This window comes from Loxodonta africana, chromosome 1 (assembly GCF_030014295.1).
Source record: "Loxodonta africana isolate mLoxAfr1 chromosome 1, mLoxAfr1.hap2, whole genome shotgun sequence".
NCBI classification, from domain to species: Eukaryota; Metazoa; Chordata; class Mammalia; order Proboscidea; family Elephantidae; genus Loxodonta; species Loxodonta africana.
In genome coordinates this window covers 75096992-75169080 of record NC_087342.1, presented here as the reverse complement: position 1 = coordinate 75169080, position 72089 = coordinate 75096992, and the positions used below count along the sequence as shown (strand labels likewise).

At 40.3% G+C, this 72089-nt stretch overlaps 5 non-coding genes across 5 annotated transcripts; 4 read left to right on the top strand and 1 right to left on the bottom strand.

Annotated features, from left to right (window-relative positions):
- Window positions 1-6711: 6711 nt before the first annotated feature.
- Window positions 6712-6784, top strand: TRNAV-UAC (transfer RNA valine (anticodon UAC)). The gene has a single exon. It is a non-coding gene; the product is annotated as a tRNA-Val (tRNA).
- A 7056-nt stretch (window positions 6785-13840) lies between these two features.
- On the top strand, window positions 13841-13914 carry TRNAI-AAU (transfer RNA isoleucine (anticodon AAU)). The gene has a single exon. It is a non-coding gene; the product is annotated as a tRNA-Ile (tRNA).
- A 34577-nt stretch (window positions 13915-48491) lies between these two features.
- TRNAV-UAC (transfer RNA valine (anticodon UAC)) lies at window positions 48492-48564 on the bottom strand. Its single transcript has one exon. It is a non-coding gene; the product is annotated as a tRNA-Val (tRNA).
- A 605-nt stretch (window positions 48565-49169) lies between these two features.
- TRNAL-UAA (transfer RNA leucine (anticodon UAA)) lies at window positions 49170-49242 on the top strand. Its single transcript has one exon. It is a non-coding gene; the product is annotated as a tRNA-Val (tRNA).
- A 7269-nt stretch (window positions 49243-56511) lies between these two features.
- On the top strand, window positions 56512-56585 carry TRNAI-AAU (transfer RNA isoleucine (anticodon AAU)). Its single transcript has one exon. It is a non-coding gene; the product is annotated as a tRNA-Ile (tRNA).
- The last annotated feature ends 15504 nt before the right edge of the window (window positions 56586-72089 follow it).

Genomic DNA, 72089 nt, shown 5'->3' with positions numbered 1-72089 from the left:
GCCCAAACTAACTCTATTTCTTGTCCGAATTATTGCAGTAGCCTAACAACCTCCCTCCTGCTGGTTATCAGCTGCCTGCTAAGCCTGCCTCCAAACTTGTTCTCTGTGTTGTGTTGTGCCACCCAGGTTTCCTCCTTTCAGGACCAAGGCATTCATTTCCCCAGCTGACAGGAGTGTTACTCCCTCATGGAACATATTTGAAGCCTGCTCTAGGAATTGCCCTCAGGTGCAAGGAACTGCTTCTATCAAGGTCATGTCCCCTCTCTGAAAGCAGCCCACACTAATGACTGCTCAATACATGCGTATAAAGGTCTGACTCTCTTGCATCAACTCTGAAGGGCCACCCTATTTTCAGAGCTCCTCAAGGGATCAGCTCCGGCCTCTGTTGTTGCCTGTCAACTTTTCCCCTTGTAATCGTGCTTCCCTCACTCCCTCACAGGTGTTGTTCCCATAGCATCCCCTAATAAACTTCCTGTGTACAAATATCTAACCCATTTGCATACAGTTTGTGCCCGGAGTGGTCTAAGAAACCATACACTAAATGGGATTTTGAAGCTGGATCGCTCTGTATTCCTCTGGCAATTAATATAGTGAACACATGTTATCCTCTACAAATGTCCAGACAGTCTTCATAGCTACGGAGAATATAAGGCTCATGAGATAAAAGTCTCTTTAGATACTTTTACAGAGGTATTTTGCCTATTACATTTTGCCCTAAATTGTAATTAATCAACTTTAGCCTTCCCGGAACACAGAGAAGGGGCATCTCCCCAGGATTTAGTAGCAGGTGGGCTGATCCACCTGGGACATTCTGGAGAGGAATCCTCATGTCCTGTGCCAGGGCCAAATCCAACAAATCCTTCCCAGGGGTCTCCGAATCTTTCTCAAAGGCTTCTTGGGGTAGGATGAAGGAACCCTCTCTAGTGAAAGTTTCTCTCAGATGAATTCCATGAGCTCCAGAACATCTTATTTTGCGACGGAGGAGCGAAGTTCGTTTTTGCTGGAGGTGCAGATTTTATGTTTCTTCTTCTTTTTGCAGGAGTGTGGAAAAGGGAAATAGGAAACATAAAGAGAAACTCAAAAACATAGTATCATTTTGTAATAGTTAATATTGGGTAAATGAGAGGGTTCTTTTGATGAGTGATGAGGGAGTCCACATACTTAGCAGTTTCTAAATATAAAATAACTTTTTTACTGGTGGCGGGTTAGTTCAGCTGGTTAGGAGGTGCTAATAAAGACAAGGTGCCCAGTTTGATGCCCATGCTGGATCGAGAGAAGATGTTGCTGTACTCACTTCACACCCAGCTGAACTATTGGAAAGAGCCTCTTTGACATAAAACCTAGATCAAATATCAACTTTATTTCTTTAATCCTAGGTAGTGACTCCTACCCTCTTTGCTCTCCCTCTAAAGGGGTGGGTGAGGAGAAGAAGAAAGAGGTTTTTGAAACAAGTGACATAAAGCCTTAAGATAGAAATTTCAGTGAAGAAATGATGCTGGGAGTGGGGATGGCCTTGGATATGGGTTGTGCGTCTGATGGCCACTGTCCATCTGACATCTTGTTCTCCCTGTCCCTTTTTCAGGGTCCAGTGCACTATATCTATATGACTGTCAAGCACTTTCTCTACCTGATTATCTCCTTATCTGACCTCTTTGGCTTTTGGGTAAACATTGTAAAGTCTCAGAGCTCAATCCTCAGGCCTCTTCTGTTTTTGTTGTCATTCTGTGGCTAAGCTCATCATCTCATGGTTACATCTTCCATGGTCTTCATTGGAGTACCATTGTGTATCTCTAGCCAACTGATTATCTCCTCTTAGAAGTCTTACAGTAAGCATCTTAACCTGAACATATCCCAAAGTGGAATTCATATCTATCCTCTGAAACTGTTCCAAACATATTGATCTCTATTTCATTTAACTGCAACTCCATCCTTCCAGCTGTTTAGGACTAAGAATTTGGGATCTTCACTGACTCCATTTTTGCTCTATTCAGCATATGCAGTCACTCTGAAAATTGTCCTTGCTTTATCTTCAAAATATATCTGGAATATGGCCAGTTCTCAGATACTCCCATTACTATTAGCTTGGCTCTAGCCATAATATTCTCTAATGTAGAATATTATTACCTGTTGCCGTGGAGTTGATTCCAACCCAGGGTAACTCTATAGAACAGAGTTGAACTGCCCCATCGGGTTTCCAAGTAGCTGGTGGATTCTAACTGCTGACCTCTTGGTTAGCAGCCAACGAGCTCTTAACCATGGACCACCAGGGGTTCAGAATATTGTCAATATTTCTTATTATGTCTTGAGTTTGCTTCCATTGCCTTTAACAAGATACTGTCTACAGAATATTTAAAACCCGACAATGGCTCCTTATTGTTCTCTGTACTAAAAATGCATCATTGGATCCTTACTGTACTCAGAGAAAAAAAAAAAAAAGCCAAAATCCTTATAATAATCTACAAGGCTCTACATAATGTCCCTGCTCCCTAATCAATTTCCTCTCTGACCTTTTCTCCTACTGCTCTCCCCCTTGCTCACTCTCTAAAGTTATTATTGACCTTCTTGTTGTACTTTAAATACATTAGATATCTTTCTGCCTCAAGACCTTCGCACTAACCACTGCCTTTGCTTTCAACACTCTATTCCAGATACGTGCACTAACTCATCTTCTTCAAATATCACATTATTAGTGAATCTACCGTGGACTTCCAGAGTTTCACTATTCCTGAATGCCTTATCCTCATTCCTGATTTTTTTCGTCAATATATTTATGTACATCTAATAAACTATGTAATTTACTTAATCATTTTGCAATCTGCCTTTCTTTATCACCGGAACGTAAGGTCTATGAGGGAAAAGACTTTTTCTGGTGTTTTTAAAAATGTGTATTGTGTTTTAGGTGAAATTTTACACAGCAAATTAGGTTCCCATTTTACAATTTTTGTACAAATTTTCCATGACATTGGCTACAGTTTTTGCAAGGTGTCAGCATTCTCATTATTTCCATTCTATTTGTTCTATTTCCATTTATCTAGCTTCCCTACCCATTTTTGCCTTCTCGTGTTTGGGTAAATGTTGACCATTTGGTCTCGTATAGTTGATTGTTTAAGGGAACACATTCCTCGCAGGTGATATTTATTTTATAAGCCATTCTATTATTTGATTGAAAGGAGGCCTCTGGAGGTGACTTCAGTTCCAAGTTAAAAGGGTGTCTTAGGTCAATAGTCTCAGGGATTCCTCTAGTCTCTATCAGTTCAGTAAATCTGGTCTTGGTTAGGAATGCCGGTTTTGTTCTACATTGAGGGAAAAGTCAAAAGACCTTTTTTTATTCGTTTACTACTGTAGCATTTGTTATTAGAACTGTGTCTGGCACAGAATGTAGTTGTTGTTGTTAGGTGCAGTCTTATAGTGACTCCATGTACAACAGAATGAGACACTGCTTGGTCCTGCACAATCCGCACAATCATTGCTATGTTTGAGCTCTTTGTTGCAGCCACCGTGTCAATCCATGTCATTGAGGGTCTTCCTCTTTTTTGCTGACTCTCTACCTAGCATGTGACCTTGTCCAGGGCCTGGTCCCTCCTGAAAACATGTCCAAACATATAAGACAAAGTCTCAACATCTTCCCTTCTGAGGAGTATTCTGGCTTAATTTTTCAACTAGCAAACGATGAAAATGAGATCTAGAAAGATCACTGATTTTCCCTTTTCTGTAACAATGTAATAAATATTATATGGAAACAGATGTGACTGGATGTCATACCTCGAGTTCCTTCTACTATACCAAGGTTATTGACCTCCAATAAGTGTGCTGGAAGAAGAGGTGAACGGACACGGTGCTCATGACCTAGGAGTTGAAATTGGGGCCATTGTTCCCTGTCCGTTAGTATAAAGTGACCTAGCTGGAGGTGGACTCACAAGGACACATCAACTGGTCGTGAGGTATAAAAACAACAGCTAGGGAAACCTAGAAAGCATCCTTTAGGGAAAATTTCATATAAACAAATCTTAAACAGAGCACAAAAGATCCACGTATTTTCCACTCTTCTCTTTGTCTTTTAGCATTTAGTAAATAGTAAGATGTGTTGAACCAGTGAAGACCTTCTTGACTGCCATTACTCAAATCTGAACCAATGCTTATGAAGAAAGACAATTCAAAATGTAGAATCATGTATATTTAGCAGTTTTTAGCCAGTTTGAAAAGGTGAAACTTTGAATGATATTACCCATTTGTAATATTGATATATACTCGATTCTGTAACATTCCTTGAACTCGGGCAGACATGGCTCTGGCAGTTTGCTTGTCTATTTTCCATTTTTGCCTCTTTGAACATTTGTGGAATAGACTCTTTCTTCTTGCTTTTTTATAACTTTGTGATGATTTCAGCCCAGGACATCCCTCACTTCCATGTTAGTTTCTATTATCAGAACGAGAGTTTTAACCTTCACACTGTTTGGGGTCAGCTTTCCCATCAGCAGCTATCAAGTGTAACAAATTCATCATATCACAGCCAGCATTTCTGAACATGAAGGCTCTACTATGTGGGGAGGCTAGGCTGAATTAGCACCCTGTACATTGGGAGCTCACAGATTTTTTGACCTAAAAGTACACAATAAAAGTGCCAAAGCTTTAAGGGTGCTGGAAATACAGTTTGAACAGATTGAGCTCATTTCAGAGGTGAATGAGGATAAGAAGGCCTGATTAGCACAGGAACTCCATACAAAACTTGGGATGGCCCACCATCCTTCTGAAAGGTTTGTGTTTCACAACAATTCAGTATGGAGGATTTATTTCTGCATTTCCAGACAAGATAAATAGCCATATAAAAACATAACTCCATTGAGATGCTGCTAGTTTTTCAACTCAACAGCTTAACTACTTATCCTTCATACTTTTGGGGTAATGTCACTGTTGTTGTTGTTGTTATGTGGTGTTGAGTCAGTTCTGACTCAAAGCGACCCTATGCACAACAGAACGAAACATTGCCTGGTCCTGAGCCATCCTTACAATCGTTGTTATGCTTTAGCTCATTGTTGCAGCCACTGTGTCAATCCACCTCATTGAGGGTCTTCCTCTTTTCCACTGACCCTGTACTCTGCCAAGCATGATGTCCTTCTCCAGGGACTCATTCTTCCTGACAACATGTCCAAAGTATGTAAGATGCAGTTTCGCCATCCTTGCCTCTAAGGAGCATTCTGGCTGTACTTCTTCTAAGACGCATTTGTTCGCTCTTTTGACAATCCATGGTATATTCAATATTCTTCACCAACACCACAATTCAAAGGCGTCAATTCTTCTTCAGTCTTCCTTATTCATTGTCCAGCTTTCACATGCGTATCATGCGATTGAAAATACCATGTCTTGGGTCAGCACACCTTAGTCTTCAAGGTAACATCTTTGCTTTTCAACACTTTGAAGAGGTCCTTTGCAGCAGATTTACCCAATGCAATGCATCTTTTGATTTCTTGACTGCTCCTTCCAGTGCTATTGATTGTGGATCCAAGTAATATGAAATTCTTGACAACTTCAATCTTTTCTCCATTTATCATGATGTTGGTCATTGGTCTAGTTGTCACTATCCCAGACCGAAGACAAGTTTAGTTCAATGGACTTTCCAATCAGTGAGGAACTGATTCTGAGAGAAGATTGGACAATGCTTGGCCCCACGAGAATTGCTCCCGAAGTAAAGATTTAACGTTTAGACTAGCCATACCTCCGTGGGCCTCACATCATACTAAAATTCTGTGCCTGCCTCACCTCCCCAAGACAGCTGAAGGATTTCCCCCGACATGTAGCAGATACACTGATACAGAAAGGCCCTGGTGGCATTGAGATTAAGAGCTCAGCTGCTAAGTAAAGTGTTAGCAGCTGCTCCATAGAAACCCTATGGAAGAGTGAATTGGCTTGATGGCAAGAGGTATTGATGTACTATTGTGTGCCAGTCCTTGACAATACAAAGGTAGCAAAACAGATGTGGTCCCTGACATAATGATGTCTTAGTTTCTTCGTGCTGCTGTGACTGAAATACCACTGGCTCCACTGGGGATCAAACCCATGATCTTGTGCATGTAAAGCTTATATGGTAATCACTACACCATGGAACCACAACAAGTACAGTCCCATGGACTACCAGAAAAACTAACAAAATATCTTGGAAGAAGTACAGCCAGAATGCTCATTAGAATCGAAGATGGTGAGGCCTCATCTTAGATGCTTTCCACTTGTTATCAGGAGGGACCAGTCCTTTGGGTGGCTTAAAGAACAGGATTTTTTTTTTTTCTTTCTTTTTCACAGTTTAGGAGGGTAGAAGGCCAACTTCAGTATGTGTCTCTGGGGGGAGGTTCTTTCTCGTCTAGTTCAACTTTTTGATTTTGTTGTTTTTCGGTGCCATGGAGCTGGTTCTGACTCACAGCAGACCCTACAAGAAAACAAAACGCTGCCAGCTCTTGTGCCATCCCCACAACCATTGTTATGCTTGAGGCCATTGTAGCAGTGCTGTGTCAGTCCATTTCATTGAAGGTCTTTCTGTTTTTCACTGACCCTCTCATTTACCAAGCAGAATGTCCTTTTCAAAGGGCTGATCCCTTCTGATATCACGTCATATGTGAGAGGAAGTCTTGCCATCCTCACTTCTAGTGAGCATTCTGGCTGTACTTCTTCCAATACAGATTTGTTAGTTGTTCTCGATGTCCATGGGACTATACTTGTAGTGGTTCCATGGTGTAGTGGTTAGCACATCTGCTTTACACGCAGAAGATCCTGGGTTCAATCCCCAGTGGAGCCAACTTAACCTTGATTCACCTGTGTCTGTTTTCTGGTAGCACCTATCTTCCACCCAGCGTGTGCTCCCTTGTCTTTGACTCTAACCTGCTGTTTTCATCTCAAGTGTTAGTAGGTTTAGGACACATTCTACAGCGATATGGCCTCACTGATAGAACAAAGAAATCCTATTGCCAAATGGGATTTCGTCCAGAGATATAGGAGTTAAACTTTTCAACACATATTTCTGGAGGATTCAATTCAACCTGTAACAACAATATGTTAAAATTATTATTAACCTTTTTAAAAACAGTCAAACTGTTTTCTAAAGTGGCTGTGTCATTTTGCATTCCCACCTGCACTGTATGAGAGTTCAAATTTGTCCACATCATCAGTAACACAGGTTATCATCTATGTTTTCTGGTATAGGCACAGAGTAAGTGTGAAGTGCTATGTCAATGTGGTTTAATTTATACATCCATGATGACTGTGAGTAGCACTGGTTGTATAGTGGTTAAGTACTACAGCAGCTAAGTAAATGTCTGCAGTTCAAATCTACCAGCTGGTCTTTGGAAACCTTATGGGGCACTTCTACTTTCCTATATGGTGGTTATGTGTTAGAACTTGACAGCAAAGAGTTTGGGCTTTTTTCTTTTTTGGACTTATAACTATGGTGTTGAACATCTTTACATGTGTTCATTAGCCATTTGCATGTCTTATTTGGACAAATGTGTATTCAAATCTTCTGTGTGTTTAAATTTGGTTCTTTATCTTAGTATTATTGATTTATAAAATTTCTTTACATATTCTGGATTCAAGTCCTTCATGAGATATTTGATTCAGGGATATTTTCTCCCAGCCTATGGTTAGTCTTTTCATTTTCCTAATGGTGTCTTTCGAAGTGCAAAAGATTTTAGTTTAGTTCTGTTAGTCAATTTTTTTCTTTATGGATAGTGCTTTTGGTGTCCAAGGTCACAAAGATTTTCTTCAGTGTTTTCACCTAAAACTTTCACAATTTGAGGTCTTACATTTCAGTCTATGATGGATTCTAAGTTAACGTTTGTGTATGGTTTGAGGGAAGGCTCTAAATTCTTCTTTTTGTGTGTGGATATCCAGTTGTCCCAGCACTAATTATTGAAAAGCTATCCTTTTTGTCTTGATTTGCCTGGGTATTTTTCTGAAAAGGGTCGCTATGAATCGGAAAGCACCACTTGGCTATGAATGAGAAGATTCTATGCTTCGCTCTCACTAGCTAAATAACTTTGGGGAAAAAATCCATTCCTACTTTTCTTTTATAGAAGTTGATCTCATTTTCTAAAATAAATATTTTAGGGCATAAAAAATAGTACTAGCATAATTTGGTCAATATTTTTCTTTGTTTTATTCTTTAAAATATTTTTAAAATGATTCATTAGGGACACAGAGTTCTACAGCCTGTTAGGAGAGATTCTGCTTTAGACACTGTCTTCAAAATTGATTTCATCCACAGTCACATGGATTTCCTTGGCACCACTGGCCCTGACAAACATTCCTAATTCTTCCTTGTGGGAAAAGAAGCCATTTAAAATTTATATAAATTAATCTTTACCATTTTAAATGAGAGCAAGCCATTAGCAGAGTAATCAATTAATCTAATCCCACATTCCTCTGAAATTATTATCTTAAGCTAGTAATAACTTCCATACTTTAAAATTCTATATAAAAAAATAGTCATAGCATGATTATAATTTTAGCTATTATGTTTTTCCATTTTTATTACCTATGAGCTTTTCAAGAATTGGATCAATGTTAGAATTTCTAATTTTGTTTCCATTACTTTTTAGTATGAAGGTTCATGTGCCTATTAATCATAAATTGGATATAATATTGTTTCATGACTCAAGTGTCCTCTAAAATCAAAAGCTGGATAATGAAATGCACTTCTTACCCAGGCATCACAACATTTCCTCCTGTCAGGATGTCCTGTTGGTGCTCCTGTGACATGATACAAAATTCTCAGCTCCTGAATTGCTTCCAATCTGGCCCAAACTACCTGCATCTCTTGCCTGAATTACTGCAGTAACCTAACAACCTTCCTACTGCTGCTTAGCAGCTGCCTGCTAAGCCCGCCTCCAACCTTGTTCTCTGTGTTGTGTGCTGGGTTGTGACACCCAGGTTCCCTCCTTTCAGGACCAAGGCATTCATTTCCCCAGCTGCCACAAGTGTTGCTCCCTCATGGCACAAAGTTGAGGCCCTCTCTAGGAATTGCCCTCAGCTGAAAGGAACTGCCTCAGTCAAGGCCATGTTGCCTCTCTGAGCATCCCACAGTAATGGATGCTTAATACATACCTGTAAAGGTCTGACTCTCTTGCCTTAACTCTGAAGGGCCCTCCCATTTTCAAGGCTCCTCATGGGATCAGATCAGGCCTCTGTTGCTGCCTGTCGACTTTTCCCCTTCTAACCCTGCATCCCTCACTGCTTTACAGGTGTTATTCCCATATCATTCCCTAATAAACTTCCTGCACACAAATATCTAATCCACGTGAATACAGCTTGTGCCAGGAGTGGTCAAGAAACCATACACTGAATGGGATTTTGGAGATGGATCATTCTCTATTCATATGGCAATGAATCATATGTCATTAATATAGTGAACCAACGTTATCCCCTACAAGTGCCCTGAGAGTCTAAATATCCATGGACCATACAAGGCTCAGGAGATAAAAAGTCTCTTTATGTGCTTTCACAGGGGTACTCTGCCTATTACATTTTGCCCTAAATTGGAAATTAATCAACTTTAGCCTTTGAGGGAGCACAACGAAGAGGCCGTCTCTCCAGGATATAGGAATGCACAGGGCGGATCCAACGGGGATCCTCTTTCCTGTCTGGAAGGGAATCCTCATGCCCTGATCCACCTGATCCTTTCCAGGGGTTGCAGTACCCTTCTCTAAGGCTTTCTGGGGAAGGATGAAGGAGCACTCTCTAGTCAATGTTTCTCTAGGGAAGAAATAGACAAGCTCCAGAATGTCTTATTTTGCAATGGAGGAGCGAAGTTCATTTCTGCTGGAGGTAGTTTTTGAGTTTCTTTTCTTTTTCTTTTTGCAGGAGTGCAGAAAGGGGAAATAGAGAACACAAAGAGAAGCTTGAAAAAATAGTGTCATCTAGTCATAGTTAAGATTATGTATATGACAGTCTCCTTTGGATGAGTGAAGAGGAAGACAACAAAGACAGATCTATCTGAATGTAAAAGAGTAGTTTTTTTTTTTTTTAAAACAGTTGTCTGGTTAGCTTGTTTGTTTAGAGTGTGGTGTTAATAATGCCAAGTTCCAGCTTTGGTCTATGGTTGAGCAGAAAAACAAGATTTCTGTTGATTAAAAATAAATACACAAATAACTTTGCACTCAATTCACACCCAGCTAAACTGAGAAAATAGGCACTCTGATATAAAATCTAGTTCAAATGTCAACTGTATGTCTTTAATAATCCTCAGTAGTGACACCTACCCTCTTTGCTCCCCCTCAAAAATGGGCATGGTGAAGACAAGAAACAAAGAGATTTTTGAAACAAGTGACACAAAGCCATAAGATGGAAATTTTAGTGAAGAAAAGGAGGCTAGGAGTGGGGATGGCCTTGGGGATGGGCGGTGTGCATGGAGGCCATTGTCCATCTGACACCTCGTTCTCCTTGTCCCTTTTCCAGGGTCCAACGCACTGTGTTTCCATGGGACTGTGAAGTACTTTCTCTACCTGATTATCTCTGCTACCTGATTGTCACCTCAGCCCTTGCACTGCTCTTTCTTACCGCTGAAACTAATCCCTATAGATTTATAGTAATCGCAGTCAGACACAATGCATATTTTCCTTCCTTCTTTCTTTTTTTTTTAAGGTATCAATTGACTTCCACTCTAATTGCTGTGCATGAAGAGAGATTTTTTTTTTTTTTTCCTTTTCTGGATCTCCAAGACCTAGAATGATGCCAAAGCCAGAGTGAATGTATGAAACCTCTTAATTTTCTCTTGACTTTCATGTTACTTCCATAAATATTCATATATGCCATTTGTCTCCTGCCTGAAAATAATGAATTTTGATACATTTTGATACATAATTTGTGGGCAACACATATTCCAAAACACGTAAAACTTTTCAAATATGCTGCAAAATCCATTTGGTTGCATTGATTTCTCAAATACTCCACACCCCCCGCCCCCAAAACATAGACACACACACTTGCACAACCCAAAGCCACCAGGCCTCTCTAACTATGACCCAGGAATCATAAATGTGCTTATAAGACTTATCCTGCTGTACAAAAGCCAAAAAAGACAAAAGTTTGACCCAACCAGACTTCTTGGGTGCATAAAAAAAAAATAATATTCCCCAAAGAACTTTTATTTTTCAACATTACACCAACTCCCACTGGAGGGCAGCAAATACTTTCAGTGGAAGAATCCGCTTCCAAGAATCCTAACCAAAAACAAAAAACCAAACCCATGGCCATTGAGTCGATTCTGACTCATAGCGACCCTATAGGACAGAGTAAGAATCTTAAGATCCCAAAAATGTTTGTGGACACTTTCTTTCCAACGTGTCATGAAAGAGTTTTAACTGGGAAATTCACATTGTTTACCCATGAAAGTTTTCATTAGAAAAAATTTAATAATCTTCATATATTCTTGGTATGTCCTATTTAATATTCCAAGATTATTAGATGTTCTGTCGAAAGCTCTTTGAAATTAATGGTAATCCTTATGTTTAAAAATACTTTAAAATTTGCTTTATTTAGCCTTACATTAGTTATATAAATAATTCCCCTAAAGTCTTTCCCTTTTAAAAATTATCAACATATTAATGACATGATGTTGATTAAACCAAATGAACAAGACCTTCGGAAAGAAGAAAAAAATTGATGGCGACTCCTGATGACATTTGATTTGAAACCAGAAGTCCCTAGGGGTCGATTTCAAAGCGGATAAGCTTTTGAGGTTCTCACTTGACAGAAAACCTGTACATTCCACGCTCTGAATCTGAAGGGAGCCAGGTCCACCGGCTCCACTCAGAGGGGGATCTTTGGGGCAGGGGCCTTCTCTTAAGACCCGCCTCCACCCTCTTGGAAACCACGGAAACAGAGAGGAACTGGGCAGGGGAGGCGCTGGCACTGGCTATGGGTGGGGGAAGACCTGAGTGTCAGCGTCTCTAGGGAGAAGATGTACTGCTTTCAAGCCCAGACCAACACAGAGGGCAGGAGAATTCTTGCGTTGGTCACAATATATACGCTCTTCTATGTTCGGTTAATGGCAATGGGTGGTTGCTTTTTATATGTTCGGTAAGGAGGATCTCCGGAACAAAATTAGTTCATTTCTAAGCTCAGAAAACAGATGTTTTCCCACCGTGTTTCATAGTAAGCAAGGCCTTTCCTATATTGGGCAAACCCAATCACTGCAATTACGATGAAACTGCCTTCAGTCTCAAGTTTCCTCTACAGAATAGAGTTTTTTTAGATGCCCCAGGCTGGATAATCTCAAAGCCGTCTTTTCCTCCAGAAAATTCTCACAGTGACGGTACACTTCTTTCACTCATACTTTTTGCCTATTAAAACGACCAAGCAAACTCCACTATTCATAACAATCAAAGTCTTCCCTCATAGATCCCATTCCTTTACAAACACAGGCGAGCTGGCGACAGGAAGGGAGCATTTAATTTTAAGAAACTCCTCAGTATTGTCCCATGGAAATTACTCTTGTGTATGTCCCTCTAGGGAAAGAAATTACCCTTTAGGAACCGGAGCACCAGACCCTCAGGACCGAACTCTGGAAGCCCGTGAGTCCGCACTAGGGGCCGGGCAGCTAGCTGCAGGGATATGACCCTGGAATGTCAAGCTGCGGGCCAGATACAGGGAAGGGGTGATTTTCAAGACTGGACTCTATATTGTTCATCCCTGGGACATCATACATCCTTATGTTAGGCTTCACACATGCCTAGTTCTTTTAAGTTAGTCTACAGTTTCTTGTTGCATTTACTTGATTTACTGAAGGAAAATGAAAACTGTGATATGTTTTTCTTTTCTTTCTTCTTCCCACCGTTTTCGCTATCTTCCCTTAACATTCCCTTTTTTGCTTAGGTAAAGGGAGTCGCCTTTTTCCAGGTTTTGCCTTAAGCATCGCTTAGTATAGCGGACCCACACACTCAGTACCTAGTGTATGATGGCAGTTGCCCCCAGATCAGTAGGGAGAAGATGGTGGTGTCTGCGCTTCTCCATTCCAGCGTCCATGTTTTATGGGGGTGGCTAGAAAAGAGCAGCTTGAAACCTCTGAAATAATCTGAGCGTCAAGACCTACACTGTTTGAATATTGCAGGCAATGATTAAAAGAATATATTGGCCAGTTAGCAAAATCTAGAGCCTTTGTTTATTTTTCCAAAACCTGATTATCAGCCGAGATGATATTCTGTACGCTTTTTCCAATCCTTGAACTGAAATTATTGACCAACTCACCATGCTGTGCAGGCACCTGGGACCCTAGAGGAGTAAAGAACGAGACAACACAGTCCTCGTCCTCAGGGAAAGGAAAGAGGGACATGAGCGGTGAATGACAATAAAATCGCAAAATGGACCCACAGAGATCCACGCTGCAGGGCGTTTTCTCGAACACAGAGAAGGGTCATCTGCCCAGGATTTCGGAACAGGCAAGGAAGATCCACCGGGACGTTCCTTCCTGTCAGGAGGGGAATTCTCAGGACGTCAGCAGGGACCAAATCAACCAGGTCCTTCTCCTGAGGTGTCTGAATCGTTCTCAAAGGTTTGCTTCCTGGGGTAGGCTGAAGGAGCCCTCTCTAGTAATGTTTCTGTTGGGATGAAATCGACGGCTCCAGAATTTCTTATTTTCCATAAAAAAGAAGCGAATTCATCTCTGCTGGAGGTAGAGATTTTGTGCCTGTTTCTGCGGGAGTGAGGAAAGAGGAAATAAAAAACATACAGAGAAGCTTGAAAAAGGAGTGTCATTTATTTATAGTTAAGATTATGTAAAAGCAAGTATCGTTTGGATGAGTGAAGAAGGTGTGAAAAATGTTCCTAGTGTGTGAACATAAAAAAATTTTCTTCCTGAGGTGGCCGGTTAGCTCAGTTGGTTAGAGCGTGGTGCTAATAACGCCAAGGTCGCGGGTTCAATCCCCGTACTGGCCAAGGGGAAAAGTTTTCTGATTAAGAAAAAAATCTTGCTGTCCTCACTGTACACCCAGCTGCACGTTGAAAATAACCTCTGTGACATCAAATCTAGATCAATTGTCGACTTTATTTCCCTAATCCTCAGTAGTAACACCTATACACTCTTTGTTCCCCCTCTAAGGGCGGGCGGGGGGGGGGCGGTTTTTTGGAACAAGTGATATAAAGCCTTCAGACAGAAATTTGAGTGAAGAAAACCAGGGTAAGAGTGGGGATGGTTTTGGAGATGAGGTCTGCCTCTGATGGCCGCTGTGCATCTCAGCATGTCGTTTTCCTTGTGCCTTTCTCAGGGTCCAGCTCACTCTGACTCTGTGTCGCCGTCAAGCACTTTCTCTACCTGATTATCTTCTCTACCTGAGTGTTTATTCATCCCTTATAATGCGCTTTCCTATTCTTGAACATGGTGTTTCTACTTATTAAATAAGGACAGTCAAATGTAATGCATATTTCCATTTTTTTAACCTACAAGTTGGCTTCTGTCCATGATACAATTTCTGTCCATGAAGAGAGATTTTTTTTTTCTTTTTCTGAATCTCCAAGATCTAGAACGGTGCCAAAGTCAGATGAGCACGGGAAACCTCTGGATAGTCTCCTGACTATTGTGTTATTTCCACGATTATTCACATGTGCTGTCTCCTAACTTAACAAGGTTTCTCTTGACCCAACATATCCCTCTAGCTACTACCTTGTTTTTCAGATGGCTTTATAAAAACATCCCCTAGAGCATTATCCAGATTTCCTAGCTCCAGTTTTGAAATCCACTACTTTCCGGTTTTTGACACCACCAGTTCATGGAAACTTCTTGTCAAGATTACCAATGACTTCCTCTCACTTTTTCAGAAACTTCTCTTCCTTGACTTCTGTTAAGGATTCAATTGTGTTCCCCTAAATTTTGTGTTGAAATCCAAACCCCTATACCTGGGAATTTATTCCCATTGGGGAACCAGTTTTCTTTGTTCTGTTAATGAGGCCATAATCAGTGTAGGGTATGTCTTAAGTGTAATGACTTTTGAGATACAAAAAGAACAGATTAGGCCCTGTGACAAGGGAGGACAAACTGAGGAAGACAGAAGCACATGTGAGGGTCAACAAGGACCCCAGGAACTCTGAGGCTATGGAAACTGAGGCAAGGATCTTCCCCCAGGGCCAACAGGAAGAAAGAATTCCCCTAGAGCTGTGCCCTGAATTTGGACTTCCAGACTCCTACACTGTGAGAAAATACACTTTTGCTTCTTAAAGAAAACAATTGTGGTATTCCTGTAACAGTAAAAAAAAAAAAAAAAAATAGCCCTAAGGAAATAAGACAACTTCTCAATGTCAGTAAACACTATCTTAAAACTTCTTTTTTTTTTTTTCAACTTCCAAGACACTGCTGTCCTGACTGCCTTTCTACCTCACTGCCTCATTCTTCTCAATAGTCTTTGCTGGTGTCACCTCTCCTCACCCATTCTATAGGAGAATGTTCCACAGATTGGTCCTTGAACATTTTCTCTATATGTACTCCCTCCCTGGTAATCTCACCCATTCTCATGCTTTCAATCATCAACACATTAGAGCTGCCCCATAGGGTTTCCAAGGTTATCATCTTTCTGGAAGCAGACTGCCACATCTTTCTCCCATGGAGTGACTGGTGGGTTTGAACTGGTGACCCTTTGGCTAGCAGACAAACCCTTAACCACTTGATGAAAACGGGTTTGGTTTTTTGGTTTATATGCCTACAACTCACAAATGTGTATCTGTGTTCTAGACCACTCCATGAACCTCACATTTTGTATATACAACTGATTCTTTGACATTACCACTTGGAAGTTTTATACTAGGCATTTAAAAGTTAGCATGTATAAAACTGAACTCCCATTTTTCTCTAATAATCTTACTATATACAGTCTTTCATATTTCCGTTAATTGCAACTCAATTTTTTCACTCTTTCAGGCTAAAAGACCTTGAAGTCATCATTTATTTTATTCTCTCTCTCATATCTCACATCCAGGTTGTCAGGAATTTCCCTTCTCTCTATCTTCAAAATATTTCCAGACTCTGACTACTTCTTATTACTCTTGACAGCCACCATCTTGTCTGGCGTTGGAGAAAAAGACACCAGAATCAAATCTGATGAAAAGAGATATTTCTTAAACATATACAAAGGTGATCGTTGCAATGAGAGATGTGCCAGTGTGCACCAGACACAAGAGACTAACAGAATCCACTGAATCACAATCAGGGAGTCTCTAATATACTACTACAGAAGGAAGTAAATTGAGAAAAATTACATTATTGTCAAAGGTCAGAAACATATCATATGGGAATACATGATTGGTTTAAGGAGTCTTCCCTGGCTCTGTAACCATTTAGTTGCTAGGGGAATATTTCATTGGGAACAACCTGGGAACATCCACTCTTGCTTTAGCGACTTGGAATGGGTTGTCAGGTCAGTCACGAGGAAATTGCAATACGCTGCTTTGTAAGAGCATAATTTCCCTATAGCATATCCTCTTCGTAGGCTAAGATAAAGTACCTTTGGTGGAACATCCCTCCCCTAGGTATGGGAAAGGATGAAACAATGAGTTTCTGTGTGTACTGTCTCTCATTTCTTTCTGGAGCTTTTCATAATGATTTTAAATGTTCACACAAAACGGATTCCAGCATTAACTACTACCCCTTAAGAAACTTTTGTATAAAAATAGACTCTAGCCCTTCGACTTTATTCAGCTTCGCTAGTTCTGGCAAGGCACCTATATAAATTTTAGGCTCCCGAGGTCATGCCCAGAACCCTGGTAGAGCAGAGGTTAAGAGCTATGGCTGCTAACCAAAAGGCTGGCAATTTGAATCCACCAACACTCCTGGGAAACTCTATTGGGGGCAGTTCTGCTCTGTCGTATAGGGTCGCTACTTGGCTGAGTCAACTCCATAGCAATGAGTTTGACTTTTTTGGGGGGGATGTCACCTTCAAGCCATTGTCATTGCTCACATGCAGCACAAGGAAAGGGACTTAACAAATCTCCAGTATTTATTCTTCTCTCTGTAAAAAACCCTGTAAAAAACATTCTCCACAGAACTGGCAATAGGATGCTTTAAAAAACATAGTCATGTGGAGTTACTTCACTGCTTAAAACCCATCATCCACTCATTTTATCAGAATAAAAGTGGCCTTCAAAAATGGCATGTAAAAAGGTCATGGAAGCTCCATATAAATCCAAACTCCCTGAGGGACTGAATTGCTGGGCTGAGGGCTGTGGGAACCATGGTCTGTGGTTACATCTAGCTAAATTGGCATAACATAGTTTATAAAGAAAATCTTCTATGTTCTACTTTGGGTATTAGCATCTGGGGTCTTAAAAGCCTGTGAGCAGCCATCTAAGATACACCGCTGGTCTCACCCCTTTGGGAACAAGTAAGAATGAAGAAGACTAAAACAAGACTGATTAGCCTCAAGGACTAACGAACCACATCTACCACCAGACTGAGTCCACTACAGCTAGATGATGCCTGGCTACCACCACTGACTGTTCTGACAGGGATCACAATAGAGGGTCTGGAACAGAGCTGGAGAAAAATGTAGACGAAAATTGTCAATCACAAAAAAGACCAGACTTACAGGCCTGACAGAGACTGGAGAAACCCTGAGAGTATGGCCCCCGAAATCCTTTCTGCTCAGTAATGCAGTCATGCCTGAGGTTCACCCTTCAGCCAAAGATTAGACAGGCCCATGAAACAAAACAAGACTACAGCACAGAGGCAAAGACTAGAAGGCAGGAGGGGACAGGAAAGCTGGCAATAGGGAACCCAAGGTGAAGAAGGCAGAGTGTAACTGACACAGATTTGAATCCAAACTTCCCTTTGTCTTATGTCCCCTTTGTCCTCTTCTTTCAGCATATGTGTACCCTCTACCTCTGGAGTGAACAACCATGTAGTCATACTATGAGAAATATGTTTTGTTCTCAAAAAGAACACCTGTAACTGATGTATGACAAAGTCGTAGTTCATGAATAAGCAAGCAATAGAATGTTCCAGCAAGGTAATGTCCATATGCTCCCTAGAAAGCTGTTTATGTACACAGTTTGCTCACAGAAAGTCCATGATGATTAACTGAGCTTGTGAAAACTTTACTTGTGACTCATATGTAACACATGTGTAACACCCAGCCCTCAGGTATAAAAACCTTCCTCCCTTTTCAGAGTTTGGAGCACCTCCCAGTGCTACTGCAACATGGGGGCACTTCTCAGTGCTGCCTCCAAACTGGGCTGTTGCTTTGGTTGTTTTCTATTCTACAGTAAAGTCTATCATTTCTCTCCTTACAGAGTTCTCGTTAGCTTGCACTTTTACTTATCTGGTGTCACAAGTGGGATTTGATGGTGCATTATCTTTTAGGCAACTGAGATGCTGAGGACCCAGACCCTGGTCTCCAATGCCATGATTTCTCAGAGTCTGCTTAATAACTTCTTGAAAACGAGCTCTGCTTTCTTGGATCAAAGTTTTTTGAGTTTTAGTGTAGGTTTCTTCTGGTTCTTGAAGTTTTTATTGTTTGTTGGGTTCTTGTTTAGTTTTTTGTTCTTGTCGTTTTGATTCTTGCAAGTCAAAGTTTGTATTTGGATTTTTATTTGAGCTCCCTCTAGACAGTTTTTGTTTTTTGGTTTTACTTTCTTGCAAGACACTGTCTCTAAGTTACTAAACAGAATAAAAAATTGCAGAGTTAAATTTCAACTCCTACTCCCCTCTGTTGAATTGCCAGCTGCTCCTCCTTTTGGTTCTGATAACTAAGCTGACTGAACTTACTTTCTTTTCAATGAAACCAGGCAACAAACCTCTCTTTCAAGTGCCTTTTAAAATCTGTCCTAATACACTAATTTAGAATTTCAGTGATCACTTTGGGGAAATGAGTTCCTACTTGCACTTGTCTTTTCTTTCCTCTGGGCAACCTTTTGTTTAATTATCAGCTTTAGTCAAAATATCTGAATAAAATCCATCCAACTAAACATGCATATGAGGCAATTGAAAAGAACATGGCTTCAGTCAGGTGCACCTTCGTCCTCAAAGTGACATGTTTCCTCTTGAACACTTTAAAGTTTTTTCATAGGGCTTTCTCAAATTTCAGCTCATTTCTCTCTTACTCCTGTTTCATAATCTAGGCTTTTAATAACTATCCTAAGGAACTTTGGTATCAATGGCTCTGTTTAAAAACACACCTGAAAATAAAATAAGTTATTTTAATTGGTGTAGCAAATCCTTAAAAAAGGACAAATTATTTCTCTAAAGATCCTACACTGCATGCCAAAGACAACACTATGAAAATACAATAATTCCCAACCTCCATATGGTATTACTAAATTAGATTATAATATTTCTTCAAAGAACTTACTTTGATTGGTTTGAAGATAAATGAGCACCTACAGAAATTGAGTAATCCTAATATTTTTAATATTCCCAAGAATTAATGAAAAGGAACTTGCTCTGCAGAATTTTTTACGTTTTGTTGTAAGTGAATTTAAAAGCAGTTTCCAACATTTCCTTAAGTAACTAAGGCTAGATTAAATATATGAAATGTGTTTTAGTAAAAGAATTTGGATGGATATAGAAAGTTGTAGAAGGCTAGAGGGAAGGTGTAGAAAATTACCGAGATGAAAAAGAGGTAAGGATGGAAAAAGAATTTAGATGATTGTTCAGCATTATAGAATGTTGAAAGAAGGTCAAATAGAAAGCTAGTATGCCACAGAAAGAAGTATATATTTTTGTGTTTTGAGGGTTTGTGTTTGTGTACTGAAGGATTGTAAAATGAGAAATACATCCCAAAGGCAAGAAATTTGAAAGTTTTCTTAAAGAAGGAATTTGTTTGATGTAGTCTGGGTTTTTATACTGCTGCAGCTAAAGTTTGATGAGTTAATCCATGAGAATTCTTTTTCCCCTCGTATTTTCTTTCTTTTTTTTATTATAGTTTTTATTCAGCTTTAAGTGAATGTTTACAAATCAAGTCAGTCAGTCACATATAACCTTATATACACCTTACTCCCACTTACTCTCCCCCTAATGAGTAATGAGTCAGCCCTTCCAGTCTCTCCTTTCGTGGCAATTTTGCCAGTTTCTAATCCTCTCTACCCTCCCATCTCCCCTCCAGACAGAAGATGCCAACACAGTCTCAAGTGTCCACCTGATACAAGTAGCTCACTCTTCATCAGCATCTCTCTTCTACCCATTCTCCAGTCCCTTCCATGTCTGATGAGTTGTCTTCGGGAATGGGAATCGTTCCTGTCCTGGGCCAACAGAAGGTTTGGGGACCATGACCGCCGGGATTCCTCTAGTCTCAATCAGACCATTAAGTCTGGTCTTTTTATGAGAATTTGGGTTCTGCATCCCACTGTTCTCCTGCTCCCTCAGGGGTTCTCTTTTGTGCTCCCTGTCAGGGCAGTCATCGGTTGTGGCCAGGCACCATCTAGTTCTTCTGGTCTCAGGATGATGTAAGTCTCTGGTTCATGTGGCCCTTTCTGTCTCTTGGGCTCATAGTTATCATGTGACCTTGGTGTTCTTCATTCTCCTTTGATGGAGGTGGGTTGAGACCAATTGATGCATCTTAGATGGCTGCTTGTTAGCATTTAGGACCCCAGACACCACATTTCAAAGTGGGATGCAGAATGTTTTCATAAGAGAATTATTTTGCCAATTGACTTAGAAGTCCCCTTAAGCCATAGTCCCCAAACCCCCGCCATTGCTCCGCTGACCTTTGGAGCATCCAGTTTATCCCGGAAACTTCTTTGCTTTCGGTCCAGTCCAGTTGAGCTGACCTTCCCTGTATTGAGTATTGTCCTTCCCTTCACATAAAGTAGTTCTTATCTACTAGCTAATCAGTAAATAACCCTCTCCCACCCTCCCTCCCTCCCCACCTCGTAACCACAAAAGTATCTGTTCTTCTCAGTTTATACTGTTTCTCAAGGTCTTAGAATAGTGGTCTTATACAATATTTGTCCTTTTGCCTCTGACTCATTTCGCTCACCATAATGCCTTCTAGGTTCCTCCATGTCATGAAATGTTTCACCCATTCATCACTGGTCTTTATCGATGTGTAGTATTCCATTGTGTGAATATACCACAATTTATTTAACCATTCATCGGTTGATGGACAGCTTGGTTGCTTCCAGCTTTTTGCTATTGTAAACAGAGCTGCAATAAACATGGGTGTGCATATATCTGTTCATGTGAAGGCTCTTATTTCTCTAGGGTATATTCCGAGGAGTGGGATTTCTGGGATGTATGGTAGCTCTATTTATAACTTTTGAAGAAAACGCTAGATAGATTTCCAAAGTGGTTGTACCATTTTATATTCCCACCAGTAGTGTATAAGAGTTCCAATCTCTCCGCAGCCTCTCGAACATTTATTATTTTGTGTTTTTTGAATTAATGCCAGCCTTGTTGGAGTGAGATGGAATCTCATCTTAGTTTTAGCTTGCATTTCTCTAATGGCTAATGATCGAGAGCATTTTCTCATGTATCTGTTAGCTGCCTGAATATCTTCTTTAGTGAAGTGCGTGTTCATATCCTTTGTCCACTTCTTGATTGGGTTGTTTGTCTTTTTGTGGTTGAGTTTTAACAGAATTATATAGATTTTAGAGATCAGGTGCTGGTCAGAGATGTCATAGGTGAAATTTTTTTCCCAATCTGCAGGTGGTCTTTTTACTCTTTTGGCGAAGTCTTTAGATGAGCATAGACGTTTGATTTTTAGGAGCTCCCAGTTATCTGGTCTCTCTTCGTCATTTTGGGTAATGTTTTGTATTCTGTTTATGCCTTGTATTAGGGCTCCTAACGTTGTCCCTATTTTTCTTCCATGATCGTTATCATTTTAGTCTTTATGTTTAGGTCTTTGGTCCACTTGGAGTTAGTTTTTGTGCATGGTGTGAGGTATGGGTCCTGTTTCATGTTTTTGCAAATGGATATCCAGTTATGCCAGCACCATTTGTTAAAAAGACTATCTTTTCCCCAATTAACTGACACTGGGCCTTTGTCAAATATCAGCTGCTCATATATGGATGGATTTATATCTGGGTTCTGAATTCTGTTCCATTGGTCTATGTGCCTGTTTTTGTACCAGTACCAGGCCCTTTTGACTACGGTGGCTGTATAATAGGTTCTAAAATCAGGTAGAGTGAGGCCTCCCACTTTCTTCTTCTTTTTCAGTAATGCTTTACTTATCCGAGGCTTGTTTCCCTTCCATATGAAGTTGGTGATTTGTTTCTCCATCACATTAAAAAATGACATTGGAATTTGGATCGGAAGTGCATTGTACGTATAGATGGCTTTTGGTAGAATAGACATTCTTACTATGTTAAGTCTTCCTACCCATGAGCAAGGTATTTTTTCCCACTTAAGTAGGTCCTTTTTAGTTTCTTGTAGTAGTACTTTGTAGTGTTCTTTATATAGCTCTTTTACATCTTTGGTAAGATTTATTCCTAAGTATTTAATCTTCTTGGGGGCTACTGTGAATGGTATTGATTTGGTTATTTCCTCTTCGATGTTCTTTTTGTTGATGTAGAGGAATTCAAGTGATTTTTTTACGTTTATCTTATAACCTGAGACTCTGCCAAACTCTTCTATTAGTTTCAGTAGTTTTCTGGAGGATTCCTTAGGGTTTTCTGGGTATAAGATCATGTCATCTGCAAACAGAGATAATTTTACTTCCTCCTTGCCAATTCAAATGCCCGTTATTTCTTTGTCTAGCCTAATTGCTGTGGCTAGGACCTCTAGCACAATGTTGAATAAGAGCGGTGATAAAGGGCATCCTTGTCTGTTTCCCGTTCTCAAGGGAAATGCTTTCAGGCTCTCTCCATTTAGGGTGATGTTGACTGTTGGCTTTGTATAAAAAAAAAAAAAAAAATTGTACAGATGCCCTTTATTATGTCGAGGAATTTTCCTTCGATTCCTATTTTGGTGAGAGGTTTTATCATAAATGGGTGTTGGCCTTTGTCAAATGCCTTTTCTGCATCAATTGATAAGATCATGTGGTTTTTGTCTTTTGTTTTATTAATATGGTGGATTACATTAATGGTTTTTCTAATATTAAACCAGCCTTGCATAAAAAAAAAAAACCGCATACGTGGTATAAATCCCACTTGGTCTTGGTGGATTATTTTTTTGATATGTTGTTGAATTCTATTGGGTAGAATTTTGTTGAGGATTTTTGCATTTATGTTCATGAGGGATATAGGTCTGTAATTTTCTTTTTTTGTGATGTCTTTACTTGGTTTTGGTATCAGGGACATGGTGGCTTCATAGAATGAGTTAGGCAGTATTCCGTCATTTTCTATGCTTTGAAATACCTTTAGTAGTAGTGGTGTTAACTCTTCTCTGAAAGTTTGGTAGAACTCTGCAGTAAAGCCATCCGGGCCAGGGCTTTTTTTTTTTGTTGGGAGTTTTTGGATTACCGTTTCAATCTCTTTTTTTGTTATGGGTCTATTTAGTTGTTCTACTTCTGAATGTGTTAGTTTAGGTAGGTAGTGTTTTTCCAGGAATTCATCCATTTCTTCTAGGTTTGCAAATTTGTTGGACTACAATTTTTCATAATAATCTGATATAATTCTTTTAATTCCAGTTGGGTCTGTTGTGATGTGGCCCATCTCGTTTCTTATTCAGGTTATTTGTTTCCTTTCCTGTATTTCTCTAGTCAGTCTAGCCAATGGTTTATCAATTTTGTTAATTTTTTCAAAGAACCAGCTTTTGGCTTTGTTAATTCTTTTAATTGTTTTTCTGTTCTCTAATTCATTTAGTTCAGCTCTCATTTTTATTATTTGTTTTCTTCTGGTGCCTGATGGATTCTTTTGTTGCTCACTTTCTATTTGTTCAAGTTGTAGGGACAGTTCTCTGCTTTTGGCTCTTTCTTCTTTTTGTATGTGTGCATTTATCGATATGAATTGGCCTCTGAGCACTGCTTTTGCTGTGTCCCAGAGGTTTTGATAGGAACTATTTTCATTCTCGTTGCATTCTATGAATTTCTTTATTCCCTCCTTGATGTCTTCTATAACCCAGTCTTTTTTCAGCAGAGTATTGTTCAGTTTCCAAGTGTTTGATTTCTTTTCCTTAATTTTTCTGTTATTGATTTCCACTTTTATGGCCTTGTGGTCTGAGAAGATGCTTTGTAATATTTTGATGTTTTGGATTCTGCAAAGGTTTGTTTTATGACCTAATATGTGGTCTATTCTAGAGAATGTTCCATGTGTGCTAGGAAAAAAAGTATACTTTGCAGCAGTTGGGTGGAGAGTTCTTTATAAGTCAATGAGGTCAAGTTGGTTCATTGCAGTAATTAGGTCTTCCGTGTATCCATTGAGCTTCTTACTGGATGTCCTGTCCTTCTCCGAAAGTGGTGTGTTGAAGTCTCCTACTATAATTGTGGAGGTGTCTATCTCACTTTTCAGTTCTGTTAGAATTTGTTTTATGTATCTTGCAGCCCTGTCATTGGGGGCATAAATATTTAATATGGTTATATCTTCCTGGTCAATTGTCCATTTTAACATTACGTAGTGTCCTTCTTTATCTTCTGTGGTGGATTTAACTTTAAAGTCTATTTTGTCAGAAATTAATATTGCTACTCCTCTTCTTTTTTGCTTATTGTTTGCTTGATATATTTTTTTCCATCCTTTGAGTTTTAGTTTGTTTGTGTCTCTAAGTCTAAGGTGCGTCTCTTGTAGGTAGCATATAGACGGATCGTGTTTCTTTATCCAGTCTGAGACTCTCTGTCTCTTTACGGGTGCGTTTAGTCCATTTACATTCAGTGTAATTATAGATAAGCATGTGTTTAGTGCTGTCATTTTGATGCCTTTTTATGTGTGTTGTTGACAATTTCATTTTTCCATTTAATTTTTTGTGCTGAGACGTTTTTCTTTGTAAATTGTGTGTTCCTCATTTTCATAGTATTTGACTTAATGTTTGCTGAGTCGTTACGTTTTTCTTGCTTTTTATTTTGAGTTATGGAGTTGTTATACCTCTTTGTGGCTACCTTAATATTTACCCCTATTTTTCTAAGTAAAAACCTAACTTGTATTGTCCTATATCGCCTTGTATCCCTCTTCATATGGCAGATCTGTGCCACCTGTATTTAGTCCCTCTTTTTAATTATTGTGATCTTTTACATATTGACTTCAATGATTCCCTGTTTTGAGCGTTTTTTTTTTTTTTATTTAATTAATCTTAATTTGTTTTTGTGATTTCCCTATTTGAGTTGGTATCAGGATGCTCTGTTCTGTGACCTTGTGTTGTGCTGGTATCTTGATATTATTGGTTTTCTGACCAAACAATTTCCTTTAGTATTTCTTGTAGCTTTGGTTTGGTTTTTGCAAATTCTCTAAGCTTGTGTTTTTCTGTAAATATCTTAATTTCTCCTTCATATTTCAGAGAGAGTTTTGCTGGATATATGATCCTTGGCTGGCAGTTTTTCTCCTTCAGTGCTCTGTATATGTCATCCAATTGCCTTCTTGCCTGCATGGTTTCTGCTAAGCAGTCTGAATTTATTCTTATTGATTCTCCCTTGGTGGAGACCTTTGTTTTATCCCTGGCTGCTTTTAAAATTTTCTCTTTATCTTTGGTTTTGGCAAGTTTGATGATAATATGTCTTGGTGATTTTCTTTTTGGATCAGTCTTAAATGGGGTTCGATGAGCATCTTGGATAGATATCATTTCGTCTCTCATGATGTCAGGGAAGTTTTCTGCCAATAGATCTCTCTGTGTTTTCTGTCGTCCCTCCCTCTTCTGGGACTCCAATCACGCACAAGTTAGCCTTCTTGATAGAGTCCCACATGATTCTTAAGGTTTCTTCATTTTTTTAAATTCTTTTATCTGATTTTTTTTCAGCTATATTGGTGTTAATTCCCTGGTCCTCCAGATCTCCCACTCTGCATTCTAATTGCTGGAGTCTGCTCCTCTAACTTCCTATTGCGTTGTCTAATTCTGTAATTTTATTGTTAATCTTTTGGATTTCTACATGCTCTCTCTCTATGGATTTTTGCAACTTATTAATTTTTCCTCTATATTCTTGAATAATCTTTTTGAGTTCTTCAACTGCTTTATCAGTGTGTTCCTTGGCTTTTTCTGTAGATTGCCTTCTTTCATTTCTGAGGTCATCCCTGATGTCTTGAAGCATTCTGTAAATTAGTTTTTTATATTCTGTATCTGGCAATTCCAGGATTGTATCTTCATTTGGGAAAGATTTTGATTCTTTAGTTTGGGGAGTTGTAGAAGCAGTCATGGTCTGCTTCTTTATGTGGTTTGATATTGACTGCCGTCTCCGAGCCATCACTAAGATATTGTAGTGATTTATTCTATATTTGCTTACTGAGTCTTCTCTTGTTTTGTTTTCTTTCAATATACGTAGATGGGCTACTAGATTGAGCTGTCTTGATTGTTGTAGCCCTTGACTCACTGTCCTATTACCAGCTGGCTTGGGCTGTTACCAGATATATAAGCCTGAGTCCATTCACTATTCTTAAAAATTTTGGGTCCACCTAGAGAAGCAGTGGTGATAGTTGTGTGCACCAGACTTTAGGCCGCCAAAGCAAGTACCTCTACAGATTGGTAGGTGTCACCCTCCTTAGACCCCTAAGGCAGGAGGCTAGCTGGTCTGGGGGGAGCTTCAGCCCTCAGTTCCCTGTTGTGGGTCAATGAGGGTTCTGTTGAATATGCAGAGATATCAGACCTGGGAAACTTGTCTTTCCAGTAAATCCGCTAAACAAATGCAGTCATATCCCTATCAGAAATGCCCTTGCATTATAATAGCCACCTTGTTCCCTGTAGGGATGAAAGCCCAAGACTGTGGATCACATATGCTTGGCTGGAGCTGGTTCTGTGTTTTTAGTCCAATTAGGGAAGGATTTTTGGTCCCTGGGTTTTTTTGGTTGCTTCTCTCAGGCCAGAAGAATGGGTTAGGAAAAGACCCAAAAAAAAAAAAAAAAGGAAAAGAAAAAAGGAAAAACCGTGGAGCAGTTCTCCCTCTGGCTCAGGAAATTCCAATGTTAATGAAGCTTCCTGGGAAGGGGAGGGGAGGGTTCAGAGAAACAGGAGAGAGTAGCACCCCAGAATATAGACAAAGTTACTTATCCTGCTTGGGATGACTGTTTTATCTGAGATTCCCTAGGGGCGCGTGGACTGTGTGCGCTGGGTGGGTAGAGATTGCCCCCGAGGGTCAGGCCCGCATCCCGTGCTTGCGCTGTCTCAGAAGCTGAGGTTAGTTCCTCCGCTCCCAGTCCAAAGCCCAGCGCCAAGATTCCCCGGCTGGGACGCTGCACTCCCGGCTCCAAAACCAGGCGGTGCCTCCCGGTGACTTCTCCTCTTGTCAGCGGCGTCCCTGTGCTGCCTGCGTGCACTGGCTGGCCTTCCCCGGAAGTCAGTTCAGGGGTCCAGGGCTTCACTCTGATTTTGCGCCCTCTTAGGGTGCTGTGCTCAGCTCCCCTGCGCCCAGTCCAAAGCCGGCACCAAGGTTTTGTGACTGGGACGCTGGCTCCAGGCTCTGAAAAAGGTGGCTGCTTCCCCTTGGTTGTTAGTTCTCAGTCTCTGTCACTCAGGTCAACTCTTTAGATCTGTGTTTGATGGTCAGGGTTCGTAGATTGTCATGTATGTGATCGATTCACTTATTTTTCTGAGTCTTTGTTGCAAGAGGGATCCGAGGTAGCGTCTACTTAGTCAGCCATCTTGGCCCTGTCTCCCCTTGAGAATTAAAAAAAAAATGAATATCAAATAAAATAGAAAACAAAGAAACGAGTTTCTCATTGTTAAAAAAAAAAAAATTTCCTTGTTTACTGGGTTGTAGATATAATTTTCTTGTAGTGCAATCTGCCTTAAAAGCAAGAGTTGTAACACAATAAACTCCTGAATATGGTAATTTGAATATCCTGACTATTTTTAAGTCTCATAGAAAGCCAGAAAAGATTTGTTTCCATTTCATAGAGAAAAATGCTTAAGAATTTTATGAAATATGTTATGAATTACATGAAATATATTGTCCTACTGAGAACATTAGCACATTTGACCTGAGTTAAAGTTTATGTCATAATTTTATAATTTCAATTTCTGACTTAGTTGTAGTTACTGCTTCTTTTAAATCTGATATCATCAAGATCCTATTACTTTATCCTTTGGAAAAAATTTTGATGCCTTGTGTTTTCAGTAGTGGAAGGCATGTTGAATCAAGAAGTCCTTCTGAATTTAGGTTTTGAATTACAAATTTTGATACATCATTTGTGAGTAACACATGTCCCCCAAAAGTAACACTTTTCTAAAATGAGAAAAGTCCTTTTGGTTGCATTGGTTTTTCAAATATGACACACACGCAAAATCTAAAGCTGCCAAGACGCTCTAAAGCTGACCAAAAAAGGCCATAAATGTTCTTGGAAGACTTATGAAGCTGTACAAAAGCCAGGAAGTATGACCCAATCACACTTTGTGGTAGAACTGCCTCTTACCTAAGCCTCCTACTGTAGTGAATGTTCACCAAAGAACTTTTCTTTCCTATTTTCAACGTTAATCAAGCCCCCACTGGACGGCAGCAAATACTTTCAGTGGGAAGAGTACCTTCCCAAGTAACCTGAGATCCTGAAAATATTTATGGATAGGTTCTATCCCACATGTCATGAAAGGGTTTCAACTGAGAAATTCACATTGTTTATTCAGGAAATTTTTTGTGACTATTCAGATGTTAAAAAACTTAGTAATCTTGGTATAGCCTAACTATCTAATATTATGTTCCAAGATGATTATATATCTAAAGCTCTTTGAAATTCAGGTGATTCATTACATTTAACAATATTTTCATCTAAAGATTTTTTTGAATTGACATTGTTTAATTCTATATTAGTTATATGCTTAATTTCCATCATGTCCATCACTTTTTAGAAGTATTATTAAAGTCATCCATAGCCATTTTGAAGTTTGTCATTTGCAAGTAAATTTCACTTTGCTAATTCCCTGAAAATGCTTCACCATAATATTTCATTATATTTTACCATATTGTACTTATGAAAAGGACCATAGTTAGTTCTCCCCACCATTCCATGTACAACCAAACTCCAAAAATTAAACCTTGGATCTCTTTATCTCAATTTAAGAAAGCCAAAAACACCTCTTTGGGTACACCATCCTTCTGGGGCCTTAAAGATTATATCCAAGGGTCTCAGTGGCCAGAAGCAGACTATATCTGAAGTAGACAACTCCTCCGAAGATCAAGGAATGAGACCTCATGCACGTTACTGAATTTTAAGGATTTTGTTTAGTATTAGCCCATGCCATTGCGAATAAACACTACAGGGAGAAATGCAACAACATATCAGAAAATTTCACCAAAAAGCTACTTAACTTCATTCAGTGCCTCCTATGCCTGATATTCCTTTTCTTAATTTTTTTTAGTTACCTAATAATATTGGAACTTAGCTGTGTTCTTTCTTACTGGTTGGGTTAATTATCTTAATCATATACACTACTTTTTTAAGGTTTCTAATCCGACTCCTATTTTCCCACCAACATAAAAAAAAAAAAATTCCTAAACAAATTTGTAGGGAAATCTAGTTTCAAACCTTGAGTTAATGTTTCGGAAATGTCAAGTTATTCCTCTAAATGTGGTCTTACTCTGTATGTGCCCCCAATCAGAAGATCACAGAAGCAGAGTATATGAGTTATGGCATGGTAACGCAAGGGGTCTGTATAGGATATTATAGATACAGAAGTAAACATCCATAGAGTACATCCATGCAAAAGAAAACAAAAAACACCCAAACCCATTGCTGTTCCGTGAATTCCAAGCCATAGCAACCCTACGAACAGAGTACAACTGCCCGAAGGGGTTTCCAAGGAGCATCTGTTGGATTGGAACTGCTGATCATGTAGTTAGCAGCCAAACTCTTAACCACTGCACCACCAGGGCTCCAGGGAAAAGAAAACACTCTTATAATGGTGTCAAGAAACCTCTGTGAAGATCCATCATCAGAAGGGGCATATGTGAAAGATCACCTTAAAACTGAGATTACCGCCATGACTGTGATGGACACAGGTTTGAATTGAAACTTCCCTTTGTGCTTTATCCCTTTTTTCTTCTGCTTTTAAAATATGTGAGCCCCACCTTAAGTGAACAACTATGTAGTGATATTATGACAAAAATATTATTGCTCTCAGAAAGAACACTTGTTCCTGATACATGACAACGTTATGGCTTATTCATAAGCAAGTGATAAGAATGTTCCATAAAGGGGAAGGTGAGAATAGTCACCGAAAAATGTTTATGTATGCCATTTGTCACCCAAAAATCTGTGATCAATAACTGACATGAAGGTTTTATTTGCACTTCATATGTATCTGATGGAGACTGGGTGGCGCACTAGTTAAGAACTCTGCTGCTAGCCAAAAGGTCAGCTCTTAGAATTCCACCAGCCCCCTCCTTGGAAATCCTATGGGGCAGTTCTACTCTGTCCTGTAGGGTCACCATGAGTCTGAATCAAATTGACAGCAAGAGGTTTAGTATCCCACGCGTGGTCCCCACCCCTCATGCATAGAAACACTTCTCTTCTTCAGAATTTGGAGCACTTCCCAATGATATCCCAACTTGGGTTGTTGTTTTTGTTACCTACTCTGCAATGCAACTATCATTTTTCTTCTTAGAAAATTCTCCTTATTTTTACACTTTGACAGGCCTAACAATCCTCCACTCGATTTGTTTGCTCCTACTACTCTCTCTCCCCCCACGTGTCTGTCAGTTTGTTGTACTGTGGGGGCTTGTGTGTTGCTGTGATGCTGGAAGCTATACCACTGGTATTCAGATACCAGCAGGGTCACCCATGGAGGACAGGTTTCAGCTGAGCTTCCAAACTAAGACAGATTAGGAAGAAGGACCCAGCAGTCTACTTCTGAAAACCATTAGCCAGTGAAAACCTTATGAATAGCAGCAGAACATTGTATGAAATAGTGCTAGAAGTTGAGCCCCCCAGATTGGAAGGCACTCAAAGATGACTGGGGAAGAGCTGCCTCCTCAAAGTAGAGTGGACCTTAATGACGTGGGTGGACTAAAGCTTCCGGGACCTTCATTTGCTGATGTGGCACATCTCAAAATGAGAAGAAATAGCTGCAAACATTCATTAATAATCAGAACCTGGAATGTATGAAGTACGAATCTAGCGAAATTGGAAATCATCAAAAATGAAATGGAATGCATAAACATCGATATCCTGGGCAGTAATGAGCTGAAATGGACTGGTATTGGCCATTTTGAATCGGAGAATCATATAGTCTACTGTGCTGGAAATGACAACTTGGAGAGGAATGGGGTTGCATTTATCGTCAAGAAGAACGTTTCAAAACCTATCCTGAAGTACAATGCTGTCAGTGATAGGATAATATCCATATGCCTACAAGGAAGACCAGTTAATACGACTCTTATTCAAATTCATGCACCAACCACTAGAGCCAAAGATGAAGAAGTAGAAGATTTTTTTCAGCTGCTCACTCTGAAATTGATCGAATATGCAATCAAGATTCATTGATAATTACTGGGGATTGGACTGCAAAAATTGGAAACAAAGGAGAAGGGTCAGTAGTTGGAAACATGGCCTTGGGGATAGAAACAATGCCTGAGATCGAATGATAGAATTTTGCAAGAACAACGACTTCTTCATCACAAATACCTCATTTCACCAACATAAATGGCGACTATGAACGTGGACCTCGACAGATGGAACACACCAAAATCAAACTGATGACATCTGTGGAAAGAGACAACGGAAAAGCTCAATATCATCAGTCAGAACAAGGCCAGGGGGTGACTTGGAATAGACCATCAATTGCTCATATGCACGTTCAAGCTGAAACTGAAGAAAATCAGAGCAAGTCCACGAGATCCAAAATATGACTTTAAGTATATCCCACCTGAATTTAGAGACCATCTCAAGAATAGATGAGACGCATTAAACACTAGTGACCACAGACCACACGAGTTGTGGAATGACATCAAGGACATCATCCATGAAGAAAGCAAGAGGTCACTGAAAAGACAGGAAAGAAAGAAAAGACCAAGGTGGATGTCAGAGGAGACTCTGAAACTTGCTCTTGAGTGTCGAGCAGCTAAAGCAAAAGGAAGAATTGATGAAGTAAAAGCACTGAACAGAAGATTTGAAAGGGCGATTTGAGAAGACAAAGTAAAGTATTATAATGGCATATGCAAAGAGCTGGAGATGGAAAACCAAAAGGGAAGAACTCACTCGGCATTTCTCAAGGTGAAAGAACTGAAGAAAAAATTCAAGCCTCGAGTTGCAATAGTATAGGTTTCCATGGGGAAAATATTAAAGGATGCAGGAAACATCAAAAGAAGATGGAAGGAATACACAGATTCATTATACCAAAAAGAATTAGTTGATATTCAACCATTTCAAGAGGTGGCATACGATCAGGAACCGATGGTACTGAAGGAAGAAGCCCAAGCTGCTCAGAAGGCATTGGGGAAAAACAAGGCTCCAGGAATTGATGGAATATCAATTGAGATGTTTCAACAAACCGATGCAGCGCTGGAGGTGCTCATTCATCTATGCCAAGACATATGGAAGACAGCTTCCTGGCCAACTGACTGGAAGAGATCCATATTTATGCCTATTCCCAAGAAAGGTGATCCACCTGAACGCGGAAATTATAGAACAATATCGTTAATATCACATGCAAGCAAAATTTTGCTGAAGATCATTCAAAAACGGCTGCAGCAGTATATCGACAGGGAACTGTCAGAAATTCAGGCTGGATTCAGAAGAGGACGTGGAACCAGGGCTATCATTGCTGATGTCAGATGGATCCTGGCTGAAAGCACAGAATACCAGAAGGATGTTTACCTGTGTTTTATTGACTATGCAAAGGCATTCGACTGTGTGGAACATAGCAATCTATGGATAATACCGTGAAGAATGGGAATTCCAGAGCACTTAATTGTGCTTATGAGCAACCTTTACATGGATCAAGAGGCAGTTGTTCGGAGAGAACAAGGGGATACTGATTGGTTTAAAGTCAGGAAAGGTGTGTGTCAGGGTGGTATTCTTTCACCATACCTATTTAACCTGCATGCTGAACAAATAATATGACAAGCTGGACTATACGAAGAAGAATAGGACATCAGGATTGGAGGAAGACTCATTAACAACCTGCATTATGCAGATGACACAACCTTGCTTGCTGAAAATGAGGAGGACTTGAAGCACTTACTAAGGAAGATCAAAGGCCACAGCCTTCAGTATGGATTACACTTCAATATAAAGAAAACAAAAATCCTCACAACTGGACCAATGAGCAAAATCATGATAAACGGAGAAAAGATTGAAGTTGTCAAGGGTTTCATTTTACTTGGATCCACAAACAACAGCCACGGAAGCAGCAGTCAAGAAGTCTAAAGATGCACTGCATTGGGCAAATCTGCTGCAAAGGACCTCATCAAAGTGTTGCAAAGCAAAGGTTCGTCTGACCCAAGGCATGGTATTTTCAATCATATCGTATTCATGTGAAAGCTGGACAATGAATAAGGAAGACTGAAGAAGAGCTGATGCCTTTGAATTGTGGTGTTGGCGAAGAATATTGAATATACCATGGACTGCCAAAAGAAGGAACAAATCTGTCTTGGAAGAAGTGCAGCCAATATGCTCCTGAGAGGCAAGGATGGCGAGACTGCATCTTACATACTTTGGACATGTTGTCAGGAGGGATGAATCCCTAGAGAAGGACATCATGCTTGGCAGAGTACGTGGTGGTGGAAAAGAGGAAGACCCTCAGGAGGTGGGTTGACACGGTGGCTGCAAGAATGAGCTCAAGTATAACGATTGTGAGGATGGCGCCAGACCAGGCAGTGTTTCCTTCTGTTGTGCATAGGGTCGCTATGAGTTGGAACCAACTTGACGGCACCTAACAACAACAACAGTACTCTGTGCACCTTGCTCACTCTGCTGCAGTTACAATTGGCTTCTTGATCCTCGTTGCATACAGCAGTGACACTGCAGTCTCAGGACCCTTCACTCTGAATGCTGTGCTGAGAACTAATGGGGTTCTTGCCTTGTCCTATGGTTAACTACTGCAGCGGGTGTAAGATATTTTCTGACCCAGGAGATAACCGAGGACCTCACAACCTGCTGTGGTGGACAAGGAGGCAAGTTGGCTACGCTATTCTGAGAATTTAAAGTCTGGGACTGCAAAGGCAACGGGAAGCTTAGGGGCTTGGTTGAAACCTAAGGGTATACAGATGAAGAGTTTCAGGAGCAACTCCAGAATTCTCGAAAAGAACGACCAGTTTTTTTCCGCCCTTTTTTCAACTGGGAATCTTTCAGGTGTTAGGCTGTCTTGATAATCACTACACTACGTGATAACTACGACACCACGTGATAACCACGACACCACGTGATAACCACAACAGTATGTAATAACCACTACACATAGGAAACTTCTTTGTGATAATGCTTTTGGGCTTCAGAGATGCTTCATCTGGAATCTGTGCCTTTTTTTCCAGGATGTGTTCGTGGATGAAGAGCATTTTTTTTTTTTCCAATTACGCTTTCCGATTCCCACAATTAACAATATCAAAACAAGATAAATCATAGCCAAGCAAATGCTACTCCCAGGGACCCAATTCCATCACAAGCACCAGGGAGAAAAATCTCGGGCGAGTTCCAAGGAATTTCTTGAAAAGTTCTAGGCTCATTTCTCTGGTGGTGCAAGACGCAATCATGTTCATCTCCCGGTGACCGAACTTGAACCTTTAGGAACTAGTAGGAACCATCTGAACTCAGTAGGGCTTCCGCACTTTGTGCCCCGGTACTAGCGGAAGGGATTGAGGGCCAGGGCGTATGGATCTCAAGCTGTGCCCACTTCTGTGTCGTGGGGGTGGTGTGGGCTTCTTGGAAGTGGAACCTGTGGCGAGTGAGTCTGTTAGACGTCAAATGAACTTCTCTTCAGTTCTGTATCACTCATATCCGATAAACTCGGTGTCCCATACCTTTTAATCTGTTTTATAGCGTGTAAATGACCTTTATGATGAACCTGACTCTTCTTTGTTCTTCATTCCATGTCAACTGTCTTAAATCACTGTCCTAACTGCCGGTATTGGAAACAATGGGCTTTCTACTAGATTCTAAATGAAACTTTCCCAAGGCAGAGTCCTGGCGAAAGTGCTGGCCAGTGAATATATGCTTGTCCGGGAAGTATTAGAAACTGTTGACAAGAGACATTTCTCAGCCTCTGAGAAAGGTCACCTAATGTCTCCTTCTCTGGCAGCTAAAGCAAGAAGTGATGAAAATATTGTGGGTAAAGGAGGGTAAAAGCATGTTTCTTTCTTATTAGCACCATCTCAAGCCTGAGTCTATTTTCTTTTGAGATAAGACCAGCAGGATAAACAGAGATTGCATTTAACATATATGTTAATTTGTTAACTTTTCTCAAAAATTTGCTTTAATATTTATTTTAAAGAAACTATTGAGCAGCCCAATCTCATGGTTGTCACTGGAAGTACCTGGTGTCCTTAGGGAAATGGCAAACTAGAAAGAGGGAAGTGCCCCTCAACTGATCATTATGACAACTGTTCTCACAGTAGTTAAGTTAAAATGAAATTGCTGAGTAGAAAGACACATAAAAATCTCCGGGTTCCCTCACAGAAGCACAGAAAAGAGGCATCAACACCAGTCCTGAGGATCCCGACTTGCTGGGGAAATTGGTGGCTAATCTATATTTTATTTGATTAAAAAAATAAGTAAAGTGGTTGAAGAGCAGTTGAACGGAGGAAGGATTTTGGCCTTGGTTGAAAATAGAATAGAGAGGAAGTGGAGTGTGGGGAGCTGCACTTGGAGGTTTCAGTCAGACTGTGCAGAGAGGGAAGGAAAGTGGGATAATATGCCCAGGATCAGGGAGGTCAGGGAGGGTTCTGGACAGTCGAGAGGTTAAATTTTGATCTGAATGTGGTGAGTAGGGAAGAAGTGACTGTTTTAAAGAGGAACATGACATTGCCCATTTTGATCCAAAGACGGCTTTGGCCTTTGCATGAACACTGGAACATCTCTCAGAATTCAGTTCTTAGGCCTCTTCTCTTCTCTATTGATTCTAATCACCTGGCGAGGCAACATCTAATGGTTTACATTTTACATGGTCTTCATCTGAGGACCACTGTGTGCCTCTAGCCTACTGGATATCTCCTCTTTGAAGTCTCACAATAAACATTTTCTAGTTAACATATCCTGAAATGGAATTCATATGTATCCTCTGAAACTGATCCAACCGTATTGATCCCTGTCTCACTTAGCTGCAGCTCTCTTCCTCCAGCTGTTTAGGACTAAGAATTTGGCATCTTCACTGACTCCATTTTTGCTCTATTCCCCCATCCAATCACTCCGAAAACTTTCATTGCTTTATCTTTAAAATATATCTGGAATTTGGCCACTTTTCCACACTTTAACTCTCACTAACATTCCCCAATCCATAATATTCTCTGATGTGGAGTATTACTGGTGTCTCTTAATATGTTTTGAGGTTTCCTCCATTTCCTTTAACATGATGGTTTCTACAGAAGGTTTAAGGGGTCCTTTTTAAAACCCCAAAAGGACTCCTCATTGTATTCACTGCTCATTACTGCACTCAAAAATAAATAAATAAAAGAGAAAGAAAAACTTAAAATTCTTATAATGACCTGCAAATCTCTACACAATCTCCCTGCTCCCCACTCATTTTCCTCTCTGACCTTTTCTCCTAGGACTCTCCCCATTGCACTTTGCTGCAGTTACTATTGAATTTCTTGTTCTACTTTAAATACACAGACATCATTCTATTATATAATGCACCAGACATCTTTCTCACTATATTAATAACGTCATGTTAATTAGACCAAATGAACAAGACATTCAGGAAGAAAAGGAAAATTGATGGAGACTCCTAATGACATTTGTCTTGATCCGGAAGGTCGTAGCCTTCGGTTTGGAAGAGGAGCCCTTTCCTTCTAGAATTTGAAATCTTCACTTGCCAGAAAGCAGTAAATCCCACTCCCTGGATTCTGAAGGGAGCCTGATCCACCTTACCTTGCAGACTGGGGTTTAAGGGGCAGGCACCTCATTCCATTGACACCTGCCTCCACCCACTTGGAATACACAGAAACAGAGAGAAATGGGGGAGGGGAGGGGCTGGCCCACACTGGAGGTGGGGTGAACACCCAGGTGTCAAGGCCTCTAGGGAAACAAAGCCCTGCTTTCAAGCCCAGGAGTGCAGAGACTGCATGAGCTTTTCTGAATGTTGGTCAAAATATATTCACTCTTATATGTTGGGGTAGGAGGGAAAATCTCCATACAAAATCAATTCAATTCTAACTTTGAAAAAACAGACATTTTCCCACCTGCTTTCAAAGCAAGGCCTTTCCTGCATTGGGCAAAGGCTATAACCTCATCTACAATGAAACTTGTCTTCAGTCACAAGTTGCCTCCGCAGGATAAAATAGAGTTTTTCTAGATACCCCGGGCTGGATAATCTTGAAGCCGTCTTTTCCTCAAGGAAATTGTCGTGGTGACGGTATGTTTCTTTCACTCATACTATTTGTGTATTAAAATTAACAACCAAATGCCATTATTCATAACAAAGTCTTTGCTCAAGTCCCCAATTCCTGTACAAACACAGGCAGGCTGGTAAGAGGGGAAGGATTTGATTTAGAGAAACTCCTCAAAATTGTCCCTTGGTAGTTTCTCTTGTGTATGTTTTCTAGTGAGAGAAAATGACCCTTTAGGAAGCAGGGCTCAAGGTCCTCAGGACTGAACTCTAGGGGCCTGTGGATCTGCACTTGGGGTTGGACAGCTGGAGGGATATGACCTGGGAATGTCAAGCTGCAGGGTCAGATACAAGCGGTTGGGTGGTTTTCTAGACTGGAGTGTATATTGTCCATCTGTGGGATGACAAACATCCTTAGATTTTGCCTCATTCACGCCTAATTCTTTGAATTGTGTCTGCAGTTTTCTTGTACCACTTATTTGATTTACTGGGTAAGAATGAAAACTCTGATATATTTTTGTTTTCTTTCTTCTACCTTCCTTTTCACTATCTTCCCCGAACATTTCTTTTCTTTCTTTTGCTTAGCTAAAAGCTAGCTGCCTTTTTCCAGGTTCTTCCTTAAGCATCACTTGGCATGGCGGACCCACACACTTTGTGTTGAGTTTAGAGATGGCAGCTGCCCCCAGAGCAGTGGGAGATGGTGATGATGTCTGTGCTTCTTCATCTCAGAGTTTCTTTTATTCTGGGGGTGCCTGGGACAGAGAGAGCAGCTTGACTTCTCCGAACTAATCTGAGCGTCTTGAGCTCCACTGTTTGAATATTGCAGGTAATGATTGAAAGAATATATTTTCAGGTTAGCAAAATCTAGAGCTTTTTTATTTTTGTAGGACTTGATCATCAGCAAACATGATTTTCTGTACGCTTTTTCCCGTTCGTGAACTTCAATTATTGAGTCAACCAGTGTGCTGTGCGGGCACAGGGCCTACCAGAGGACGAAAGAATGAGACGACACAGTCGTGGTCCTCAAGGAAAGGAAAGAGGAACATAGGCAGTTAATAATAATAAAATCGCAAAACGGACCAACAGAGATCCACGCGGCAGGGCGTTTTCACAGAACACAAAGCTGCGTTACCCCAGGGTATAGGAAGACGCTGGGCACATCCAACGGGGGATGTTCCTTCCCGTGTGGAAAGAAATTCTCACGCCCTGAAAAAAAAAAAAAAAAAAAAAGCCCTGAGCGGGGACCAAATCCACCAGATCCCTCCCGGAGGTGTCTGCATCCTTTTCAAAGGCTTCCTGAGGTAGGATGGGGAGCCCTCTCCAGCGAATGTTTCTGTCGGGACGACATCGATGAGCTCCAGAACGTCTTATTTTCCATAGGAGGAGGAATTCATTTCTGCGGGAGGTAGAGTTTTTGTTCCTTTTTCATTTGCGGGAGTGAAGAAAGGGAAAACGGAAAACCTAAAGAGAAGCTTGAACACAGTGTCATTTGGTCATAGTTAACATTGCGTAAAAGAGAATATCCCTTGGATGAATGACAAGAGAGTGTGCAATCTTCGAACTTTATGAATATGACAGGATCTTTGACTTAACGCCAAGGTCCCGGGTTCGATCCCCGTACGGGCCAAGAGAAGAAGTTCATTTTTGATTTAAAATAATCTTGCGGTATACCGAGCTGCAGTTTGAGAATAACCTCTGTGAGACCCATTCTGCATGAAACGTCGACTTTATTTCCTCAATCCACAGAAATGGCGACTATACCCCCTTTGCTCCCCTCTAAAGAGGGGAAGGGGAGAAAAAAAAGTTTTTTGGAACAAGTGACGTCAAGCCTTAAGATAGAAATCTTAGTGAAGAAAACTAGGCTAGGAGTGAGGGTGGTCTTGGGGATGGGGTGTGTGCCTGATGGCCGCTGTCCATAAGAGCATCCCATTCTCCTCGTCCCTTTTTCAGTGTCCAGCGCACTGTCTACCATGTGGCCCTCAAGCACTTTCTCTATCTGATTATGTCCTCTACCTGACTCACAACTCATCCCTTGCGCTGCCCTTTCATAACGTCGAACTTGATACTTTTAGCTGTTAAAATAATTGCAGTCAGACATAATGCATATTTTCCTTTTTTAAATTATATCTACCAGTTGGCCTTCACCATAATTTTTGTCCACGAAGTCAGATTATTATTTTTTTTTCTGGATTACCATTACTTAGAATTGTGCCAAAGTGAGATTAAATGTGTGAAACCTCTCAATTTGTGCTTATTGTATTATTCCCATGAACATTGAGACATGCCATTTGTCCCCTGTCTTAAAAGGGTTTCTCTTGACCCAACAAACCCCTCTAGGTATTACCCTGTTTCTCAGATGGCCTTATAAAAATCACTTCTGAAGGGTTATCCAGATTTACTGTCTCCAGTTTCTCTCCTTGTGTTTTTAAATCCACTACATTCTGGTTTTTGTTTTTTACACCATCAATTCATGGAAACTCCTTTTCAAGATTACTAACGAATTCTTCTCACATTTCAAGACCTTATCTTCCTTGACTTCAGTTATGGATTCAGTTATGTCCCCCCAAAATATGTCATAGAATCCAAACCTCCATACCTGAAGATTTAATCCCATTTTGGAATCAGTTTTCTTTTTTATGTTAATCAGGCGGTATCAGTGTAGGGTATGTCTTAAATTTAATCACTTTTGAGATACAAAAAGAACAGACTGGCACTGAGATAAGAGAGCATAACTGAGGAAGACAGAAACACACCTGATGATTACTAAGGAACCAGGAACTCTGGGGTTATACAAACCAAGAGAAAGTTTTTTTCCCAGGGCTAAGAGGGAGAGAGCATTCCCCTACAGTAGTGCCCTGAATTTGGACTTCCAGCTTCTTAAACTGTGAGAAAATAAATTTCTATTCCTTAAAGAAAACCACTTGTGGTATTTCAGTTACAGCAGCACTAAGAAATTAAGACAACTTCTCAGTGTCAATAAACATACTTACTGTCTTAAAAGTTTTTTCTTTTTTTTTCTTAATTTGGCTTCCAAGACACTACTGTCCTATCTTTCTACTTCTCTGGCTCACCCTTCTCAATGTCCTGTGCTTCTTTAGCCTCTCCTCACCCATTCTATATTAGAAAGTCCCACAGATTGGTCCTCGAACCTGTAATCTATATACACTCACTCCCTGGGAATCTCACCCATTTTCATAGTTGAAATCATCTGTATGCCTACATCATCTCCTAGTAACCTTATAGGACAGAGTAGAGCTGTCCATAGGGTTTCCAAGGCTATGATCTTTAGAGAAGCAGACTGCCACATCTTTCACTCATGGAGTGGGTGGTGGGTTTGAACTGGTGACCTTTCGGCTAGCAGCTGAGCCCTTAACTTCTTGATGAAATGGGTTTGGTTTTTTGGTTTATATGCCTGCAACTCACAAATTTGTATCTGCAGTCTAGACCTCTCCATTAACCTTGTGTCTTGTATATACAACTGATTCCTTGGCATTGCCACTTGGATGTTTTGTAGTAGGCATCTAAAAGTTAGCAAGCCTAAAACTGAGCTGCCACTTTTCTCTAACAATCTTAATACATCCAAGCTTCAGCATTTCAGTTAATGACAGCTCAGTTCTTCTAGTCTTTGAGGCAAAAAAACCCTCGAAGTCATCATTTATTTTACTCTTTCTCTCATACCTCACACCAAGTATGTCAGAAATTTTTCTTCTATCTTCAAAATGTATCCAGACTGTGACTATTTCTGGCTCCCTTGACAGCCACCATCTTGTCTGTCATAGGAGAAAATGACCCCGCAGTCAAATTTAATCAAAAGAGATTTTTATTAAGCAAGGAGAAAGATGATCATTGCCACGAGGATTTTGCCAGTGTGTGCTGGGCACAAGAGACTAGCAGAAGCCACTGAATCACAAGCAGGGAGTCTCCAATATACTGTAACAACAACAACAAAAAAAAACCTGTAACAGAAGCAAGTAAATTAAGAAAAGTTACATGATTGTCAAAGGTGGGAAACATCACCTTTGGGAATACATGATTGATTTAAGGAATCTTTGTTGGCTACATTCCATTTCCTTGGGAACAACCTGGCAACATCTGTTCTTGGCTTGGTGACTTTCAACAGGTTCTCAGGGCAGGCAAAAGGAAATTACAATAAGCTCCTTTGTGAGAGCATAACTTGCCTGTGGCACAGTTCTTTGTTGGTTAAGATACAGTACTCTTCATGGAACAGTCCACCCGTAGGTACGGAAACAGTGAAAATATTGAGTTTCAGCTTGTACTGTTATTCCTTTCTGGAACTTTCCATACTGATTTTAACAAGCACTCACACATAGTGGTTTCCAGTATTAACTATGACCGCTTACCAAACTTATAAATAAAAATAGATTTTAGTCTATGCCGCTTGCTTCAGCCTCACTACTTTTGGCCAAGCACGTACCTACCTTTAAGATTCCCTATTTCATGTCCGGAAAACCTGGTGGTGTAGTAAGGTGCTATGACTGCTAAGCAAAAGGTTGACAGTTCGAATCCACCAAGTGCTCCTTGGAAACCTTGTGGGGCAGTTCTACCCTGTTGTATGGGGTTGCTATGAGACAGAATTAATTCCATGGCAACGAGTTTTTTTTTTTTTTTAATTTTAAAATTTGTTTTATTTTTGTTTTATTTCATGTCCAGAGCCTTGGTGGCGATTTGCTTAACAGCTTGGTTTTTATCCGACACGTCAGTAGTTCGAATCTAAGAGCTACTTTAGGAAAATTAATGGGGCTGTTATATTGAGTCCCATAGCGTCTCTGTGAGTCGTAAGTGACCTGATGGCAACTTTTTTTTTTTGTACACAGCAGCCACTCTATAGTCTCAGGAGTCTTCACTTTGAATCCTGTGCCAGAGAACGATGGAGACCTCGCTTTTCTACCGGGTGCAGAAACTATTGTAACCCAGAAGGAAATGGAAAACCTGACAAGCGTACGGGGTCGGGTGAGGAGGTAAGTCAAGCACAATATTCTTTTAATTTAAAGTCAGGTGCTACAAAAGGAAAACGAAGGTTAAGGGGTTCGTTGAAGCATGTTCGGATTAAGAGTTTGTGCAGTGAAATTCAGAACTCACAGAAACAATGCCCAGTTTGTTTCCCCCGGGTTTCTAACCAGCGACCTTTCGCGTGTTAGGCGAGCGTGATAACCACTACACTAGGGAAACTCACTTCTCTACATTGCTTTCCCGTTTGTAATTGATTAATTGGAAATATGTGCTTTCCTTAAAAAAAAAAAAAAAATTTTTTTTCAGGGTATTTTCAGGTTGAGAAACATTTGTACTTTCCCATTCTTATAATCAGCAGTATCAAAACTCGAGAAATCATAGTCAAGGAAATGCTACTCCCAGGGTCCCAATTCCTTTACAAGCACCAGGAAAATCACCGGCAAGTTTCAAGAAATTTCTTGATAAATTCTGATCTTATTTCTCTGCTGGTGGAAGACTCAATGATCTTCATCTCCGGATGACTGAACATGAACCCTTAGGAAACAGGACGAAAGGGCTGCTTTCAGTAGGCCCTCGGCAATTTGTGCCTCGGCACTAGCCAGAGATACCGAGGAGCAGAGGGTGTGGGTGTCTGGCTGTGGCCAGTTTTCTGCTATCCAAGGGTCGTGAGGGTGGTGGGGATCTATGGAAGTGTAATCTGTGGCGAGTGAGTCTATTAGACTTCAAATGAAGCTCTATTCTGAGCATCAAAGGAAGTTCTATTCTGTATCACTCATATTTTCTGTTCTGGAACGTGTAATCTCTGTGTTCGAAACCGTTTAATCTGTTTTATAGCAGGAAGATGACCATTGTGATGTACCTGACTCTTATTTGTTATTCATTTCATGTGAGCTGTCTTGAATCACTGTCCTTCCCTCGGAGACTGGAAGCAATCTGCCTTCTATTGTTCCTGTCCTTTCTGACTCACATGGACCCTATAGGACAGAGTAGAACTGTCCCATAGGGTTTCCAAGGACCCGCTGGTGGATTTGAACTGCCGAGTTTTTGGTCAGCAGCTGAGCTCTTAACCACTACACCACCAAACCAAAAAGGCAAACCCCTTGCTGTCGAGTAGATTCCGACTCATAGAGACCCTATAAGACAGAGTAGAACTGCCCCATAGAGTTTCCAAGAAGCGCCTGGTGGAGTTGAACTGCTAACCTTTTTGATTAGCAGCCCCGGCCTAAGCACTACACCACCAGGGCTCTAATATTAAACTTTCCGAAGGTCGAGTCTAGGTCAAGGTGTTCAGCAGCGAAAATGTGCCTGTTCCCAAGTATTAGAAATTTTTGACTAGAGAGGTTTTTCAGTCTCTGAGAAAGATCACTTTGTGTCTCCTTTTGTGGCAGCTAAAAAACAACCTGACGAAAATACTGGGGGTAAAGGAGGCGAAAAACATGTTTGTTATTAGCAGAATCTCAAGCTTGACACCATTTTGAGATCCGATGGGCAGGTTAGACAGCGATTCCATTCAACACCTATGTTTGTTTGTTAACCTTTCTCAAAAATTTGCCTTAATACTTATTTTGAAGAAATTATTGAGCAGCACAATCTCATGCTGGTAAATAGAAGTACCAGATGTCCTTAGGAAAATGAAATGCTAGAAGGAGGAAAGGAGCACCTAAAGTGATCATTATGAGAAATTTTCCCATAGTAATTTAGTTACAGTACAATTGGTGAGTAGAACAACCGATAAAAATCACAGGGTTTTCTCAGAGGAGCACAGAAAAGAGGCATCACCCCCAGTCCTAATGATCACGACATTGGTGGCTAAACAACACTTCAGTTAATTAAAAAACAAAACAAAACAATTGAGTTGGTTGAAGAGCAGTTGAATGGAGGGGGGATTCTGATCTTGGGTGAACAGGATAGAGACTAAGTGGAGTAGGAGAGCTTCACGTGTAGGTTTGAATCAGAGCCCTCAGAGAAGAGAAGGTAAGTGGAATAACAGGTGCAGGAACAGGGAGGTCAGGGAAGGTCCTGTACAGTATGGAGGTTAGATTTCAATCGGAATATGATGAGTAGGAAAGAAGTGACTGCTTTATAGAGGAACACAACTTTGCCCATTTGGATCCCAAGGCTTCTTTGGCTTTTGGGTAAACATTGGACAGCCTCAGAACTCAGTCCTTAGACTTCTCCTCTTCTCTTTTTATTCTAATATCATAAAAGCTAAGGTCATTATCTTGTGGTTAATCAGCTTATTATCTGAACATTTTATGTGAAAAGAAGCCAATTGCACTGTAGTCAATTCATCAAATATGACACTCACCTAAAATCATTATCTTAATACAGCAAATAAGGTCCTTATTTCAAAATTCTACTTAAAAAAATAGTCATAGCATGATTATATTCTTAGGGATTACATTTTTGTATTTTCATTACTTCTGAGAATTTCAAGAATTGGATCAATGGTAGAATTTCTAATTTCATTTCCATTATTTTTGAGTATTAAGGTTCATGTGCATATTAATCATAAACTGGATTTATTGTTTTAGGACTCATAAAAATAAAAAAATACTCCAGTAAAATCAACAATCAAAAGAAATACACTTCTCATGTGGGCATCAGAACCTTTCTTCCTGTCAGGATGTCCTGTTGGCGCTACCTCAAAATGATACAACATTCTTGACTACTGAACTGCTACGAATTTGGCCCAAACTACCTGCATTTCTTGTCTGAATTATTGCAGTAGCCTAACAACCTCCCTCCTGCTGGTTATGAGCTGCCTGCTAAGCCTGCCTCCAACCTTGGTCTCTGTGATGTGTTGTGCCACCCAGGTTTCCTCCTTTCAGGACCAAGGCATTCATGTCCCCAGCTGCCTGGAGTGTTGATTCCTCATGGGAAAAATTTGAAGCCTGCTCTAGGAATTGCCCTGAGGTGAAAGGAACTGCCTCTATCAAGGTCATGTCCCGTCTCTGAAACCAGCCCACACTAATGACTGCTCAATACATGCGTATAAAGGTCTGACTCTCTTGCATCAACTCTGAAGGGCCATCCTATTTTTAGAGCTCCTCAAGGGATCAGCTCAGGCCTCTGTTGCTGCCTGTCAACTTTTCCCCTTGTAATCGTGCTTCCCTCACTCCCTCACAGGTGTGGTTCCCATAGCATTCCCTAATGAACTTCCTGTGTACAAATATCTAACCCATTTGAATACAGTTTGTGCCAGGAGTGGTCCCAGAAACCATACACTAAATGGGATTTTGAAGCTGGATCGGTCTGCATTCCTGTGGCAATTAATATAGTGAACCCATGTTATCCTCTACAAATGTCCAGACAGTCTTACTAGCCATGGACAATATAAGGCTCATGGGAGAAAAGTCTCTTTAGATACTTTCACAGAGGTATTTTGCCTATTAATCACATTTTGCCCTAAATTGTAATTAATCAACTTTAGCCTTCCCAGAACACAGAAAAAGGGCATCTCCCCAGGATTTAGTAGCAGGTGGGGCTGATCCACCTGGGACATTCTGGAGAGGAATCCTCTTGTCCTGAGCTGGGGCCAAATTGAACAAATCCTTCCCAGAGGTCTCTGAATCTTTCTCGAAGGCTTCTTGGGGTAGGATGAAGGAACCCTCTCTAGTGAAAGTTTCTCTCAGATGAATTCCATGAGCTCCAGAACGTCTTTTTGCTGGAGGTACAGGTTTTGTGTTTCTTCTTCTTTTTGCAGGAGTGTGGAAAAGGGAAATAGAAAACATAAAGAGAAACTTGAAAACATGGTGTCATTTAGTAACAGTTAAGATTGGGTAAATGAGAGGGTTCTTTTGATGAGTGATGAGGGAGCCAACATACTTAGCAGTTTCTAAATGTAAAATAACTTTTTTTACTGGTGGCGGGCTAGTTCAGGTGGTTAGGTGGTGCTAATAAAGACAAGGTCCCTGGTTTGATGCCTGTGCTGGGTCAAGAGAAGACATTGCTTTACTCACCTCACACCCAGCTGAACTATTGAAAATAGCCTCTTTGACATAAAACCTAGATTAAACGTCACCTTTATTTCTTTAATCCTAGATAGTGACACCTAACCTCTTTGCTCTACCTCTAAGGGGTGGGTGGGGAGAAGAAGAAATAGGCTTTTGGAATAAGTGACATAAAGCCTTAAGATAGAAATTTTAGTGAAGAAATGATGCAGGGAGTGGGGATGGCCTTGGATATGGGTTGTGTGTCTGATGGCCACTGTCCATCTGACACCTTGTTCTCCCTGTCCCTTTTTCAGGGTCTAGTGCACTATATCCATATGACTGTCAAGCACTTTCTCTACCTGATTAAATCTTTACCTGACCTCTTTGGCTTTTGGGTAAACATTGTAAAGTCTCAGAGCTCAATCCTCAGGCCTCTTCTGTTTTTTGTTGTCATTCCCTGGCTAAGCTCATCATCTCATGGTTTACATATTCTGTGGTCTTCATTGGAGTACCGCTGTGTATCTCTAGCCTACTGATTATCTCCTCTTAGATGTCTTACAGTAAGCATCTTAAACTTAACTTATCCCAAAGTGGAATTCATAGCTATCCTCTGAAACTGTTCCAAACATATTGATCTCTATCTCATTTAACTGCAACTTCATCCTTCCATCTGTTTAGGACTAAGAATTTGGAATCTTCACTGACTCCATTTTTGCTCTATTCAGCATATCCAGTCACTCTGAAAATTGTCCTTGCTGGAAATACAGTTTGCACAGATCGAGCTCATTTCAGAGGTGAATGAGGATAAGGAGGCCTGATTAGCACAGGAACTAAATACAAAACTTGGGATGGCCCACCATCCTTCTGAAAGGTTTGTGTTTCACAACAATTCAGTATGAAGGATTTATTTCTGCATTTCCAGACAAGATAAATAGCCATATAAAAACATAAGTCCATTGAGATGCTGCTGGTTTTTCAACCCAACTACTTAACTACTTATCCTTCATACTTTTGGGGTAATGTCACTGTTGTTGTTATTTGCTCTTGAGTTGGTTGTGACTCATAGCGACCCTATGCACAACATAACGAAGCACTGCCTGGTCCTGAGCCATCCTTACAATCGTTGTTATGCTTTAGCTCTTTATTGCAGCCACTGAGTCAACCCACCTCATTGAGGGTCTTCCTCTTTTCCACTGACCCTGTACTCTACTCTGCCAAGCATGATGTCCTTCTCCAGGGACTGATCCTTTCTGACAACATGTCCAAAGTATGTAAGACGCAGTTTCGCCATCCTTGCCTCTAAGGAGCATTCTGGCTGTACTTCTTCTAAGACAGATTCGTTCGTTCTTTTGACAGTCCATGGTATATTCAATATTCTTCACCAACACCACAATTCAAAGGCGTTAATTCTTCTTCAGTCTTCCTTATTCATGGTCCAGCTTTCACATATATATGATGCGATTGAAAATACCATGGCTTGGGTCAGCACACCTTAGTCTTCAAGGTGACATCTTTGCTCTTCAACACTTTGAAGAGATCCTTTGCAGCAGATTTACCCAATGCAGTGCATCTTTTGAATTCTTGACTGCTGCTTCCAGTGCTATTGATCGTGCATCCAGGTAAAATGAAATCCTTGACAACTTCAATCTTTTCTCCATTTAGCATGATGTTGGTCATTGGTCCAGTTGTCACTATCCCAGACCAAAGACAAATTTAGTTCAATGGACTTTCAAATCAGTGAGGAACTGATTCTGAGAGAAGGTTGGACAATGCTTGACCCCACGAGAATTGCTCCCAAGGGAAAGATTTAATCTTTAGACTAGCCATAGTTCCGTGGGCCTCACATCACACTAAAATTGTGTGCCTGCCTCACCTCCCCAAGACAGCTGAAGGATTTCCCCCAACATGTAGCACATACGTTGATATAGAAGGGCCCTGGTGGCATTGACTTTAAGAGCTCAGCTGCTAACTAAAGTGTTAGCAGCTGCCCCACAGAAACCCTATGGAACAGTGAATTAGCTTGATGGCAACAGGTATTGATGTACTATTGTGTGCCAGTCCCTGCCAATACAAAGGTAGCAAAACAGATGTGTTCCCTGACATAACGATGTCTTAGTTTCTTAGTGCTGCTATGACTGAAATACCGCTGGCTCCACTGGGGATCAAACCCAGGATCTTCTGCATGTAAAGCAGATATGCTAACCACTACACCATGCAACCACAACAAGTACAGTCCCATGGACTGCCAGAAGAACTAACAAAATGTCTTGGAAGAAGTGCAGCCAGAATTCTCATTAGAAGCGAGGATGGTGAGACCTCCTCTTAGATGCTTTCCACTTGTTATCAGGAGGGACCAGTCCTTTGGGTGGATTAAAGAACAGGATTTTTTTTTCTTTCTTTTATTTCACAGTTCAGGAGGCTAGAAGGCCAACTTCAATGTGTGTTTCTGAGGGGAGGTCCTTTCTCATCTAGTTGAACTTTTTGATTTGTTGTGTTTCTGTGCCATGGAGCTGGTTCTGACTCACAGCAGACCCTAGAAGAGAACAAAACACTGCTCGCTCTTATGCCATCCCCACAACCATTGTTATCTTGAGGCCTTTGTAGCAGTGCTGTGTCAGTCCATTTCATTGAAGGTCTTTCTGTTTTTCACTGACCCTCTCATTTACCAAGCAGAATGTCCTTTTCAAAGGGCTTATCCCTTCTGATATCATGTCATATGTGAGAGGAAGTCTTGCCATCCTCAGTTCTAGTGAGCATTTTGGCTGTACTTCTTCCAATACAGTTTTGTTAGTTCTTCTGGATGTCCATGGGACTATATTTGTAGTGGTTCCATGGTGTAGTGGTTTGCACATCTGCTTTACGCGCAGAAGATCCTGGGTTCAATCCCCAGTGGAGCCAACTTAATCTTTTAGCAGCCTGCAATCCTACTTCCTGTGCTGCTTTATGTGCTTCTAGGTAGATTCACCTGTGTCCGTTGTCTGTTGGTATCAGCTGTCTTCCACCCAGTGTGTGCTCCCTTGTCTCTGAGTCTAATCTGCTGTTTTCATCTCAAGCGTTAGTAGGTTTAGGACCCACTCTACACCGATATGGCCTCACTGACAGAACAAAGAAATCCTATTTCCAAATGGGATTTCATACACAGATATAAGGGTTAAAATTTTCAACAGATATTTCTGGAGGATTCAATTCAACCTGTAACAACAATATGTTAAAATTATTATTAACCTTTTTAAAAACAGTCAAACTGTTTTCTAAAGTGGCTGTGTCATTTTGCATTCCCACCAGCACTGTATGAGAGTACAAATTTGTCCACATCATCATAACACAGGTTATTATCTATGTTTTCTGGTATAGGCACAGAGTAAGTGTGAAGAGCTATGTCAATGTGGTTTAATTTATACATCCTTGATGACTGTGAGTAGCACTGGTTCTATAGTGGTTAAGTACTACAGCCGCTAAGTAAAGGTCTGCAGTTCAAATTGACCAGCTGTTCTTTGGAAACCCTATGCGGCACTTCTACTTTCCTATATGGTGGTTATGTGTTAGAACTCGACAGCAAAGAGTTTGGGCTTTTTTCTTTTTCCTTTATTTTTTTGGGTTTACAACTACTATGTTGAACATCTTTTCATGTGCTCATTAGCCATTTGTATGTCTTCTTTGGACAAATGTCTATTCAAATCTTCTGTGTGTTTAAATTTGGTTCTTTATCTTAGTATTATTGATTTATAAAATTTCTTTACATATTCTGGATACAAGTCCTTGATGAGATATTCGATTCACGGATATTTCCTCCCAGCCTATGGTTTCTCTTTTCATTTTCCTAACGGTGCCTTTCAAAGTGCAAAAGATTTTAATTTTGATTTAGTCCTGTTAGTCAATTTTTTTCTTTATGGATAGTGCTTTTGGTGTTATATCTAAGAACTCTGCCTAACCCAAAGTCACAAAGATTTTCTTCAGTGTTTTCACCTAAAACTTTCATAATTTGAAGTCTTACATTTCGGTCTATGATGGATTCTAAGTTAACGTTTGTGTATGGTTTGAGGGAAGGCTCTAAATTCTTTTTGTGTGTGGATATCCAATTGTCCCAGCACTAATTGTTGAAAAGGCTATCCTTTTCGTCTTGATTTGCCTGGGTATTTTTCTGAAAAGGGTCGCTATGAATCGGAAACCACCACTTGGCTATGAATTAGAAGATTCTAAGCTTCACTCTCACTAGCTAAGTAACTTTGGGGAAAAAATCCATTCCTACTTTTCATTTATAGAAGTTGATTTCATTTTCTAAAATAAATATTTTAGGGCATAAAAAATAGTACTACCATAATTTGGTCAATATTTTTCTTTGTTTTATGCTTTAAAATATTTTTAAAATAGTTCATTAGGGACACAGAGTTCTACAGCCTGTTAGGAGAGATTCTGCTTTAGACACTGTCTTTAAAATTGATTTCATCCACAGTCACATGGATTTCCTTGGCACCACTGGCCCTGACAAGTGATAACTAATTCTTCCTTCGGGGAAAAGAAGCCATTAAAAAATATGTAAAATAATCTTTACCATTTTAAATGTGAGCAAGCCATTGGCAGAGTAATCAATTAATCCCACATTCATCTGAAATTATTATCTTAAGCTAGTAATAACTTCCCTATTTTAAAATTCTATACAAAAGAAATAGTCATAGCATGATTATAATTTTAGCTATGATGTTTTTCCATTTTCATTGCCTATGAGCATTTCAAGAATTGGATCAATGGTAGAATTTCTAATTTCATTTCCATTATTTTTAGTATTAAGGTTCATGTGCCTATTAATCATAAATTGGATATAATATTGTTTCATGACTCAAGTGTCCTCTAAAATCAAAAGCTGGCTAATGAAACACACTTCTTACCTAGGCATCACAACATCTCGTCCTGTCAGGATGTCCTGTTGGTGCTCCTGGGCATGCTACAAAATTCTCACCTCCTGAACTGCTACCAATCTGGCCCAAACTACCTGCATCTCTTGCCTGAATTACTGCAGTAACCTAACAACCTTCCTACTGCTGCTTAGCAGCTGCCTGCTAAGCCTGCCTCCAGCCTTCTTCTCTGTGTTGTGTGCTGGGTTGTGACACACAGGTTCCCTCCTTTCAGGACCAAGGCATTCATTTCCTTAGCTGCCAGAATTGTTGCTCCCTCATGGCACAGAGTTGAGGCCCTCTCTAGGAATTGCCCTCAGCTGAAAGGAACTGCCTCAGTCAAGGCCATGTTCTCTCTCTGAACGCAGCCCACAGTAACGGATGCTCAATACATACCTATAAAGGTCTGACTCTCTTGCCTTAACTCTGAAGGGCCCTCCCATTTCCAAGGCTCCTCATGGGATCAGCTCAGGCCTCTGTTGCTGCCTGTCTACTTTCCCCCTTCTAACCCTGCATCCCTCACTTCTTTACAGGTGTTGTTCCCATATCATTCCCTAATAAACTTCCTGCACACAAATATCTAATCCACATGAATACAGCTTGTGCCAGGAGTGGCCAAGAATCCATATACTAAGTGGGATTTAGGAGCTGGGTCATTTTCTATTCATATGGCAATGAATCATATGTCATTAATATAGTGAACCAATGTTATCCCCTACAAGTGCCCAGAGAATCTAAATATCCACGGAGCATACAAGGCTCAGGAGATAAAAAGTCTCTTTAGGTGCTTTCACAGAGGTACTCTGCCTATTACATTTTGCCCTAAAGTGGAAATTAATCAACTTTAGCCTTTGAGGGAGCACAAAGAAGAGGCCGTCTCTCCAGGATATAGGAACGCACAGGGCGGATCCATCGGGGATCCTCTTTCCCGTCTGGAAGGGAATCCTCATGCCCTGATCCACCTGATCCTTTCCAGTGGTCGCAGTACCCTTCTCAATGGCTTCCTGGGGAAGGATGAAGGAGCACTCTCCAGTGAATGTTTCTCTAGGGAAGAAATAGACAAGCTCCAGAATGTCTTATTTTGCAATGGAGGAGCGAAGTTCATTTCTGCTGGAGGTAGTTTTTGTGTTTCTTTTCTTTTTCTTTTTGCAGGAGTGCAGAAAGGGGAAATAGAGAACATAAAGAGAAGCTTGAAAGAATAGTGTCATCTAGTCATAGTTAAGATTATGTATATGACAGTCTCCTTTGGATGAGTGAGGAGGGAGACAACAAACAGAGATCTATCTGAATGTAAAAAGAGTACTTTTTTTTTTTAAAAGCAGTTGTCTGGTTAGCTTGTTTGTTTAGAGTGTGGTGTTAATAAGTCCAAGTTCCCAGCTTTGGTCTATGTTTGGGCCAGGAAAACAGGATTTCTGTTGATTAAAAATAAATATACAGTCTGGAGGGGGGATGGGAGGACAGAGAGGGCTGGAAGCTGGCAAAATTGTCACCAAAGAAGAGACTGGAAAGGCTGACTCATTAGGGGGAGAGCAAGGGGGAGTATGGAGTAAGGTATATATAAACTTATATGTGACAGACTGACTTGATTTGTAAATGTTCACTTGACGCTCAATAAAAATTAAAATAAATTAATCCATATATAAATATACAAATAACTTTGCACTCAATTCACACCCAGCTAAACTGAGAAAATAGGCACCCTGATATAAAATCTAGTTCAAATGTCAACTGTATGTCTTTAATAATCCTCAGTAGTGACACCTACCCTCTCTGCTCCCCCTCAAAAATGGGCATGGTGAAGACAAGAAACAAAGAGATTTTTGGAACAAGTGACAGAAAGCCTCAAGATAGAAATTTTAGTGAAGAAAAGGAGTCTAGGAGTGGGGATGGCCTTGGGGATGGGCTGTGTGCATGGAGGCCATTGTCCATCTGATACCTCGTTCTCCTTGTCCCTTTTCCAGGGTCCAACGCACTGTATTTCCATGGGACTGTCAAGTACTTTCTCTACCTGATTATCTCTGCCACCTGATTGTCACCTCAGCCCTTGCACTGCTCTTTCTTACCGCTGAAACTAATCACAGTCAGACACAATGCATATTTTCCTTTTTTTTTTTTTTTAAGGTATCAATAGACTTCCACTCTAATTTCTGTCCATGAAGACATATTTTTTTTTTCTTTTTTCCTTTTCTGGATCTCCAGGACCTAGAATGATGCCAAAGCCAGAGTGAATGTATGAAACTTTTTATTTTTCTCCTGACTTCCATGTTACTGCCATAAATATTCATATATGCTATTTTTCTCCTACCTTAAAATAATGAATTTTGATACATAATTTGTGGGCAACACATGTTCCAAAAAATGTAAAACTGTACAAACATGCTGCAAAATCCATTTGCTTGCATTGATTTCTCAAATACCCCACAGACACACACACACACACACACACACACACACACACACACACAACCCAAAGCCACCAGGCCTCTCTAACTATGACCCGGGAATCCGTAAATGTGCTTATAAGACTCATCCTGGTGTACAAAAGCCAAAAAAGACAAAAGTTTGACCCAACCAGACTTCCTGGGTGCATTGCCTCATACACTAACATTCCCCAAAGAACTTTTCTTTCATTTTTCAACATTACACCAACCCCCACTAGAGGGCAGCAAATACTTTCAGTGGAGGAATCCCCTTCCAAGAATCCTAACCAAAAACAAAAAACCAAACCCACATTGCCATGGAGTCGATTGGGACTCATAGGGATCCTATACGACAGTGTAAGAATCCTAAGATCCCCAAAATGTTTGTGGACACTTTCTTTCCAACGTGTCATGAAAGCCTTTTAACTGGGAAATTCACATTGTTTACCCATGAAAATTTTCATTACTATTCAGAAGTTAAAAAAACTTAATAATCTTGATGTATTCTTGGTATGTCCTAACTATTTAATATTCCAAGATTATTAGATGTTCTGTCGAAAGCTCTTTGAAATTAATGGTAATCATTATGTTTAAAAATACTTTAAAATTTGCTTTATTTAACCTTACATTCGTTATATAAATAATTCCCCTAAAGTCTTTCACTTTGAAGAATTATCAACGTATTAATGACATCATGTTGAAAAAGACCTTTGGAAACAAGAAAAAAATTGATGGAGACTCCTGATGACATTTGACTTGACACCGGAAGTCCCTAGGGTTCGATTTCAAAGCGGATAAGCTTTTGAGGTCCTCACTTGACAGAAAACCTGTACATTCCATGCTCTGAATCTAAAGGGAACCAGGTCAACCGGCTCCACGGAGACGGGGATCTTTGGGGCAGCGGCCTTCTCTTGAGACCCGCCTCTACCCTCTTGGAAGCCACGGAAACAGAGAGGAACGGGGCAGGGGAGGCGCTGGCACTGGCTACCGGTGGGCGAAGGCCTGAGTGTTAGCGTCTCTGGGCACAAGATGTACTGTTTTCAAGCCCAGGCCAACAGAGAGGGCAGGAGAGTTCTTGCGTTGGTCACAATATATACGCTCTTCTATGTTCGGTTAATGGCAATGGGTGGTTGTTTTTTATATGTTCGGTAAGGAGGAAGGATCTCCGGTACAAAATTAGTTCATTTCTAAGCTCAGAAAACAGATGTTTTCCCACCGTGTTTCATAGCAAGCAAGGCCTTTCCTGTATTGGGCAAACCCAATCACCGCAATTACGTTGAAACTGGCCTTCAGTCTCAAGTTCCGTGTACAGAATAGAGTTTTTCTAGATGCCCCAGGCTGGATAATCTCAAAGCCGTCTTTTCCTCCAGGAAATTCTCCTAGTGACGGTACACTTCTTTCACTCATACTTTTTGCCTATTAAAACGACCAAGCAAACTCCACTATTTACAACAATCAAAGTTTTTCCTCAGGCCCCATTCCTTTACAAACACAGGCGTGCTAGCGACAGGAAGGGAGCATTTAATTTTAAGAAACTCCTCAGTATTGTCCCATGGAAATTACTCTTGTGTATGCCTCTCTAGGGAAAGAAATTACCCTTTAGGAACCAGAGCCCCAGGCCCTCAGGACCGAACTCTGGAAGCCCGTGAGTCCGCACTAGCGGCTGGGCAGCTAGCTGCAGGGATATCACCTCGGAATGTCAAGGTGCAGCCCAGATACATGGGGTGGGGTGATTTTCAAGACTGGACTCTATATTGTTCATCCCTGGGACATCACACATCTTTATATTCGGCTTCACACAGGCCTAAAAAAAAAAAATCGATTTACTGGAGGAGAATGAAAACTGTGATATATTTTTCCTTTCTTTCTTCTTCCTGCCGTTTTCACTATCTTCCCTTCACATTCCTTTTTTTTTGCTTGGGTAGAAGGGAGTCGCCTTTTTCCAGGTTTTGCCTTAACTGTCGCTTAGTATAGCCGACCCACAAACTCAGTACTTAGTTTAGAAATTGCAGTTGCCCCACATCAGTAGGGAGAAGATGGCGGAGCCTGCGCTCTTCCACTCCAGAGGCCATTTTTTCTGGGGGGTGGCTGGGACAGAGAGAGCAGCTTGAAACCTCCGAAATAATCTCAACATCAAGACCTCCACTGTTTGAATATTGCAGGTAATGATTAAAAGAATATATTGGCCAGTTAGCAAAAGCTAGAGCCTTTGTTTATTTTTCCCAAACCTGATCATCAGCCAAGATGATATTCTGTACGCTTTTTCCAATTCTTGAACTGAAATTATTGGCCAACCTACCATGCTGTGGTAGAAGAATGAGACAACACAGTCCTCGGCGTCAGGGAAAGGAAAGAGGACATGAACGGTTAATGACAATAAAATCGCAAAGTGGACCCACAGAGATCCGTGCCGCAGGGCGTTTTCTTGAACACGGAGAAGGGTCATCTGCCAGGATTTCGGAACAGGCAGGGAAGATCCACCAGGAATTCTCAGGACGTGAGAGGCGACAAAATCGACCAGGTCCTTCCCCGGGAGGTGTCTGAATCTTTCTCAAAGGCTTCCTGGGGTGCGCTGAAGGAGCCCTCTCTAGTGAATGTTTCTCTTAGGACGAAATCAACAGCTCCAGAACGTCTTATTTTCCATAGGAGAAGCGAATTCATCTCTGCTGGAGGTAGAGATTTTGTTTTTCTTTTTGCGGGAGTGAGGAAAGGGGAAATAAAAAACATACTCATTGAAAAAGGAGTGTCATTTAATCATAGTTAAGATCATATAAAGCGAGTATCGTTTGGATGAATGAAGAAGGTGAGAAAAATCTTCCTAGTGTCTGAACATAAAAAAATTTTACCCCTGAGGTGGTCGGTTAGCTCAGTTGGTTAGAGCGTGGTGCTAATAACGCCAAGGTCGCGGGTTCAATCCCCGTACGGGCCAATGGGAAAAGTTCTTTGATTAAAAAAAAAATCTTGCTATCCTCACTGTACACCCAGCTGCACGTTGAAAATAACCTCTGTGACATCAAATCTAGATCAACTGTGGACTTTATTTCCCTAATCCTCAGTAGTGACACCTATACCCTCTTTGTTCCCCCTCTAAGGGGGGGAGGCGGGACAGTCTTCTGGAACAAGTGTTATAAAGCCTTAAGATAGAAATTTGAGTGAAGAAAACCAGGGTAAGAGTGGGGATGGTCTTGGAGATGGGGTGTGCCTCTGATGGCCGCTGTGCATCTCAGCATCTCATTTTCCTTGTGCCTTTCTCAGGGTCCAGCTCACTGTGACTCCTTGACACCATCAAGCACTTTCTCTACCTGATTATCTCCTCTACCTGAGTGTTTATTCATCCCTTATAATGCGCTTTCCAACTCTTGAACATGGTGTTTCTACTTATTAAATACAGACAATCAAATATAATGCATATTTTCTTTTTTTTAACTTTTATTGAGCTTCAAGTAAATGTTTACAAATCAAGTCAGTCTGTCACATATAAGTTTACAGACATCTTACTCTGTACTCCCACTTGCTCTCCCCCTAATGAGTCAGCCCTTCCAGTCTCTCCTTTCGTGACAATTTTGCCAGCTTCCCACTCTCTCTATCCTCCCATCCCCTCTCCAGACATTAGATGCCAACACAGTCTCAAGTGTCCACCTGATATAATTAGCTCACTCTTCATCAGCATCTCTCTCCTACCCACTGTCCAGTCCCTTTCATTTCTGATGAGTTGTCTTTGGGGATGGTTCCTGTCCTGAGCCAACAGAAGGTCTGGGGACCATGGCCGCCGGAATTCCTCTAGTCTCAGTCAGACCATTAAGTATGGTCTTTTCATGAGAATTTGGGGTCTGCATCCCACTGATCTCCTGCTCCCTCAGGGGTTCTCTGTTGTGCTCCCTGTCAGGGCAGTCATCGATTGTGGCCGGGCACCAACTAGTTCTTCTGGTCTCAGGATGATGTAGGTCTCTGGTTCGTGTGGCCCTTTCTGTCTCTTGGGCTCATAGTTATCGTGTGACCTTGGTATTCTTCATTCTCCTTTGCTCCAGGTGGGTTGAGACCAATTGATGCATCTTAGATGGCCGCTTGATAGCATTTTAGACCCCAGACGCCACATTTCAAAGTGGGATGCAGAATGTTTTCATAAGAGAATTTTTTTGCCAATTGACTTAGAAGTCCCCTTAAACCATGGTCCCCAAACCCCCGCCCTTGCTCCGCTGACCTTTGAAGCATTCATTTTATCCTGGAAACTTCTTTGCTTTTGGTCCAGTCCAATTGAGCTGACCTTCCATGTATTGAGTGTTGTCCTTCACTTCACCTAAAGCAGTTCTTATCTACTAATTAATCAATGAAAAACCCCTCTCTCCCTCCCTCCCCCCCTCGTAACCACAAAGGTATGTGTTCTTCTCAGTTTATACTATTTCTCAAGATCTTATAAAAGTGGTCTTATACAATATTTGTCCTTTTGCCTCTGACTGATTTCACTCAGCATAATGCCTTCCAGGTTCCTCCATGTCATGAAATGTTTCACAGATTCGTCACTGTTCTTTATCGATGCATAGTATTCCATTGTGTGAATATACCACAATTTATTTAACCATTCATCCGTTGATGGACACCTTGGTTGCTTCCAGCTTTTTGCTATTGTAAACAGAGCTGCAATAAACATGGGTGTGCATGTATCTGTTTGTGTGATGGCTCTTGTTTCTCTAGGGTATATTCCAGGGAGTGGGATTTCTGGGTTGTATGGTAGTTCTGTTTCTAACTGTTTAAGATAACGCCAGATAGATTTCCAAAGTGGTTGTACCATTTTACATTCCTACCAGCAGTGTATAAGAGTTCCACTCTCTCCGCAGCCTCTCCAACATTTATTATTTTGTGTTTTTTGGATTAATGCCAGCCTTGTTGGAGTGAGATGGAATCTCATCGTAGTTTTAATTTGCATTTCTCTAATGGCTAATGATCGAGAGCATTTTCTCATGTATCTGTTAGCTGCCTGAATATCTTCTTTAGTGAAGTGTGTATTCATATCCTTTGCCCACTTCTTGATTGGGTTGTTTGTCTTTTTGTGGTTGAGTTTTGACAGAATCATGTAGATTTTAGAGATCAGGCGCTGGTCTGAGATGTCATAGCTGAAAATTCTTTCCCAGTGTGTAGGTGGTCTTTTTACTCTTTTGGTGAAGTCTTTAGATTAGTACAGGTGTTTGATTTTTAGGAGGTCCCAGTTATTGGGTTTCTGTTCGTCATTTTGGGTAATGTTTTGTATTCTGTTTATGCCTTGTATTAGGGCTCCTAGGGTTGTCCCTATTTTTTCTTCCATAATCGGTATCGTTTTAGTCTTTATGTTTAGGTCTTTGATCCACTTGGAGTTAGTTTTTGTGCATGGTGTGAGGTATGGGTCCTGTTTCATCTTTTTGCAAATGGATATCCAGTTATACCAGCACCATTTGTTAAAAAGACTGTCTTTTCCCCAATTAACTGACACTGGTCCTTTGTCAAATATCAGCTGTTCATACATGGATGGATTTATATCTGGGTTCTGAATTCTGTTCCATTGGTCTATGTGCCTGTTGTTGTACCAGTACCAGGCTGTTTTGACTACTGTGGCTGTATAATAGGTTCTGAAATCAGGTAGAGTGAGGCCTCCCACTTTCTTCTCTTTTTCAGTAATGCTTTGCTTATCCGGGGCTTCTTTCCCTTCCGTATGAAATTGGTGATTTGTTTCTCCATCACCTTAAAAAATGACATTGGAATTTGGATCGGGAGTGCGTTATATGTATAGATGGCTTTTGGTAGAATAGACATTTTTACTATGTTAAGTCTTCCTATCCATGAGCAAGGTATGTTTTTCCACTTAAGTATCTCCTTTTTAATTTCTTGTAGTAGAGCTTTGTAGTTTTCTTTGTTTAGGTCTTTTACATCCTTGGTACGATTTATTCCTAAGTATTTTATCTTCTTGGGGGCTACTGTGAATGATATTGATTGGGTTATTTCCTCTTCGGTGTTCTTTTTGTTGATGTAGAGGAATCCAAGTGATTTTTGTATGTTTATTTTATAACCTGAGACTCTGCCAAACTCTTCTATTAGTTTCAGTAGTTTTCTGGAGGATTCCTTAGGGTTTTCTTTGTATAAGATGATGTCATCTGCAAATAGAGATAATTTTACTTCCTCCTTGCCAATCCGGATGCCTTTTATTTCTTTGTCTAGCCTAATTGCCCTGGCTAGAACTTCAAACACAATGTTGAATAAGAGCGGTGATAAAGGGCATCCTTATCTGGTTCCCTTTCTCAAGGGAAATGCTTTCAGGTTCTCTCCATTTAGAGTGATATTGGCTGTTGGCTTTGCATAGATGCCCTTTATTATGTTGAGGAATTTTCCTTCAATTCCTATTTTGATGAGAGTTTGTATCATGAATAGGTGTTGGACTTTGTCAAATGCATTTTCTGCATCGATTGATAAGATCATGTGGTTTTTGTCTTTTGTTTTATTTATGTGATGGATTACATTAATGGTTTTTCTGATATCAAACCAGCCTTGCATACCTGGTATAAATCCCACTTGATTGTGGTGAATTATTTTTTTGATATGTTGTTGAATTCTATTGGGTAGAATTTTGTTGAGGATTTTTGCATCTATGTTCATGAGGGATATAGGTCTGTAATTTTCTTTTTTTGTAATGTCTTTACCTGGTTTTGGTATCAGGGAGATGGTGGCTTCATAGAATAAGTTAGGCAGTATTCCGTCATTTTCTATGCTTTGAAATGCATTTATTAGTAGTGGTGTTAACTCTTCTCTGAAAGTTTGGTAGAACTCTGCAGTAAAGCCTTCCAGGCCAGGGCTTTTTTTTTGGTTGGGAGTTTTTTGATTACCGTTTCAATCTCTTTTTTTGTTATGGGTCTATTTAGTTGTTCTACTTCTGATTGTGTTAGTTTAGGTAGATAGTGTTTTTCCAGGAATTCATCCATTTCTTCTAGGTTTGCAAATTTGTTAGAGTACAATTTTTCGTAATAATCTGATATGATTCTTTTCATTTCAGTTGGGTCTGTTGTGATGTGGCCCTTCTCGTTTCTTATTCGGCTTATTTCTTTCCTTTTCTGTATTTCTTTAGTCAGTCTAGTCAATGGTTTATCAATTTTGTTAATTATTTCCAAGAACCAGCTTTTGGCTTTGTTAATTCTTTCAATTGTTTTTCTGTTCTCTAATTCATTTAGTTCAGCTCTCATTTTTATTATTTGTTTTCTTTTGGTGCCTGATGGATTCTTTTCTTTTTCACTTTCTATTTGTTCAAGTTGTAGGGACAGTTCTCTGCTTTTGGCTCTTTCTTCTTTTTGTATGTGTGCATTTATCGATATGAATTGGCCTCTGAGCACTGCTTTTGCTGTGTCCCAGAGGTTTTGATAGGAAGTATTTTCATTCTCATTGCATTCTATGAAATTCTTTATTCCCTCCTTAATGTCTTCTATAACCCAGTCTTTTTTCAGGAGGGTATTGTTCAGTTTTCAAGTGTTTGATTTCTTTTCCCTAATTTTTCTGTTATTGATTTCCACTTATATGGCCTTGTGGTCTGAGAAGATGCTTTGTAATATTTCGATGTTTTGGATTCTGCAAAGGTTTGTTTTATCACCTAATATGTGGTCTATTCTAGAGAATGTTCCATATGCGCTAGAAAAAAAAGTATACTTTGCAGCAGTTGGGTGGAGAATTCTGCGTAAGTCAATGAGGTCAAGTTGGTTGATTGTTGTAATTAGGTGTTCCGTGTCTCTGTTGAGCTTCTTACTGGATGTCCTGTCCTTCTCCGAAAGTGGTGTGTTAGAGTCTCCTACTGTAATTGTGGAGGTGTCTATCTCACTTTTCAGTTCTGTTAGAATTTGTTTTATGTATCTTGTCATTGGGTGCATAAATATTTAATATGGTTATATCTTCCTGGTCAATTATCCCTTTTATCATTATGTAGTGTCCTTCTTTATCCTTTGTGGTGGATTTAACTTTAAAGTCTGTTTTGTCAGAAATTAATATTGCTACTCCTCTTCTTTTTTGCTTATTATTTGCTTGATGTAATTTTTTCCATCCTTTGAGTTTTAGTTTGTTTGTGTCTCTAAGTCTAAGGTGCGTCTCTTGTAGGCAGCAGATAGACAGATCGTGTTTCTTTATCCAGTCTGAGACTCTCTGCCTGTTTATTGGTGCATTTAGTCCATTTACATTCAGCGTAATTATAGATAAGTATGTGTTTTTTATGCGTTTGGTGCTGTCATTTTGATGCCTTTTTATGTGTGTTGTTGACAATTTCATTTTTCATTTACTTTTTTGTGCTGAGATGTTTTTCTTTGCAAATTGTGTGTTCCTCATTTTCATAGTATTTGACTTTATGTTTGCTGAGTCATTACGTTTTTTTGCTTTTTATTTTGAGTTATGGAGTTGTTATACCTCTTTGTGGTTACCTTAATATTTACCCCCATTTTTCTAAGTAAAAACCTAACTTGTATTGTCCTATATTGCCTTGTATCCCTCTTCATATGGCAGTTCTGTGCCACCTGTATTTAGTCCCTTTTTTAAAATTATTGTGATCTTTTACGTATTGACTTCAATGATTCCCTGTTTTGAGCATTTTTTTTTTTAATTAATCTTAATTTGTTTTTGTGATTTCCCTATTTGAGTTGATATCAGGATGCTCTGTTCTGTGACCGTGTGTTGTGCTGGTATCTGATATTATTGGTTTTCTGACCAAACAATTTCCTTTAGTATTTCTTGTAGCTTTGGTTTGGTTTTTGCAAATTCTCTAAGCTTGTGTTTTTCTGTAAATGTCTTAATTTTGCCTTCATATTTCAGAGAGAGTTTTGCTGGATATATGATCCTTGGCTGGCAGTTTTTCTCCTTCAGTGCTCTGTATATGTCATCCCATTGCCTTCTTGCCTGCATGGTTTCTGCTGAGTAGTCTGAAATTATTCTTATTGATTCTCCATTGTAGGAGACCTTTGTTTTCTCCCTGGCTGCTTTTAAAATTTCCTCTTTATCTTTGGTTTTGGCAAGTTTGATGATAATATGTCTTGGTGATTTTCTTTTTGGATCAATCTTAAACGGGGTTCGATGAGCATCTTGGATAGATATCCTTTCGTCTTTCATGATGTCAGGGAAGTTTTCTGCCAATAGATCTTCAACTATTCTCTCTGTGTTTTCTGCTGTCCCTCCCTGTTCTGGGACTCCAATCACACGCAAGTTATTCTTCTTGATAGAGTCCCACATGATTCTTAGGGTTTCTTCTTTTTTTTCAATTCTTTTATCTGATTTTTTTTTTCAGCTATGTTGGTGTTAATTCCCTGGTCCTCCAGATGTCCCACTCTGCATTCTAATTGCTCGAGTCTGCTCCTCTGACTTCCTATTGCATTGTCTAATTCTGTAATTTTATTGTTAATCTTTTGTAGTTCTGAATGATGTCTCTCTATGGATTTTTGCAACTTATTAATTTTTCCACTATGTTCTTGAATAATCTTTTTGAGTTCTTCAACTGCTTTATCAGTATTTTCCCTGGTTTTTTCCGTAGATTGCCTTATTTCATTTCTGAGGTCATCTCTGATGTCTTGAAGCATTGTGTAAATTAGTTTTTTATATTCTGTATCTGGCAATTCCAGGATTGTATCTTCATTTGGGAAAGATTTTGATTGTTTAATTTGGGGAGTTGTAGAAGCAGTCATGGTCTGCTTCTTTATGTGGTTTGATATCGACTGCCATTTCCGAGCCATCACTAAGATATTGTAGTGATTTATTCTATATTTGCTTACTGAGTCTTCTCTTGTTTTGTTTTCTTTCAATATACATAGATGGGCTACTAGATTGAGCTGTCTTGATTGTTGTAGCCCTTGACTCACTTATGTCCTATTACCAGCTGGTTTGGGCTGTTATCAGATATATAAGCCTGAGTCCATTCACTATTCTTAGGTAGAATCTGATTTTGGGTCCACCTAAAGAAGCAGTGGTGATAGTTGTGTGCACCAGGCTTCCCCCTTGGTTGTTAGTTCTCAGTCTCTGTCACTCAGGGCAAGTCTTTAGATCTGTGTTTGAGGGTCAGGGTTCGTAGATTGTCATGTATGTGATCGATTCACTTATTTTTCTGAGTCTTTGTTGCAAGAGGGATCCGAGGTAGTGTCGCCTTAGTCAGCCATCTTGGCCCCGCCTCCCCATGAGAATTAAAAAAAAAATTGAATATCAAATAACATAGAAAACAAAGAAACGAGTTTCTCATTGTTAAAAAAAACAAAATTTTCCTTGTTTACTGGGTTGTAGATTTAATTTTCTTGTAGTGCAATCTTCCTTAAAAGCAAGAGTTGTAACACAATAAATTCCTGAATATGGTAATTTGAATATCCTGACTATTTTCAAATCTCATAGAAAGCCAGAAAAGATTTGTTTCCATTTCACAGAGAAAAATGCTTAAGAATTTTATGAAATATGTTATGAATTACATGAAATATATTGTCATACTGAGAACTTTACCACATTTGACCTGAGTTAAAGTTTATGTCATAATTTTATAATTTCAATTTCTGACTTAGTTACAGTTATTGCTTCTTTTAAATCGAATATCATCAAGACCCTATTACTTTTTCCTTTGGAAAAAATTTTGATGCCTTGTGTTTTCAGTAATGGAAGGCATGTTGAATCAAGAAGTCCTGAATTTAGGTTTTGAATTACAAATTTTGATACATTATTTGTGAGTAACACATGTCCCCCAAAAGTAACACTTTTCTAAAATGAGAAAAGTCCTTTTGGTTGCATCGGTTTTTCAAACATGACACACACACAAAATCTAAAGCTGCCAAGCCGCTCTAAAGCTGACCAAAAAAGGCCATAAATGTTCTTGGAAGACTTATGAAGCTGTACAAAAGCCAGGAAGTATGACCCAATCACACTTTGTGGTAGAACTGCCTCTTACCTAAGCCTCCTACTGTAGTGAACGTTTGCCAAAAAACTTTTCTTTCCTATTTTCAACATTAATCAAGCCCCCACTGGAGGGCAGCAAATACTTTCAGTGGGAAAAGTACCCTCTCAAGTAACCTGAGATCCTGAAAATATTTATGGACAGGTTGTATCCCACATGTCATGAAAGGGTTTTAACTGAGAAATTCACATTGTTTATCCAGGAAATTTTTTCTGACTATTCAGATGTTAAACAACTTAGTAATCTTATCTAATATTATGTTCCAAGATGATTATATATCTAAAAAAAAAAAAAAAGCTCTTTGAAATTCAGGTAATTCATTACGTTTAACAATATTTTATTCTAAAGATTTTTTTGAATTGACATTGTTTAATTCTATATTAGTTATATGTCCATCACTTTTTAGAATTATTATTAAAGTCATCCATAGCCATTTTGAAGTTTGTCATTTGCAAGTAAATTTTACTTTGCTAATTCCCTGAAAATGCTTGACCATAATATTTCAATATATTTTACCATATTGTACTTATGAAAAGGACCATAGTTAGTTCTCCCCACCATTCCATGTACAACCAAACTCCAAAAATTAAACCTTGGATCTCTTTATCTCAATTTAAGAAAGCCAAAAACATCCCTTTGGATACACCATCCTTCTTGGGCCTTAAAGATTATATTCAAGGGCCTCAGTGGCCAGAAGGAGACTATACCTGAACCTGACAACTCCTCCCAAGATCAAGGAGAGACCTCATGCACGTTACTGAATTTTAAGGATTTTGTTTACTATTACCCCATGCCATTGCGAATATTTCTTATTATGACTACGTAAACACTACAGAGAGAAATGCAACAACATATCAGAAAATTTCACCAAAAAGCTACTTAACTTCATTCAGTGCCTCCTATGCCTGATATTCCTTTTCTTAATTTTTTTTAGTTACCTAATGATATTGGATCTTAGTTGTGTTCTTTCTTACTGGTTGGGTTAATCATCTTAATCATATACACTACTTTTTTAATGTTTGTAATCCAACTCCTATTTTCCCACCAATGTACAAAAAAAGTTTCCTAAACAAATTTGTAGGGAAATCTAGTTTCAAACCTTGAGTTAATGTTTTGAAATGTCAAGTTATTCCTCCAAATGTGGTCTTATTCTGTATGTGCCCCCAACCAGAAGATCATAGAAGCAGAGTATAAGAGTTATGGCATGGTAAAGCAGGGGGTCTGTATAGGATATGATAAGTGCAGAAGTAAACATCCATAGAGTATATCCACGCAAAAGAAAACGAAAAACACCCAAACCCATTGCTGTTCAGTGAATTCCAAGCCATAGCAACCCTATGAACAGAGTACAACTGCCCGATGGGTTTTCCAAGGAGTAGCTGTTGGATTGGAACTGCTGATCATGTAGTTAGCAGCCAAACGCTTAACCACTGCAACACCAGGGGTCCAGGGAAAAGAAAGCACTTTTATAATTGTGTCAAGAAACGTCTGTGAAGATCCATCATCAGAAGGGGCATATGCGAAAGACCACCTTAAAACTGAGGTTACCGCCATGACTGTGATGGACACAGGTTTGAACCGAAACTTCCCTTTGTGCTTTATTCCTTTTTTCTTCTGCTTTCAAAATATGTGAGCCCCACCTTAAGTGAACAACTATGTAGTGATATTATGACAAAAATATTATTGGTCTCAGAAAGAACACTTGTTACTGATGTATGACAACGTTATGGCTTACGCATAAGCACGTGATAAGAATGTTCCATAAAGGGAAAGGTGAGAATATTCACCGAAAAATGTTTCTGTATGCCATTTTTCCCCCAAAAATCTGTGATCATTAACTGCCATGAAAGTTTTATTTGTACTTCATATGTATCTGATGGAGACTGGGTGGCGCAGTAGTTAAGAACTCTGCTGCTAGCCAAAAGGTCAGCACTTAGAATTCCACCAGCCCCCTCCTTGGAAATCTTATGGGGCAGTTCTACTCTGTCCTATAGGGTCACCATGAGTCTGAATCAAACTGACAACAAGAGGTTTAGTATCCCATGTGTGGTCCCCCCCGCTCCATGCATAAAAACACTTCTCTTCTTCAGAATTTGGAGCACTTCCCAATGATATCCCAACTTGGGTTGTTGTTTTTGTACCTACTCTGCAATGCAACTATCATTTCTCTTCTTAGAAAATTCTCCTTATTTTTACACTTTGACAGGCCTAACAATTGTCCACTCGATTTGTTTGCTCCTACTACTGTCTCTCCCCCCACGTGTCTGTCAGTTTGTCGTACTGTGGGGGCTTGTGTGTTGCTGTGATGCTGGAAGCTATGCCACTGGTATTCAGATACCAGCAGGGTCACCCATGGGGAACAGGTTTAAGCTGAGCTTCTGGACTAAGGCAGACTAGGAAAAAGGACCAAGGAGTCTCCTTCTGAAAAGCATTAGCCAGTGAAAACCTTACGAATAGCAGCAGAACGTTGTCTGATACACTGCTGGAAGATGAGCCCCCCAGGTTGGAAGGCACTCAAAAGATAACTGGGGAAGAGCTGCCTCATCAAAGTAGAGTCGACCTTAATGACGTGGATGGAGTAAAGCTTCCGGGACATTCATTTGCTGATGTGGCACGACTCAAAATGAGAAGAAACAGCTGCAAACATTCATTAATAATCAGAACCTGGAATGTATGAAGTGTGAATCTAGCGAAATTGGAAATCATCAAAAATGAAATGGAATGCATAAACTTCAATATCCTAGGCAGTAGTGAGCTGAAATGGACTGGTATTGGCCATTTTGAATCAGACAATCATATAGTCTACTACACTGGGAATGACAACTTGAAGAGGAATGGTGTTGCATTCATCGTCAAGAAGAACATTTCAAAACCTATCCTGAAGTACAATGCTGTCAGTGATAGGATAATATCCATACGCCTACAAGGAAGACCAGTTAATACGACTATTATTCAAATTTACTCACCAACCACTAGAGCCAAAGATGAAGAAATAGAAGACATTTATCAGCTGCTACACTCTGAAATTGATCGAATATGCAATCAAGATCCATTGATAATTACTGGGGATTGTACTGCAAAAATTGGAAAAAAAGGAGAAGGATCAGTAGTTGGAAATATGGCCTTGGGGATAGAAACAATGCCAGAGATCGAATGATAGAATTTTGCAAGACCAACGACATCTTCGTCACAAATACCTTCTTTCACCACCATAAACGGCGACTATGCACGTGGTCCTCGACACATGGAACACACCAAAATCAAACTGATGACATCTGTGGAAAGAGACAACGGAAAAGCTCAATATCATCAGTCAGAACAAGGCCAGGGGCTGACTGTGGAACAGACCATCAATTGCTCATATGTAGGTTCAAGCTGAAACTGAAGAAAATCAGAGCAAGTCCACCAGTGCCAAAATATGACTTTAAGTATATCCCACCTGAATTTAGAGATCATCTCAAGAATAGATTAGACGCATTAAACACTAGTGACCACAGACCACACGAGTTGTGGTATGACATCAAGGACATCATCCATGAAGAAAGCAAAAGGTCACTGAAAAGACAGGAAAGAAAGAAAAGACCAAGGTGGATGTCAGAGGAGACTCTGAAACTTGCTCTTGAGCATCGAGCAGCTAAAGCAAAAGGAAGAATTGATGAAGTAAAAGAACTGAACAGAAGATTTCAAAGGGCAGCTTGAGAAGACAAAGTAGAGTATTATAATGACATATGCAAAGAGCTGGAGATGGAAAACCAAAAGGGAAGAACACGCTCGGCGTTTCTCAAGGTGAAAGAACTGAAGAAAAAATTCAAGCCTCGAGTTGCAATAGTGAAGGATTCCATGGGGTAAATATTAAAGGATGCAGGAAACATCAAAAGAAGATGGAGGGAATACACAGAGTCATTATACCAAAAAGAATTAGTCGATATTCAACCATTTCAAGAGGTGGCATATGAGCAGGAAGCGATGGTACTGAAGGAAGAAGCCCAAGCTGCTCAGAAGGCATTGGCGAAAAACAAGGCTCCAGGAATTGATGGAATATCAATTGAGATGTTTCAACAAACAGATGCAGCGCTGGAGGTGTTCACTCATCTATGCCAAGACATATGGAAGACAGCTTCCTGGCCAACTGACTGGAAGAGATCCATATTTATGCCTATTCCCAAGAAAGGTGATCCACCTGAACGCGGAATTTATAGAACAATATCGTTAATATCACATGCAAGCAAAATTTTGCTGAAGATCATTCAAAAACGGCTGCAGCAGTATATCGACAGGGAACTGCCAGAAATTCAGGCTGGATTTGGAAGAGGACATGGAACCAGGGCTATCATTGCTGATGTCAGATGGATCCTGGCTGAAAGCAGAGAATACCAGAAGGATGTTTACCTGTGTTTTACTGACTATGCAAAGGCATTCGACTGTGTGGAACATAGTAATCTGTGGATAATACCGTAAAGAATGGGAATTCCAGAGCACTTAATTGTGCTTATGAGCAACCTTTACATGGATCAAGAGGCAGTTGTTCGGAGAGAACAAGGGGATACTGATTGGTTTAAAGTCAGGAAAGGTGTGTGTCAGGGTGCTATTCTTTCACCATACCTATTAAACCTGTATGCTGAACAAATAATATGACAAGCTGGACTATATGAAGAAGAACGGGACATCAGGATTGGAGGAAGACTCATTAACAACCTGCATTATGCAGATGACACAACCTTGCTTGCTGAAAGTGAAGAGGACTTGAAGCACTTACTAAGGAAGATCAAAGGCCACAGCCTTCAGTATGGATTACACCTCAATATAAAGAAAACAAAAATCCTCACAACTGGACCAATGAGCAACAACATCATGATAAACGGAGAAAAGATTGAATTTGTCAAGGGTTTCATTTTACTTGGATCCACAAACAACAGCCATGGAAGCAGCAGTCAAGAAATCAAAAGACGCATTGCATTGGGCAAATCTGCTGCAAAGGACCTCATCAAAGTGTCGAAGAGCAAAGGTTCGTCTGACCCAAGCCATGGTATTTTCAATCATATCATATGCATGTGAAAGCTGGACAATGAATAAGGAAGACTGAAGAAGAGTTGACGCCTTTGAATTGTGGTGTTGGCGAAGAATATTGAATATACCATGGACTGCCAAAAGAAGGAACAAATCTGTCTTGGAGGAAGTGCAGCCAGTATGCTCCTTAGAGGCAAGGATGGCGAGACTGGGTCCTACATACTTTGGACATGTTGTCAGGAGGGATGAATCCCCGGAGAAGGACATCATGCTTGGCAGAGTACATGGTGGTGGAAAAGAGGAAGACCCTCAGGAGGTGGGTTGACACGGTGGCTGCAAGAATGAGCTCAAGTATAACGATTGTGAGGATGGCGCCAGACCAGGCAGTGTTTCGTTCTGTTGTGCATAGGGTCGCTATGAGTCGGAACCAACTTGACGGCACCTAACAACAACAACAGTTCTCTGTGCATCTTGCTCACTCAGCTGCAGTTACAATTGGCTTCTTGATCCTCCTTGCATACAGCAGCCACACTGCAGTCTCAGGACCCTTCACTCTGAATGTTGTGCTGAGAACTAATGGGGTTCTCGCCTCCTCCTATGGCTAGCTACTGCAGCGGGTGTAAGATATTTTCTAACCCAGTAGATAACCGAGGACCTGACAGCCTGCTGTGGCGGACAAAGAGGCAAGTTGGCTACGCTATTCTGAGAATTTAAAGTCTGGGACTGCAAAGGCAACGGGAAGCTTAGGGGCTTGGTTGAAACGTAAGGGTATACAGATGAAGAGTTTCTGGAGCAAATCCAGAATTCTCGAAAAGTACGACCAGTTTTTTTTCCGCCCTTTTTTCAGCCAGGAATCTTTCCGGTGTTAGGCTGTCTTGATAACCACTACACTACGTGATAACCACGACACCACGTGATAACCACAACCCTATGTGGTAACCACTACACATAGGAAACTTCTTTGTGATAATGCTTTTGGGCTTCAGAGATGCTTCATCTGAAATCTGTGCCTTTTTTCCAGGATGTGTTCATGGACGAAGAGCATTTTTTTTTTCCACTTACACTTTCCGATTCTTACAATCAACAATATCAAAACAAGATAAATCATAGCCAAGCAAATGCTACTCCCAGGGACCCAATTCCTTCACAGGCACCAGGAAGAAAAATTTCGGGCGAGTTCCAAGGAATTTCTTGAGAAATTCTAGGCTCATTTCTCTGGTGGTGCAAGACGCAATCATTTTCATCTCCCGGTGACCGAACTTGAACCTTTAGGAACTAGTAGAAACCATCTGAACTCAGTAGGGCTTCCGCACTTTGTGCCCCGGTAGTAGCGGAAGGGACTGAGGGCCACGGGGTATGGGTCTCAAGCTGTGCCCAGTTCTGTGTCGTGGGCGTGGTGTGGACTTCGTGGAAGTGAAACCTGTGGCGAGTGAGTCTACTAGACCTCGAATGAACTTCTCCTCAGTTCTGTATCACTCATATCCGATAAACTCGGTGTCCCATACCTTTTAATCTGTTTTATAGCGTGTAAATGACCTTTATGATGTACCTGACTCTTCTTTCTTCTTCATTCCATTTTAACTGTCTTAAATCACTGTCCTAACTCCCGGTATTGGAAACAATGGGCTTTCCACTAGATTCTAAATTAAACTTTCCCAAGGCAGAGTCCTGGCCAAAGTGCTGGCCAGTGAATATATGCTTGTCCGGGAAGTATTAGAAAGTCTTGACAAGAGACATTTCTCAGCCTCTGAAAAAGGTCACTTAATGTCTTCTTCTGTGGCAGCTAAAGCACAAACTGATGAAAATATTGTGGGTAAAGGAGGGGAAAACATGTTTCTTTCTTATTAGTACCATCTCAAGCCTGAGTCTATTTTGTTTTGAGATAAGATCAGCAGGATAAACAGAGATTCCATTTAACACATATGTTAATTTGTTAACTTTTCTCAAAACTTTGCTTTAATATTTATTTTAAAGAAACTATTGAGCAGCCCAATCTCATGGTGGTCACTGGAAGTACCTGATGTGCTTAGGGAAATGGCAAACTAGAAAGAGGGAAGTGCCCCTCAACTGATCATTATGACAACTGTTCTCACAGTAGTTTAGTTATAATAAAATTGCTGAGTAGAATGACACATAAAAATCTCCGGGTTCCCTCACAGAAGCACAGAAAAGAGGCGTGAACACCAGTCCTAAGGATCCCGACTTGCTGGGGAAATTGGTGGCTAATCTATACTTTATTTGATTAATAAAATCAGTAAAGTGGTTGAAGAGCAGTTGAATGGGGGGGGGATTCTGGCCTTGGGTGAAAATGGAATAGAGAGGAAGTGGAGTGTGGGGAGCTGCACTTGGAGTTTTCAGTCAGACTGTGCAGAGAGGGAAGGTAAGTGGGATAATATGTCCAGGATCAGGGAGGTCAGGGAGGGTTCTCGACAGTAGGAAGGTTAAATTTTGATCTGAATGTGGTGAGTAGGAAAGAAGTGACTGTTTTAAAGAGGAACATGACATTGCCCATTT